The sequence below is a fragment of the Heterodontus francisci genome, chromosome 1 (genome assembly GCF_036365525.1).
Source record: "Heterodontus francisci isolate sHetFra1 chromosome 1, sHetFra1.hap1, whole genome shotgun sequence".
Classification (NCBI taxonomy): Eukaryota; Metazoa; Chordata; class Chondrichthyes; order Heterodontiformes; family Heterodontidae; genus Heterodontus; species Heterodontus francisci.
In genome coordinates, this window is record NC_090371.1 from 28,449,168 (window position 1) to 28,521,256 (window position 72,089).

Below are 72,089 nucleotides of genomic sequence, written 5' to 3' on the forward strand. Positions count from 1 at the left end.
TCTAAAGTCAAAAGGTTGTGGGTCAAGTCCCAGTCCAGAAACTTCAGTACGTCATAGAATCATAGAATGGTTACAGCACAGAAGGAGGCAAATCGGCCTTTCATAGCTGTGTTGGCTCTCTGGAAGAGCAATTCAGCTAGTCCAACTCACCCCGCCCTTTCCCCACAGCCCTGCAAAATCTTTTCCCTTCAGATAATTATCCAACTTCCTTTTGAAAGCCACGATTGAATCTGCCTCCACCACACTCTCAGGCAGTGTATTCCAGAACTTAAATGCATCATCTTTGCTGACACTCCAGTGCCAGTATTGAGGGAATGCTGCACTGTCAGAGTTGCTGACTTTTAGATGAGATGTTTAACCAAGGCCCTATCTGACCTAAAATAGAAACCGAAATACTCAGCAGGTCTGGCAGCATCTGTGGAGAGAGAAGCAGAGTTAATGTTTCAGGTCTGTGACCTTTCATCAGAACTGGCAAAGGTTAGAATAGAATTAGGTTTTAAGCAAGTGAAGGGGGAGGGTGGTTTGGTGGGGAAGAGAACACAAGAGAAGGTGTGCGATAGGGCAGAGGGCAGGAGAGATTAAATAACAAAGCTGTCATGGGACAAAGGCAAAGAGCGTATTAATTCTTGTGGTGAAAGACAAAGCATTAGTCGAGAGAGAGTGTTAATGGCAGAATAATGAGCAGCTCTGTCTACAAGAAAAACAGGCAGATGGTTAAAAAATAAAATAAAATAATAAAAAAAAGAAAGATATAAAAACAGGAGAGTCACGCTATGAAATTATTGAACTCAATGTTCAGTCCGCAAGGCTGTAGAGTGCCTAATCGAAAGATCAGGTGCTTCTCCTCAAGCTTGCGTTGATAGTCACTGGAACACTGCAGCAGGCCAAGGACAGAAATGTGGGCATGAGAGCAGGGAGGTGTGTTGAAATGGCATTGAGCCAAGCTGTTCCGCAAAGCGGTCATCCATTCCGTGTTTAGTCTCCCCAATGTAGAGACGACTGCACTGTGAGCAGCGAATGCAGTATACTAAATTGAAAGAAGTACAAGCAAATTGCTGCTTCACCTGGAAGGAGTGTTTGGGGCCTTGGATGGTGAGGAGAGAGGAGGTAAAAGGGCAGATATTACACCTCCTGCGATTGCATGGGAAGGTGCCGCAGGAAGTGATCGAGGTGTTGGGGGTGATGGACCAAGATGTCGCGTAGGAAATGATCCCTTCAGAATGCTGTGTTGTGCCTAACCTGCAGTTACTCTTCTGAATCCACGAAAGCGGTCTGGTGAAAGGTATATCAATGTTTTATTCACACATTAAATCAAGTACAAGCTCTTGCTACCTGCACAGTATCAAGTACAAGCTCTCGCTACTTGCACAGTATCAAGTACAAGCTCTCACTACTTGCACAGTATCAAGTACAAGCTCTTGCTACTTGCACAGTATCAAGTACAAGCTCTCGCTACTTGCACAGTATCAAGTACAAGCTCTCATACTTGCACAGTATACTACCCGTCAAGATTCGAGGTGATCAGTCTCTGTTCTCTGAGCCCTTGACTCGAGGTACCTTCTCAAGTATTCTTACCCGGGGTTCTTGTGCCATCTCCAATTTCAGTCAGGGGTTAAATCTTGTTTCCAAGACCCTCTACTCTTACTTACTCATAGGGGTCTGGTATAATGACATAATGATAATTCCTCATTTGGTTCAGTGAGAACCTTGTCAGCATCTCTTGTTTCTTTACACTCTCTCATTGTTTACTGTGAGTCTAATCATATCTTGTGTCCATAGCGGCTCCTTTATCTGGTTTGTGCAAGGACCCTGTCTGGTAGCATCTTTCTTGTTTTGTCCTGTTTTTCTGTACTGTCTACAATTCCTTGGCCATCTGTGTGCTGTGTCCCCTTTCTACCCAGCTTCAACACACTGTGTATTGTTGTGTCTCTAGCCCCTTTGATTCAACTAAGTTCTTATATGTTTTTACTATGTCTACAGCTGACAGGGGAGGAGAAGGGAAGATGTGTTTGGTGGTGCATTACGTTGGAGGTGGCGGAAATGGCGGAGGATGATCCTTTGGATGTGGAGGCTGGTGGGATGGAAAGTGAGGACAAAGGGTTCTGGAAGGGAGGGGAAGGGGCGAGGGCCGAAATACGGGAAATAGGTTAGACACGGTTGAGGGCCCTATCAATCACAGTGGCGGGGGGGGGGGGGGGGGGGGTGGAATCCTCGGATGAGGAAAAAGGAAGACATGTCAGAAGTGCTGTTGCGGATGGTTGCATCATCAGAACAGATGCATCGGAGATGGGGAAACTGGGAGAATAGGATGGAATCCTTACAGGAAGCAGGGTGTGAGGAGTGTAGTCAACTGTAGTCACCCTATCTGACCTGTCAAGTAGATGTAAAAGATCTCTTGGTGCTATTTTGAAGAACAACAAGGGAGTTCGTCTTCTTTTCCTGTGCAACATTTATCCATCAACCAACACCATTAAAACAGATTAAGAGAAATTTGTTATTAGTGTATTACTAAGTGTTCGTGAGATTGCTGACTGCAATTCCTACTCATTTGTGCAGATAAATTGACTTGCAAAACACATATATTGTGCAAGTAACTGTGTGACACTCTTTAATTACCAAGACTAAAGAGTTACAGACACTAGGGGAAGGTGGGGGGGTGGGGGCAGGGTGGGGGGAATGATTGCAGTAAGATTTGTAATCTAAACGAGTGAGATAAATGACAAACTCATTTTAAAAACCATAAGCTCAAACTGCACGATGCAATAATAGCCCACATGGGCGGTCGAGACACCTGCCTGAGTTATGCAGGAGCTTCATGAATCCATGCAAATCGGAGCCCTATGATGTACATAAGGACCCTGATGTAATTTTAACTGTTTACTGAGAGTACTCCCAATAAGTCTGATATTGATAACCCTGTCCCAATAGGATTTCACCCAGTCCTTCTTTAAAACATGCTAGGTCTATTTTCTTTGCATACCCTTAACTTTAAATTGTGTCCTGTAGGCCTTTATTTGATCCCTCATCAATCTCTCAAAGACTTGCCCCACAGTCAGAGTAAAGTTCACAGGTTTGTAATTTCAGGTTTCATCCCTTCTCCATATTTTAAAGGCAGCTAATTTTTATTTACCTCCTGGGATGTTATCTATCACTAAGGGGACTTGCAATCTCCTCAGTCAACTCGACCAGCAGTCTTGGATCAAATTGATCAACTTTTCAGCTTCTTAAACCTTCCATCTATTACTTTGATACTAAGATTTTATAGACTATGTTCTCCTTAATACTTCTCCCTTATCTCAGGCAAGTCACTCACTCCCTTCAGTGCTAAAATCCAGTCAGAGTGGATAACTGAGCAGTCCACCAGAGCCCATCGATAAATAGCAGTATAATACTGTATCTATACTGTGTCTGTATTCCCTCGGAAGTATCATTGAATATACATTGAACACGTTCAGTGTTAAAGGAGAACCAGGGAGTAGAGAGGCAAGCTTTTAAAAGAACTATAATGGCATCACATGATAAATTAATGTATTCTTTTCACCTAAAAAAATTCCACCTTTCTTCATCTTATTCAAGAATCAGATTGTGAGATGCTCAATTTCTAAGCAATATTCTGTTATTATAGATTGTATTCTCCTTTGCTGTTAATTGATACAGTGTGATTCATCCAGGTGCATTTAGAGACCATTCTACTAAGGAATTAATCATTCTACTAAGGAATTACGTCCCAGCTTTTCAATACACTTGGAAAAAAACTAGGCTACGAGCGGAGGCTATGGAAAGTGGCTATGTTTACAATGGAGGAAAGAAGTCTCAGGGGGAGGTCTTATTGTGACATTCAAAATCCTAAGAGATACATAGATAAATCAAGCCTTAATTACACACTTGAGACAGTCACAAGCGAGAGAGAGGCCACAAGCTGAGAAGAGGAAGAAGTGCGCAGTTTAGATTTAACTACTTTATGCAGAGGCTGATGAATATATGGAAAAGGCTATGTCGAGAGCAGTCCGAGAAAATTAACAAGGAAACTTGAAAGATATTTAGTAGAGAAAGCAATCAAGTGGCAGTGTAGAGAATAATGTTTAAGATGTTTTGAGACCAGCTAAATAGGTTGCGATGATTTCTCATATAGAATCTTAGAATCATAGAATAGTACAGCATAGAAGGAGGCCATTCAGCCCATCGAGTCTGCACTGGCTGCTTCAAAGAGCAAGCCAGTTAGTCCCACTTCCTGACTCTTTTGCTATATCCCTGCAATCTTTAATCCTTCAAGTATTTTTCTCCAACCATAAGTCAAGGAAGATGTAATGCATTAGAAACATATTTTGTCAGCAGCTTGGCAACTTCAGAGAATGGAGTATATATTAAGTTTTTATAGCAAGGAACCTTGCCCACTGCCCCTAATTTTCACCTTGAGTATGTACTTGGATAATGTTCCCTGACATGTCATTGCTAAACAGAAGTACATAAACTTGAATTCCAGCCTTGATAGTCGTGTTCTCAGATCTTGGGCAACTTTCATTGTATTTGCTTTTAGGGGCTAACTTGTCATAGAATCTGCATTCATGCAGCACAGAAGAAGACCGTTCTTCCCATCATATCTGTGCCAGCTCTTTGAAAGAAAAAGAACTTGCCTTTATATAGCACCTTTCATGACCTCAGGACAGCCCAATGTGCTTTACAGCCAATGAAGTACTTTTGAAGTGTAGTCACTGTTGTACAATATGAAAGAGCTATCCAATTATTACCACTCCACTGGTCTTTCTCTTTAGCCCTGTAATTTATTCTTTTTCAAGTATTTCTCCAATCTCCTTTTGAAAGTAACGATTGAATCTGCTTCCACCACCCTTTCAAGCAATGCATTCCAGATCATAACAACTCCCAATGTGAAAATAATTCTCATTTTCCTGATGTATATTTTTTGCTAAGTACCTTAAATCTGTGTCATCTGGTTATCAAAGAATAAATCCTTTGTCCTTTGTTCAGTGTTGCAGTATATTGATACTCTAAAAAGAAACAAAAACACATATCGAAATAACACTCCATTATGTCGTTGAACTGCCTCAAAATGCTTCACATAACGAATTACATTTGGGGTGCAGTGGCTGTTGGTAAGAAAGAAAACTCAGTAATGAGACCTGCTCCAGAAACAGCTCCTAACCAAGCTGTTCCAGTACAGCGACAACACTGGCATCTAGCCGACAATGCGGAAAATTGCCCAGGTATGCCTTGTCCATGAAAAGCAGAACAAATTCGATCCGATCAATTACTGCCCATCAGTCTACTCTCAATCTTCAGCAAAGTGATGGAAGCTGTCGTTGACAGTGCTGTCAAGCTGCACTTACTCAGCAATAACCTGCACACCGATGCTCAGTTTGAGTTCCACCAGGGCCACTTGACTCCTGAGCTCATTACAGTCTTGGTGCAAACATGGACAAAAGAATTGAATTCCAAGGTGAGGTGAGAGTAACTGCCCTTGACATCAAGGCAGCATTTGACCGAGTATGGCATCAAGGAGCCCTAGCAAAATTGGAGCCTTTGGGAATCGGGGGAAAAACTCTTCACTGGCGAGAGTCACACCTAGCACAAAGGAAAATGGTTCTGGTTGTTGAAGGCCAATCATCTCAGCCACAGGGCATCACTGAGTTCCTCAGGGTAGTGTCCTAGGGTTAACCATCTTCAGCTGCTTCATCAATGACCTTCCCTCCATCATAAGGTCAGAAGTGGGGATGATTTCACAGTGTTCAGTTCCATTCCCAACTCCTCAGATAATGAAGCAGTCTATACCCGAATACAGCAAGATCTGGACAACATTCAGGCTTGGGCCGATAGGTGGCAAGTAACATTTGTACCACACAAGTGCCAGGCATTGAACATGTCCAACAAGAGAGAATCTAAACGCAGCCCCTTGACATTTAACGACATTACCATTGTGGAATTCCCCCCCACCATCAATATCCTGGGGTTACCATTGACCAGAAAATTAACTTGATGAGCCATATAAATACTGTGACTACAAGAGCAGGTCAGAGGCTGGGTATTCAGTGGCGAGTAACTTGCCTCCTGTCTTCCCAAAGCCTTTCCCCCATCTCTAAGGCACAAGTCAGGAGTGTGATGAAATACTTTTCACTTGCCTGGATGAATGAAGCTTCAGCAACAATCAAGAAGCTCATCACAGTCCAGGACAAAGCAGCCCGCTTGATTGGCACAACATCAACCATCTTAACATTCACTCCCTCCACCACCGGTGCACAGTGGCAGCAGTGTGTACCATCTTTAAGATACACTGCAGCAACTCGCCAAGGCTCCTTCAAAAGCACCTTCCAAACCCACAACCTCTACAAGACAAGGGTAAGCACATGCATGGGAACATCACCACCTGCAATTTCCCCTGTAAGACCTACACTATCCTGAATTGGAACTATATCACTGCCCCTTCACTGTTGTTGGGTGATAAGCTGGATCTCCCTTCTTAACAGCACTGTGGGTGTACCTGTATCACATGGATTGGAGCAGTTCAAGAAGGTGGCTCACCACCACCTTCTCAAGAGCAACTAGGGATGTGCAATAAATGCCAGTGATGCTCACATCCCATGAAAGAATAAAGAAAAATCAGATGTACGAGCAGCTAATCTGTTTTTTTCTCTCTGGTACTTTTGAGAGAGAAATGCTGGCCAGAACACTAGAAAAGACACGAGAAAGACTTGCATTTATATTGCACTTTTCATGAACTCAGGACAGCCCAAAGTGCTTTATAGCCAATTAAGTATTTTTGAAATGGGGGAAATGTAGGAAACATGACAATCAATTTGCACACAGCAAGTCCCATATACAGCAATATGATAATCCAAATAATCTGTTTTTGTGATGCAGATAGAGGGATAAATATTAATCAGCTCACCGGGGAGAATTCTCCTGCTCTTCTTTGAAATAGTGCCAAGGGGTCTTTTATGTCCACCTGAGAGAGCAGACAGGGTCTCACTTTAACATCTAATCCAGAAGACCACACCTCCAACAGTGTAGCACACCTTCAGTACTGCACTGGACTCTCAGCCTAAATTGTTGTGGTTTTTCAGAGAGTACCAACTTGCACATGCCTACAGGACTTGGATTACACTCTACATCTGATGTGGAATTAGAATACGTTTGTAGCAGTTTCACATTTAACCAGCAGACCGTGTTTCCACTGGGTTTCTGCCCCTTTCTGTCAAGGTTCTGTTGGGGTGGTGGGATGGTGCTTCTTCTTCTTGTCCAACCACACCCACCCCCCCCCATCCACCCCCACTCCCACAATGTGATGCCACATTTGGGGGCAGGATTGTGGGGATGCCAAGACTTCCAGGAAATTCTACTAGTTTCTCCTAGCATATAGCCAGTGGTAAGTAAGCTCAGAGAGATCAACTGCTGTTTAGATAGCAGCAGATCAACGAGTGACCCAAGATCAAGGGATTTAGCAATATTTTTTTCCCCGGACTAGGCAAGACTGGCCTGGTCTGCCCCTTAACTGATGGACAAGTTGCTGCTCAGGAATCCCAGCAGCCATTAATAGCACAGATGCCTGCCCAATTAATATTCCTGGGGATTTGGGGCAGGATCAACGGATGTCCTTGACCTGCCACATTTTGGGTCATCTAGAGTTTCGGCCCCAATGACTTGCCAAAATGCCAATGGCCCTACATTTCTTCAGGGGGTTCTGCCGATTGCCTGCTGCATCTTTGCTGGGAGATCGGCAGACGTTCCAGTGAAACACCTGAAAATAGCATTTGGCCCATATCTGTAGATTCCCACCAATCTCTTGCTAAAGGTATGGCGGAAGATAAGAAGAAATGGTTAGAAATTCAGGGCCAGTGAGTCTAGCAAGGCAGAATCCTTTCACTATTACCTGGAGCATCAATCTAGATTATGTTCTGAAGAGCACATGTGGATTAAAACCTACAATCTTCAGACTCAAGAGATTTGGAGTGCTACCAACTCAGCCAGGTTGATACACAAAGTCATAATGCCGGGCTATGTGCTTTTAATTATAGAAAAGAGTGGCAGATACTTGGAAATAGGCGGAATCCCTGCCTTGATGGTTTGAGACTCATATGTGTTGAGGGGGAAGCAGGTCAGTGACTTTCAAAATCGTCAGAAAATAGCTTGCAAAAATTAGGAGAATGTAATAGGGCAATTCTTAACAAAACTGTTTGAGAATATCAGATAATGGTGATTAATGAAGTAGTGGGCCATCCTCAGTTACTTGTGTTCTGTGTGAATAGTGAATAATAACTGTGCAGCAAATCCAAGAAAAGTGCAAGGAACAAGGCCAACCGCTGTACATTGCCTTTGTTGACCTCACAAAAGCCTTTCACTCTTCAACCGCGAAGGCTTATGGAGAATCCTGCTCAAGTTTGGCTGCTCTCAGAAGTTTGTCACCATCCTCTGTCTACTCCATGATGACATGTAAGTCACAATCCTCACCAACGAAACCACAACACATCCTATCTCAGTCAAGACTGGGGTCAAGCAAGGCTATGTCATTGCACCAACCCTCTTCTCCATGTTCCTTGCTCACCTCACCTCTAGAAAACTACCCGTAGACATGGAGATAATCTACAGAAAAAATGAGAAACTGTTCAACCTATGCCACCTTCAATCCAAAACCAAAATTACTCCAACCTCAGTCATTGAGCTTCAATATGCAGATGATTCTTGCGTGTGCACTCACTCTGAAACTGAGCTCAAGATCATTGCCAACGCCTTCTCAGAAGCATATGAGAAAATGGGTCTTTCACTAACCACTCAGAAAACAAATATCCTCTTCCAATCAGCTCCCGGAGCACAACACCGTTCCCCTCCAATCAAGATCAATGGCGAGATCCTGGAAAATGTGGATCATTTTCCGTATCTTGGGAACCTCTTCTCGGCGAAGACAGACATAGATGACAAGGTTCATAATTGCACCTAATGTGCCAGCTCAGCCTTTGGCCAACTGAGGAAAAGAGTATTTGCTGATTAGGATCTCAAACCTGAGACTAAGATCATGGTTTACTGGGCAGCAGTGATCCCTGTGCTCCTATATGCTTCGGAGACTTGGACAACCTACAGCAGGCACCTCAAAGCACTGGAGAAGTACCACCAGAGGAGCATCCGCAAGATCCTCCAAATCTAGTGGCAATAAAGGTGGTCCAACAGCAGTGTCCTCTCTCAAGCTAACCTGCCCAGCATCCAAAACCAACTCCACTGCGTGGGACGTGTCGTTTACATGCCTGACACCAGACTCCCAAAGCAGTTGTTCTATGCAGAACTAGGTCGCAGTAGGAGACTCCCAGGAGGACAATGGAAACGCTTTAGAGATGTTCTCAAAGCATCCCAGAAGAGATAAAACATCCCCATCGACTCGTGGGAGTCCCGGCCTCGTCCTAGATGAAGAAAGCTCATTCGGGAAGGCATCATACACCTTGAGGAACATGCGGAGGTGAAGTCAAGTCATCTGAGGGAGCGCACAACCTCTAAACTATTCATCTACCAGAACTTTCAAGCACCACCTGCCCCTCATGTGGCAGAGCCTGCATTGGACATATCAGCCATCTCAGAACCCATTGAACCAGAGTGGAAACAAGTCATCCTCAATCCTGAGGAATTGCCTAAGAAGAATAATGCTGAAAGAGGGTCTGGATGAGAACAATGGAATTTATCTGCTGTTAACCAAACCTCTGAACAGGGCTATTGTTCCTTTGCTCTCAGGGCAAGACTTCTACTAGTGATGTGCTGATGGGTGTTAATAGCATTCATTCTGATGCGTGCAGCACAAGGAGATTATGTACAAGATGAAACAATTTACTGCATGATAGGCTGAAGGTGACAGAGTGTAGCAATGTACTTTCCCTGTGAGTAGTAGTGAATGTTTGCATTTCCACCGTGGCCATCACTGATTCTTGCTGCAATGGGTCAGTGACTGCTCCTCACACACTGCTCCTCTGTCAGCTTGAGGTAAGCCTTTCTGTTGCAAAGCACCCACAGGTGTAGAATGGGCACAGTGAGCCCTATTTTCAGGGAGCAATGTTCTGTGCCCCAAAGGTGCCTGAAAAATGTCTGATCTGAAATTGGAAATGATGATCTGAGCAGCTGCCTGAAACAGGCATTGCATGACTTAAATATGTAAATAAGGGGTGTTACACTTGTGCGAGTGATTAGGATACTGTGGAGAACACCTCTGTTCATCTTCAAAATAGTGCCGTGGGATCTTATACAGCCACCTGAGAATGCAGACAGTTTCACATCTCATCTGAAAGACTGGACATCAAACAATCCAACACCCCCTCAGTATTAAATGCAGGGAGGATGTTCCTGATGGCTGGGGAGTCCAGAACCAGAGGTCACAGTCTCAGGATACGGGGTATGCCATTTAGAACTGAGATGAGGAGAAATTTCTTCGCTCAGAGGGTGGTGAACCTGTGGAATTGTCTACTGCAGAAGGCAGTGGAGGCCAAGCCATTAAATATATTTAAGAAGGAGGTAGACATATTTATTAATGCCAAAGGGATCAAGGGATATGGGGAGAAAGCGGGAACAGAGTGCTGAATTAGACAGAGCAGGCCTGAAGGGCCAAATGGCCTACTCCTGATCCTATTTTTCTATGTTTCTATGTTTCTACTGCACTGGTGCATCAGTCTGGATCATTGTCTTTACTCTGTCAAGTGGGAATTGAACCCACAACCAGATCAGATCAAAGCTCTGCAGTCCTGCCACATCCAGTCATGAATGGTGGTGGGCAATTAAATGACTAACGGGAGGAAGAGGCTCCATGATCCGCCCCATCCTCAACAATGGTGGAGCCTAGTACATAGTGCAACAGATGAGGCTGAAGCATTTGCAACCATCTTTAGCCAGAAGTGCCAAGTGGATGATCCATTTTGACCTCCTCCTGAGGTCCCTGGCATCAAAGATGCCAGTCATCAGCCAATTCGATTCACTCCACCTGATATCAAAAAATGGCTGAGCTCTCGATACATCAATGTCTATAGGCCCTGACAATATAAAATAAAAAGAAAAAAGAAAAAAAAAACTGTAGGGGCCCTTCATGCTCTGAACAAGCATCTATCTACCCCACCTTAAAATTAGTCAAAGACCCCGGCTCCACCACCTTCTAAGGCAGGGAGTTCCAAAGCTGCACAACCCTCTGAGAGAAAAATATTCTCCTCATCTCTGTCCTAGAAGGGCGACCCCTAATTTTAAAACAGTGCCCTTGTTCTGGACTCACCCACAAGAGGAAACATCCTTTCCACATCCACCTTGTCAAGACCATTCAGGATGTTATATACTTCAATCAAGTCTCCCCTCACTCTTCTCCAGTGAAAACAAGCCCAGTCTGTCCAACCTTTCCTCATAAGACAACCCGCTCATTCCAGATATCAATCCAGTAAACCTCCTCTGATCTGCTTCCAAAGCATTCACATCCTTCTTTAAAAAGGAGACCAAAACTGCACGCAGTATTCGAGATGTGGTCTCACCAATGCCCTGTATAACTGAAGCATAACATCCTTACTTTTATTTTCAATTCCTCTCATAATAAAGGATAGCATTCCATTAGCCTTCTTTATGACTTGCTGTACATGCATACCAACTTTTTGTGACTCATGCACTAGAACACATAGATCCCTCTGCACCTCAGAGTTCTGCAGTTGTTTTCTGTCTAAGTAATACTCTGCTTGTTTATTCTTCCTGCCAAAGTGAACAACTTCACATTTTCCTACATTATACTCCATCTGCCAGATTTTTTCCCACTCACTCAACCTATCTATATCAGTCTGCAAGTTCCTTATGTCCTCTTCACAACATACTTTCCTACCTATCTTTCTGTCATATGCAAATTTAGCTAGCATGCCATCACTCCCCTTCTAAGTCATTGATATACATTGTAAAAAGTTGAGGCTCCAGCAGAGACCCCTGTGGGACTCCACTTGTCACATCCTACCAATCAGAAAAGGACCCATTTATGCATACTCTCTGTTTTCTGTGAGGCGGGGTCGCCAGGGCCAGTCCAGAAGGTCCTGGCGAGGGGGCTGGGAGGGTGGGTGTGAAGTCCACGTGGAGGAGAAGCCATGGAGTTGTATGTTTTGCCAGCAGGGGTCCACCATCGGCCACAGATTGCCCATGAAGGAGGGAACCCCTCTCAAGCCCCCGGAGAGGGTGCCTCATTTTACAAGGCGCTCTCCCTACGTGGCGGAGGCACCCCCAGCACCTGGTTAGATCCCAGCAGTGGAGGGAAAAGGCCCTTAAAGTGGCCTCAATTGACCTCTGGATGGGACTGCCGTCGTCAGCCTATCCTGCCCCCGGCAAAACTTTTGGCGATGGGATGGTAATGGGCCCTCCGCCCCCGCCACCTCTGACTCTGCCTCAGGGGGACCCATAAAATCAATCCCAAATACTGCAGCAGGTATGGGGGCTGCAGCTGCCGTGCCTCTGGGTCTGTAGCACGACAGGGAGATGGAGCAGAGGCTGCAAAGAGAGGGGAAGCTCTGCTCCGTGCCCTCTGCCAAGTTAGAGCTGGACTCCTCAATGCTCCTTGACAGTTCCAGAAGGCTGTCTGGCACATCAGCCAATGTACCCAGCATCACGGTGTGCATGCCCATCAGCATTCTCCGGTATGCTGCCTCATCAAGCTCATCCCCTGTGGCAGGGCACGCCTGCGACCTCACCCTCCAGTGAGCTAGCACATGAACCATCCATTATCCCGGGCCTGGCTGCAGCCCACTGATACCATGTGCTGATCGCAGCTCTATAATAGCCTTTAAGATACATGCAGTGCCAGTATCTGAGCTGCTGGCTGCGAGTGTCACATCAAGTGATGGGGCCTCTTCATCAATGCTGTGGTGTTGCTCTCTCTTCCTCTTGAGTGAGCTGAGGCTGCACGGGCAGCAGTTCTTGGGTGTCTGAAAGCAGAAAATCAAAAGGGGAGAGTAGGGGTGAGGGAAGGGGGTCGGATGGGAAGCAAGAGATCCATGGTCACACATCAGCAGCTTGCTCATCATACCAGACAGCAGGATGAGGGTGAGCTGGAAGTTGAGAAGGGGCATAAGGCAGGAACATATCATCATCTTCAATGTTCTCAGCAATGCTGGTTGCCGGAGGCTCTGTTGCAGCCGGCCCCGTGATGGTGGTGTGGTGTATTGAGCAGCGTGAGAGGCTGCTGGCGATGTGGGTAGGAGATGCCATGTGAAAATGCATTCACTGATGTTGACTTCCTACGTGAGGCCATTAGATTTCTTGCGGCACCTACACAAGCCCTTGTGTCCAGTTGCTGGGAATTGACCTCCCCAGCCACTTGCTGCAGTCCCTTCTGAGGGTGATTTTAAGGGTTTCCTGTGTACCCCTCCCCCCTTGCAGAACCACAGCTCTCTCCTCCTGCCCATTCCCCACCAGTAAGATCGCCAGAGCTACATCCGTGACCTTAAAGCTCTCTCTCTGGCCTGGTGTTCTGTCGTGTTTGATTGATCTGCGTTTGATTGTATTAATCTGTCCACTTATCTGTGTTCACTGTGTTTGATTGCTTAAGCCTTTAGGTGGAGCTTAAGAGTTAAAACTGAAACTAGAAGGTTCTACGGCAAAAGAAAACACACTGCTCTGAGGAGACATTGTAGTTTAAAGTGCTCTAAATAAACTAGTTGGTGAATTAATACAACTGTGACATCTGCATTGCTCTGAGATAAATCAGACGATACATACTATATCCAGCAACCTGGCGTAAACATAACGTGTTCCATTTTCATTGTTTAGAATTGCAGTAATAGCATTCAGCGGCAGCCTCCTGTCATTCAGTGCAGTTTCCCTTTCAAAACAAGCTGGCGGCACTATGTGAGATGAGAGAATGCTGCTTGTGCTCCTGCAGAGCACTGAGTGTGGGGAGGTTGTGAATCACAACCCCTATGGCTCAATGATGGCACAAACCAATTTTTATTCTAAAGCATCTGCAAAGGGATAAAAATAGGTTAAGTTAATGGGCAAGCAGATGGCAGATGGAGTATAATGTGCAAAAATGTGAGGCTATTCACCTTGATAGGAAAAATAGAAAAACTGATTTTTTTAAAATGGTGAAACTATTAATTAACTCTATGGAGGAGTTGAGAAAAACAGCTGAGAAGTGTGGGATCACTGTACATGGCAAGACTAGGAAGTCTGAACTCCTAAGGCTAGTGGCCAACCATTTTTCCCTTGAATCTGAAGAAGCAGAAACAGTGTTAGAAACGGAATCCAACCAAGTATTGTTAGTAAATATACAATTGGAACAGAGGAAACTTGAATTTGAGGGAGACGAAGAAAGAGAGAGCCTTCCAGAAGAAATGGGAAGAGAAAGAGTGGGCCTTCCAAAAGGAATGTGAAAACGAAAGACTGGAGAGAGACGGAAAAAGAATATTCCGGAAAGAATGCGAAGAACGCGAGTTGAAGCGGCTTGAGTTAGCTAGGGGGCGAGAAAGTAACCCTAGTGAAAGCATGGCCAATATGGAGGAGCACTATTCAGGACTGGGTACAAGATTGCAAAAATTCGCCCAGCTAAATTCCTCCCACATGCCAAAGACTTGCAGGTTGATAGGTAGATTGGCCATTAGCAATTGCCCCTAGTGTAGGTAGGTGGTCGGGAAATATAGGGACAGGTGGGGATGTGGTAGGAATATGAGATTAGTGTAGGATTAGTATAAATGGGTGGTTGATGGTCGGCACAGACTCGGTGGGCCGAAGGGCCTGTTTCAGTGCTGTATCTCTAAACTAATTCCAAAATTCAATGAGGAAGACGTGGAAGCATTTTTCTTGTCCTTCAAGAAACTGGCAAGGCAACTAAAATGGCCAGTTGAGACCTGGTCTCTTGAACTGCAAAGCAAACTAACTGGAAAAGCCCATGAGGTTTATTCCTTGCTGCCAGATGAGAGTTCATCAAATTATGAACTGACTAAAAATGCTATCCTCGGGACATATGAATTAGTACCCGAAGCCTACCACCAAAACTTTAGAACCCTCAAAAAGCAAGCCAATCAAACTTATCTGGGATTTGAAAGAAGCAAGCAGCTGGCTTTTGACCAGTGCTGAGGGTTTTAAAAATGCAGCTCAGCTATGAGACTCTCAGAGAAGTAATCCTGTTAGAGGAATTTAAAAACTCTCTCCCACTCTCAATAAAAACCCGTGTAGAGGAGCAGCGGGTTCAGGGAGCCTGGCAAGCAGCTGTTCTGGCCAATGAGTTTGCTTTAATTTATAAGTCAGTTTCCCAGGAGAGAACCTTTCCTGATCATCCCCTCAAATCTGAAAAGGACAAAGGGTGGGAAGGTAATAGAAGCCCAGGCAGTCCTGGAAGAGAAAGGAAAGCAGGAGACACAGGGAGTCCTCCTCCAGCCAAAAAGGAAGGTGCTGTGAGCAAGAGTGAGACCTGGAGACCTGTTTGCTTCCATTGTAATAAAGCAGGATATTTAAAAGCTGACTGCTGGAAACTAAAGGTGAAATGGTAAAGTTAATCAGGGCACACCCGTTCATTGCAGATGGGACCCTGATGGAAAACATAGAACAAGCTGTGGCTTTAACTGCAGTAAGAGTGCAACCCAGGAAGCTTACTACGGCCAGTGCAGGAAAAGTTAATAGGATTCTGAAGGTTATCAGGGTCTAGTACTTGAAGGGAAAGTAACCCCATATCCCTCGAGAGGGGTAAGCAAGCCCATAGTGATTCTCAGGGATACATGGGTGACGAGATCCCTTTTACTGGGAAAAGGCCTGACCTTTCCCCCAGAGAGTGCAGTGAACACCAAAATGGTGGTGAATGGCATTGGAGGGCAGTGTATGCCTGCACCGGTACACCGGGTGCACCTAAAATGCGACCTAGTTTTGGGACTGGTGACTTGGGGTTGTCCCTAGTTGTCTGTGGATGGGGTTGACCTGCTCCTAGGTAATGATCTGGCTGGGGTGAAGGTGGTAGCCGCCCCCCCACCCCCATAGTGAAAGAAAGACTGCAGGAGGTTAGAGAGACAGGATGGTGGCAGGAGATGGTCTGAATGTGTAATGGATCAGTCCATGATCAAACCAGCTCCCCCAAGAGGAGACTGCATTGACACTGCAGGAAAATGACCATGAGGTTTGCCTTTCCGAGACTTTCTTTGGAAAGTTTGGAAAAACAGGGAATGAATTAAATGGATTTTCTCTAGGTGAGGCTCAGCGAGCCGACCCAGTATGGCAAGAGTTAGCACAGGTTGCTCAGTCTGAAAGTGAAGCAGAGGGAGTCCCTGATTGCTACCATTTAAAGAATGAGGAACTGATGAGGAAATGGAGTCCTCCCCACAGACCTGAGGGCAAGAAGTGGACAGTCGTTCACCAGTTAGTGCTGCCACAGAGGTACCGTGAGAAGTATTAAGAAGGGCTCATGCGACTACAGTAGCTGTACATGGCGGTATATGAAAGACCAAACCCCGCAGAATACAGCAGTTTGCCTGGCCAAAACTTCACAAAGATGTGGTGGAGTACTGCAGGAGTTGCCACATGTGCCAGGTTGAGGGGAAACCCCAACCTGCAGTGAAACCTGCATCCCTAAGTCCTGTACCGGTGTTAGGAGGACCCTCCAGCAGAGGGCTGGTGAACTGTAAGGGACCCCCGATGAGAACAACAGAGGATAGGCAGGCACATGGCTGGAAAAAGTTTAGAAAGAGAAGGGGAAAAAGTGACCGGGAGGGCGGGTTAAAGGAAGTCTAGGAGGAATCCCAGATGAAAACCCCTACTGTCTGGTCAACCAACCCAAAAAATGTGAAAAGTTAGACCCCACATCCTCCTATATGAATGCAGAATCTAGAAGCACCCCATCAGAATTGCTAACAGCATTTACAGGAACCTACGGAGACAAAGAGAGACCTCTAGGGGGCAAAGAAAACATGACGCCTCACCTAGCCGAACTGTCACAGGAGAATGCAGTTAAGTCTGCACAAATTCCTGCAGGTAGGAGTGTCCTAGAGAACAAAAGGATGTGCAACAGAGACTCCTCCCCCACAGTCAGAGGAAAAGGGAACCACCCATCCTCTGAAGCCAAACGTCTTTGAAGGAATCAAGGAGTTCAAGATAGATCCATCCACCTCTTCTGTGGAGAAAGGAAAAAATTAAAGCAGCCCTGGCACCCAGAACAGACCATTTTTAATGAGCTTTAAGATTGGTGAATGAATGGAAATGAATGAGAGAAATGCATGGTTATCTTTCTGTAATCTCATATTTCTCTCAAACTCTGTAATCAAGTCTGTAATTTTTCTTCAAATCGCATTTCATTCCCCTGGGTGTGGAGGTGTCTGGCAAACCCCCCACTTGAGCACCCATTTTTTCGCCAGATGAACATTAAAACATAAATTTGCAGAAATACATTTTTGTATAGTAACTAGCAGTGCTGGAACAACAGGGACCCAGATGTTGCTTCCCCAATACACAGATGAAGTGGTCACACCAGTTTTTGTCACATGACTAGCTGGCTGGAGTTATTTTGAAGTTGAACTTCCAACAAAGGATTTGAACTCAGACAAAGCCATGTCCTCTTGGAGTGAAGATCTCTCCTGGAACTGAAGCAAGAATTACCTCCTCTCCTGTCTGCCTGCCTCCATCTCTTCCCCACGGAACTGAATCTTGTGAAGACAAGTAAATTCAGAGAGAGAAAAATCTCCTATGTGACAAAGGTTTACGCTAAATACTGGGCTCCATTGAAATGCAAGACCATATCTTCAATCAAGGTCTACAGTGAGCTTGAGAAACAGTAACAAGATATTGCCTCAAACTGTTCTACTTTTCATTTGCTCTTTTCTGTCCCAATTTGCATGTGTGTATTGCGTGTCGGTGCGCCGTATATCTGTAGGCAGTAACCAGATTAGAGTTTAAGTTTAAGGTTTAATAAATTTTATCTTTCTTCTTTAAACCAAAGAAGCCTGTTTCTGCTCATTCCTTTGCCTTATAATTGGAAAGTTGTGAACAAGGATTCACAAAGGGGGAGCTCAAAACAAAGTGTGTTTAAAATTAAGCCCTGTTACAATAAGGCTAAGTAAAGATAGTAACAGACCCCCTAGACACCTTTCTCACCTGGTTGTAACACTGTATACATATGAATATTAAATGTTGATGCTAATACATTGTCATGCAAATGAAGGGAACAGTGAGGAAATATAAAATGAAACTGGAGGAATTATGAAATAAAAGTCAACTGTCGAACTGAACCACAAGAAAATGGACACATAGAGGTCAGGTGGCTCCTCCTGTAATGTCAATAAACAGATTTGTCGGTTGAAGATGAAACCCATTATCCACATCTGAATTAGCTTTGAGGAAAACATATTGAAATGTAAAACAGCCCATTCCATGCAAACAAATCCTATCTTCAGGAATGGAGCTTACAAAGTCAAGTGAGTGGGCAAAACTTTGACAGATGGAGTAAACTGTAGGAAAATGTGAACTTGTCAACTTTGGCAGGAAGAATAGAAAAGCAGTATGTTATTTAAATGGAAAGAGATTGCAGAACTCTATAGAACAGAAGGATCTGGGTATCCTGATACATGATTCACAAAACGTTAGTATGCAGGTACAGCAAGTGATTAGGAAGGCAAATGTAATGTTGTCGTTTATTGCAAGGGGAACAGAATATAAAATTTGGGAAGTTTTGCTACAGTTGTACAAGGCATTGGTTAGATCACATCTGGTGTACTGCATACAGCTTTTGTCTCCTTACTTAAGAAAGGATAAATTGCATTAGAAATTGTTCAGAGAAGGTTCACTCAACTGATTCCTGGGATAAAGGAGTTATCTTATGAGGAAAGGTTGGACAGGTTGGGCATGTATCCATTGGAGTTTAGAAGAATGAGGGGTGATCTTAGTAAAACATATGAGATCTGAGGGGCCTTGACAGGGTGGATGTTGAAAGAATGATTCCCCTCATGGGAGAGAACAGAACTAGGGGACATAGTTTAAAAATTAGGGGCCTCCCATTTAAGACTGAGATGAGGAGAAATGTTTTCTCTCAGAGGGCTGATAGTCAATGGAATTCTCTTCCCCAGAGTTCAGTGGTAGCAGGATCATTGAATATTTTTAGGGCTGAGTTAGATTGATTCTTGATTGACAAGGGAGTCAAAGGTTATAGTGGGTAGACAGGAAAGTAGAGTTGAGGCCACAATCAGATCAGCCATGATATTATCAATTGGCAGAGCAGGCTCAAGGGCCGAATGGCCTACTCTTGCTCCTAATTCGTATGTTCTTATGTATGTTGTAGACAGACTGACTGCAGTCAAGACTAAAATAATAGGTGTGAAGTATCAAATATTCATCAGAATGAACCACATTCAGACGTCATAATGTAACAATGGTTCCCATATCCTGGAACATTGTGTGAATCACCCCAGGGGAGAGAGACCTTAGTCATCTGACCGACACCCCAACCTGACAAATTTATACATTAAAAGGTATCTCCCTGGAGAGAGAGGGGCAGAACAGCAAGAGAAAGCCTTTTCCAGCCAGAACAGCTGTGAGACAGTTCCAGCTAAGCAGGAGGCCTGCTGATAACGTCTTTTAACTGCTGCAACAGAGAAATTGCAAGGTGGCTTCGGAACTTCCCATCTGCAAATGTGAACCAGGATTTCAACCATCGACTTTGGATTAAGGTTTAACCACAAGGAGCCTGACAAAGAACTTTCAGACCTGCACCATTGATAGATTTCCTCCCGAAAATATTCTAAAGCTTTTCTTAAAACAATAAACTCTTTTAACACAATTGGACTCTTTCACTCTACTTGCTATCTTTTCTTGTGTGTGTGTGTATGCGTGAGTGAGGTTGTGAACATTTTTTGGTTATTGTGCAAAATAAATATTTATCTTTCTTTTTTAACCTACAAGAAAACCTATTGTTTGTCTACTTATTTGACCCTTAAAACACGCAGGGACTAAAACTCAATTTTTAAAAACAGTATCTCCTGTCAGTTGAGAGATGAAAAGTGGAACTCACCCACACTACCTCTCACCTGTCTGTAACAATATAATTATCAATATTGTAAATACTAATACTATATATACATATTAATACTACATGTACTAATACTGCAGATAAATACATACAAATACTAATGCTGCATATAAGTACTATGTAAGTACCATGTCATATACTAATGATATATAAACTCTAACATGATTTATAAAAACAAATTACACATAAATAGTAATGTAATGAACTCCCAAAGCTAACGTTTATAATTGCCTTATTCTGACTCAAAGGAACAATTTCGATAAAGGAAATTATATAACTGAAGCTAGAATGAGATTAATATTATTTTTATATTAAGTTTTGAAGTAATGAATCACCATTAATTTTGCAGTCATCTTAACTGATTTTACTTGGAAGTAATGAGCTATAGTTAGCTCTTAAATAAAATAAATACATTTAGAGTTTCTGCTTTGCAGATGATGTTCCAGGTGGCCACAGACACAGAAAGGAACAGATTGTACGAGTGTCCTGAATTATCAGTTGCTTATGTTACAGCTCCATCTTCCTGGGTCTAATTTGAAGATCTAATGATTTCAGATTAAGTCCCTTTCTGGGATCAGTTTTTGGCATAAAGCAGCACTAATTTCACGAGAAATATTACGGGGATAGTCATGCTTAGTGCTAATAAAGGAGCCCGTGACACCCCAGAGTGATTAAAGGCTGTAATCTAATCAAGAGGCTGAGACCATAAACTATGAGGGTGAAGCTTAAGTGGTTTATAACTTTGTCTGGAACAGTCATCTTGAAAACTCATCCGAGAGCCTTGAAACACCTGGGTATGGTGGCACAAAACCACAACCAATTGGGCAGGAAGAGGGGGTCACTGGGGAACAGGTGATTCTGAAACACAGCCCAAATATGCCCCTTCTTATTGGGCTGGATTGGAATTCTTCCTGAAATAGAGGCGGACACTTCCTCTAACTACTAATACAAAAACAAAATACTGGAGCTGCTAGAAATCTGAAATAAAACAGAAAATGCTGGAAATACTCATAGTTTAGTTTAGTTTAGAGTCCTCAGTACCTTGCTCTATGGCAGCGAGGCCTGGACAACGTATGTCAGCCAAGAGCGACGTCTCAATTCATTCCATCTTCGCTACCTCCGGAGAATACTTGGCATCAGGTGGCAGGACCGTATCTCCAACACAGAAGTCCTCGAGGCGGCCAACATCCCCAGCTTATACACAGTACTGAGTCAGTGGCGCTTGAGATGGCTTGGCCATGTGAGCCGCATGGAGGATAGCAGGATCCCCAAAGACACATTGTACAGCGAGCTCGCCACTGGTATCAGACCCACCGGCCGTCCATGTCTCCACTTTAAAGACGTCTGCAAACGTGACATGAAGTCCTGTGACATTGATCACAAGTCGTGGGAGTCAGTTGCCAGCGTTCGCCAGAGCTGGCGGGCAGCCATAAAGGCGGGGCTAAAGTGTGGCGAGTCGAAGAGACTTAGCAGTTGACAGGAAAAAAGACAGATGCGCAAGGGGAGAGCCAACTGTGTAACAGCCCCGACAAACAAATTTTTCTGCAGCACCTGTGGAAGAGCCTGTCACTCTAGAATTGGCCTTTATAGCCACTCCAGGTGCTGCTCCACACACCACTGACCACCTCCAGGCGCTTACCCATTGTCTCTCGAGATAAGGAGGCCAAAGAAGAAGAGATACAGCACTGAAACAGGCCCTTCGGCTCACCAAGTCTGTGCTGACCATCAGATCATAAGATCATAAGAACTAGGAGCAGGAGTAGGCCGTCCGGCCCCTCGAGCCTGCTCCGCCATTCAATAAGATCATGGCTGATCTTTTCGTGGACTCAGATCCACTTACCCGTGCTCTCACCGTATCCCTTAATTCCTTTATTGTTCAAAAAGATATCTACCTCAGCTTTAAAAACGTTTACTGAAGAAGCGTCAACTACTTCACTGGGCAAGGAATTCCATAGATTAACAACCCTCTGGGTGAAGAAGTTCCTTCTTAATTCAGTCCTAAATCTGCTCCCTCTAATCTTGAGGCTATGCCCTCTTGTCCTAGCTTCACCTGCCAGTGGAAACATCCTCTCTACTTGTATCTTATCTATTCCCTTCGTAATTTTATATGTTTCTATAAAATCCCCCCTCATTCTTCTGAATTCCAATGAATATAATCCCAATCTACTCAGTCTCTCCTCATAAGCCAACCCCCTCAACTCCGGAATCAACCTAGTGAACCTCCTCTGCACCCTCTCCAGTGCCAGTACATCCTTTCTCAAGTAAGGAGACCAAAACTGCACACAGTACTCCAGGTGCGGCCTCACCAGTACCTTATACAGCTGCAACATAACCTCTCTGCTTTTAAACTCATCCCTTTAACAATGAAGGACAAAATTCCATTTGCCTTCCTAATTACTTTCTGTACCTGCAGACCAACCTTCTGCGATTCATGCACAAGGACACCCAGGTCCCTCTGCATAGCAGCATGCTGCAACATTTTACCATTCAAGTAATAATCCTTTTTACTGTTACTCCTACCGAAATGAATGACTTCACATTTATTAACATTGTATTCCATCTGCCAGACCTTTGCCCACTCACTCAATGTATCTATGTTCCTCTGCAAAGTTTCACAGTCATCTGCACACTTTGCTCTGTCACTCATCTTAGTGTCATCTGCAAACTTTGACACCCTACACGTGGTCCCCAACTCCAAATCATCTATATAAATTGTAAATAATTGCGGTCCCAACACCGATCCCTGAGGCACACCACTAGTGACTGATTGCCAACCAGAATAGCACTCATTTATCCCCACTCTCTGCTTCCTGTTAGTCAACCAATCCTCTATCCATGCTAATACTTTACCCCTAACGCCATGCATCCTTATCTTATGCAGCAGCCTCTTGTGCGGCACCTTGTCGAAGGCCTTTTGGAAATCTAGGTACACCACATCCACTGGGTCCCCATTGTCCACCTTGCTCGTAATGTCATCATAGAATTCCAAAAGATTTGTCAAGCATGACCTGCCCTTCATGAACCCATGCTGTGTCTGCCCAACGGGACAATTTCTATCGAGATGCCCTGCTATTTCTTCCTTGATAATAGACTCAAGCATCTTCCCCACTACAGAGGTTAAGCTAACCGGTCTATAATTCCCCATCTTTTGTCTACCTCCCTTTTTAAACAGTGGCGTCACATCTGCTGTTTTCCAAACTGCTGGGACTACCCCAGAGTCCAGCGAATTTTGGAAAATTACTGCCAGTGCACCTGCTATTTCTCCCGCCATCTCTTTTAGTACCCTGGGATGCATTCCATCAGGGCCAGGAGACTTATCAATCCTTAGCTCCATTAGCTTGCCCAACACTACCTCTTCTGTAATAATGATTGTTTCCAGGTCCTCACCTACGTTCGTCTCTTTGTCAATTACTGGCATGTTATTAATGTCCTCCACTGTAAAGACCGATATAAAATACCTGTTCAATGCCTCGGCCATTTCATCATATCCCATAACTAAATTCCCCTTCTCATCCTCTAAAGGACCAACGTTTACTTTAGCCACTCTTTTTCGTTTTATATATTTATAGAAACTTTTGCTATCTGTCTTTATATCAGCCACCCATTTATACTAATCCTACACTAATCCCATATTCCTACCACATCCCACCTGTTCCTATATTTCCCTACCACCTACCTATACTAGGGGAAATTTATAATGGCCAATTAACCTATCAACCTGCAAGTGGGAGGAAACCGGAGCACCCGGAGGAAACCCACACAGACACAGGGAGAACTTGCAAACTCCACACAGGCAGTACCCAGAATTGAACCCGGGTCGCTGGAGCTGTGAGGCTACGGTGCTAACCACTGCGCCACTGTGCCGCTCTTCGATCTGAAACATTAACTTTGTTTCTCTCTCCACAGATACTGCCAGACCTGCTGAGTATTTCCAGCATTTTCTGTTTTTACTTCCAGGAGCTATCCCATTTTTGCAAGAGTGTCACGTAAACAGGTGACCGGCCAGTTGGCACTATCAACCCCATTGGAACCACCTTGTTTTGTGCCAGCGCTATGTGCTGCCAATGTGGAGAGATTGCAATGATTTCCCAGGATTACCTCATATCAGGAACAGAGCCCACTTCTTTTAAAGCCTGGTTTGATCACACTAATCGATTGCAGAGCTGCAAATTTAAAATTGGGCTCTTAAAAAAAAAAAATTTTTTTAAGGATGTTTGATGGCAGAACAAAATCCTTCAGCTGCTGTTGCTAAGGTGGGCATTACAGAAGTGCTGGAAATGGTGCATGTCCTTGATCCCAGGATTTCAGACTGGGTCAGTGTAGGGTTACTTACACAGGTTGAACACATACCTGGAGGTTTCATCACATGACCTTCTGCCTCAACTGCCCCACCCCCACAATCTCGCCATTGGTCACCCAACATGCCCATTCTCACTGTGCCCTGCCCTCTCACAGCTAATCAGAAAGCAAACACTCTCTTTGTTACCTGATTGGATGATTCTTGGCTGTCAGTCAAAAGTGTTTTTTTTCCCATGTCCAATGTTTTTATGATTAGCAAGCAAAAGTATTTAAGGAATTTTGAAAAACTCCAATGATTTTTCTCCTGGGTTGCCTGCAATAGTGTCCTGGAGATTGGTCTTTAATTCCTGGAGACTGCAGGCAATCCTGGATGATTGGCAACCGGGGTCCATTATGTAACTGTGGGGTGGGCGAAGTTTCCCTGCTTCTCCTTGATCCATCCCTAGACATTCCCCTAAGAATTTCTTCTCGTTTTGTTTCAAACATTTTGCCCTCCTTTTTTTTCCACCTCTCCTGATTCTTTGTTGTTTCATGAGTGCCAACTGCCCTCTGGTATCTCACCCAAATGACCATTGCTCATGTGACAGTCAGCGGGCTAGTTTATAAAATTACAAAGTATTTACAGCACAGAAGCAGGCCATTTTACCCAACATGTATTTGCCGGTGTCATGGCAACAGATGACATTACAGAAAAGTCGAACTTTCTTGCCAAAATCCTCGGGCATTTGGAGCTTGTAAGGCTGAGATGGATAGATTTTTGTTGGGTGAGGGTGTCAGGGGATTTGGAGCAAAGGTGGATGAATGGAGCTGATAAGCCATGATCTGAATGATCGATGGGCTGAATAAAACTCCTGTTTGTGATGTTCCTAAAGTTGATCCTATCTTTATCCAATATTCACGCACTCACTTTCCATGGGTCACTGGATGGCGATTAGGAATTGGAATTCCTGCTGATTTTATTAACATCCTAAATCCTTGAGCCACTTAGGCCAGCCATAGCAACCCAATTTTCACTCCAGCTGATAGACCTGTGACCTCCTGATCTTTATGGTGTGGTTCTAGGCTGGGCAGTTCAGTGTCTTTCGCGTGTTCTTGGATTTCAAAAGAAATAATTCTGACACACACATGTAGATGGGAAAATAGTCATTTTATTGTGATGGTTGAGAACATTTTGCAACACACCAGTTGCAGTGATCAGATCCTTACTTGGTTCCTGACAGTTAAGGTGCTCAGGTGTATTAGAAAAGGGAGTATCGTTGAACCATAGAATCATTCAGCACAGAGGGAGGCTGTTCAGCCTATCACGCTCATAGGCAGGGGAAACAATTTTTATTTGTTCTTAAGATGTGGGTGCTCTGAGAAGGTAATAAGTGGACCTTTCTCAATTGGGTATCTTGCTAGTCCATATCAAAAGACATTAAGAATCAACCCCATAATGTCGGACTGGGAACGAAATGCTGGCCAGACCAGGTAGAGTTACTCATTTCCTTTCATTGTAGGCCAGTAGCGAACTAGTTAGGTCTTTATGACAATCCAACAGCTTAACGTAGTAATATTACTCTCATATTCATATAAAGTAGCCAGATATATTCTATAGAAACAGGAGTAGGCAATTTAGTCCCTCGAACCCAATCCGCCATGGTTGATCTGCGTTCAAACCCATATCCCTTAATACCATCGGCTAACAAAAATCCATCAATCTCAGATTTAAAATTAACCATTTTCAAAAGAGAGTTCCAAACTTCTGGAAACATAGAAACATAGGAGCAGGAGTGGGCCATTCAGCCCTTTGAGCCTGCACCACCATTCAATGCAATCATGGCTGATCATCCAAACTCAATACCCTGTTCCCGCTTTCCCCTGTATCCCTTGATCCCTTTAGCCCTAAGAACTATATTTAACTCTTCCTTGAATATATTTAATGATTTGGCCTCAACTGCTTTCTGTGCTAAAGAATTCCACAGGTTCACCATTTTCTGGGTGAAGAAATCCCTCCTCATCTCAGTCCTAAATGGCTTACCCCTTATCCTTAGACTGTGACCCCTGGTCCTGGACTCCCCCGCCATCAGGAGCAGCTTCCTGCATCTAGTCTGTCCAGTTCTGTTAGAATTTTGTAGGTTTCTATGAGATCTCCTCTCATTCTTCTAAACTCTGGTGAATACAAGCCTAATCGACCCAATCTCTCTTCATACGTCAGTCCAGCCATCCCAGGAATCACTCTGGTGAACCTTCGCTGCACTCCCTCCATAGCAAGAACATCCTTTCTCAGATAAGGAGACCAGAACTGCACACAATACTCCAGATGTGGTCTCACCAAGGCCTTGTATAATTGCAGCAAGACATCCTTGCTCCTGTATTCAAATCCTCTCGCTATGAAGGCCAACATACCATTTGCCTTCTTAACTGCTTGCTGCACCTGCATGCTTACTTTCAGCGACTGGTGCACAAGGACACCCAGGTCTCACTGCACCTCCCCCTTTCTCAATCTATTGCTGTTTTTGTCACCAAAGTGGATAAGTGCCCTTTGCACATAGAAGTGTTTCCTAATTTCATTCCTGAAAGATCTGGCTCTAAATTTTAGCATTTAACCCCTAGTCCTAGACACTCCAACCAGCAGAAATAGTTTTGAATTCAGTATTAAAATTTGCTCTGATGGGATTTGTGTTTACAATCGCAATGTTGCTAGTTGAGTACCCAGTAATTTTCACCTTCTTGACCTATCATTAATAAAACGTTTTTAACCTCCTTCTCTTCATGATCTGTTTCATTCAGGGGGAGGGTTTCCACAGGCAGATAGTGATGGTACTGAGGTTGAGGGAGAGAAGGAGAATGTGAATTCTAAGGGAGTCACAGATGTGATCAGAAACAGCCTTTTCAGTGAATGACATCTTGGGAAGCCATGAGAGATGGAGAGTTTGAAAGGTCACATTAGGGTTAGATGTTGGTTTGGAGTCCATGTGAGAGCAAAGGTTGAATCAGGATAGGAGGGCAGGCAGGTTGGAGGAAGGGGTGGGTTTAGGTTTAGGTTAATATCATTGAGAATGAGAGTTTCTTGTTGGAGAGGCCCATGGAGGATAGAACAAAGGAGATCTCACTGAGAAAGTTAGCACTAGGGTTGAGAGGGAATATGTGATAAAGAAATTAAGTGAGTGGGCAAGGAAGATTTGGGGTCAGCAGAGGTGGAAATGCCCAGTGGAGTGACTTCACTGGCACAACATATTGGGTAGGTAATGGAATGAATAGCCAAACAAACAGGCTTTAATGAGTGGGGAGGAGTCACCATCCAAAAGCAAGGTTGCTTTTAATGCCATTTGTCGCAACATATAGGATTGTCATTAGTGAATTATGGTAACTAGAAGGTAAATCAAATAATCATTCTGCACATTACAAGAGGAATAACAGTGAGATGATTTGAATAGTTCATCTGTTTTAGGTTGAGGAAGGAATACTAGCTAGTAATTAGAGTGTTAGATTATTATGTCTTCAATTCATGGGTTAAGCCATGTTGCAAGACTGCTACTAAATGACTCAAGCAGCTCTCTGTTCAAAGGAACATGAGGGCCATTACAGATATAAGGAAAAAGCAAAACATTATATTGAAATCTAAAATTTGACCTCTGATTTTGAATTGGGATGTAACAGAGACTGGAGAAATTATTTAAAGCCTGTTTGAGTGCATGATGCTGTAAAATGGTTAGATTGCTGCCCTGGCTTTTTATATCTGTCGTAAAGCTTTGACACTTAACTACTGAATTTCAAAGTCATTCAAAATATGTACATTTGCTATTTTATGACTCTATTAATGCCAGGTGTGGCGTTTACTGCAGTGGTTTATGCCAGTGTTTTATGGGTTTTCATTACAACGCTGCCAATATTTTGTAATGCAGCTGCAGATGCTTCAAGTTGCAACCTACTGGGCTTTACCAGCTGACACTTGTTTACTTCCTGGCTGCTCTCAGTCTTTATTGTACTCTGTTCCACTTTTAGCCTCTGCCTACTCTTTTTATCCTGCTAGTTTTTGTCCCTCCTCTCACCTTCGCTAGGGTTGAGTTCCAGAAGGGCTGTCTGCATCACAGCAAAGTCAAGAGTTGCCATCCCATAACATCTGCATGATTGTACTAAGATCATCTGGGCTTGTTGAGCCCAGTTGTAGTGCATGAAACCAACTGATTCATTATAAATGAGAGGGGAATTGATTCTGGGATTGATTAGTATACACGACATTGAGTAAATGGCTCCGTCTCCTCAGGCACCCGCACCCACTACCCACCACCCCACCCCCCCATATTTCTTTCATAGACACCACTGTCACTCCCTATTTAAAAAACTCAGCCTCAACTCTTCTGTCCTTGCGAACTAAGATCTCTTTTCCTTCTCAAGTCCTTGAACATGTTGTCGCTTCTCAGATCTGTGACCATCACTCCGAGTTTGAATCCCTCTAGTTACGCTTCCGCCCTACCTTCAGCACCCAAAAGGCCCTAAAGCCTAAAATTATAAATTACATCTTTTTTGACTCTGACCATGGTACATTATCCCTCCTTCTCCTCCTTGACCTGTCTACAGCCTTTGATATGGTCAGTGGCACTATCTTCCTCCAACGGATCTTCTCTGTTGCCCAGCTCAATGCGAGAGCCTTTACTTGGTTCCACTCTTACTTAATCAATTGTAGCCTGAGCATCTCTGGAAACAGCTTCTTTACCCATTGCCTTCCCACCCCCCCCCCCCAAATCATCACCTCAATGGTCCTCCAATAATCCATCCTTGGCTTCCCTCCTTCCTTCTCTACATGTTGTTTCTTGGAGACGTTCAAGAGCATGGGATCAACTTCCATTTAATACTGATGACACATCTACCACCTCCTTCGAATCCTCCACTATAGGTTTACTATTAACTGTATGAGACAAAATTTCCTCAACTTGAACACTGGGAATACTGAAACAATTGTCTACAATGTCTCGCACAAACATGGCACGCTCGCCATCGACTCCATTCTGCTTCCCCGGCCACTGTTTCAGGCTTAACCAGACTATTCACTTTAGCATCCTCTTGAACCCTGTGCTGTTTCTGATCCCATATTCTCTCCGCTGGAATTCCTATCTAAAGCCCACGACATCTCCATCCTCCTCCTTGAACCACACCCCATCCCCTAAAACTCACCGCTCTGACCAAACTTTTGCTGATCTTTCTAATCTGTCTTTCTTTGGCCCAGTGTTTGTTTCTCCTCATGCCTTTGTGAAACACCTTGAGACATCTTTCTATGTTAAAGGCGCTATATAAATACAAGCTGCTGCTAATGATTGGAATTGTTATACCCAAGGGATTGGGTGAGAACACTGAATTCAACACACAAGTACAGGCAACTGCACAAGAGCAGAAATGACTGGTATCTGACAAACCTATTGTGCCTTTATGCGTGAAGTTCCCCTTCATATCCCAAGTGGTTATTGCATTTTTCAGCTGCTATGCTATAATCTGCATCTTTGTTTGATAAGGCAATGACTGAGGATGATTGTTGAAGAAGCGGAGGCAGAGATATGCTTGGTTGCTTGATTGATTTTTTTCTATCTCACCCTCTTCCTCCTGTTTAATGTCAACAATCAACCCTTTCATCACTAAATTTAATTGGGACAATGTTCTGGCAGCTGCGGCTCCAAGCTATAAAACTCTCACTGTTTTTCAGTGGGTTCATTGACTTTGTTGTCCTTTAAAAAGACGCTGACCCCCCTCATTACAGCGCTCTCTGCTGTATGACTGCCTCTGATGTGTCATGTGTTGTTTGTGACTCCTGAGTGATAAAAACAGCTTGCAAAGTGGCCTCTCTGATCTCCACTGTGACATTGTTTCCATGCAAAAGTGCCAGAGAGGAGCTTTATTTGCAACGAGTCACTCCAGGCACATTTTCTCTCATGCTCCGTGTAGAAATATAATAATTCTTGTTATTCCGTATTTCCACTTTATAACCCAGCAGAAACAAAGCACACAGAGGCACATCTCTTTCATTTGCGCTGTCCTTGCACTTGTCCAGAACTGTGCTTTCTGTCAGAGTGCAGAGTAACCTCAAAGGATTAAAATCTTCCCCACAGAGACACAAAATGACACCAGTTGAAATGAAAACCAGAGATGCCAGTTCTGACTCGTGACTTGTTTTAGCCGTGAAGCACACTGAATAACAACAGAATGGTTAGCCAGGTTTCCATGGCAGCAGTCAGTCAGTCCTCAGTTATTGCCATGGAAATTGCTGCTAGTCAATCAAAAAGAAAACAATTATTGATCTTCAGTGACTTTAAACTAGGAAGGGGAAAACACTTTAATCAGGTGCATACCATCTGTTGACCCCTGTTGGGGACAATCATGTGGGGACATCAGGATTCCAAAATATTTTTTCATGGGATGTGGGCATCGCTGGCTAGGCCAGCATTTGTCACCCATCCCTAATTGCCCTTGAACCGCTGCAGGCCTTGGGGGGTAGGTACACCAACAGTGCTGTTAGGGAGGGAGTTTCAGGTTTTTGACCCAGTGACAGTGAAGGAACGGCGATATAGTTCCAAGTCAGGATGGTGTATGGCTTGGAGGGGAACTTGCAGGTGGTGGTGTTCACATGCATCTGCTGCCCTTGTCCTTCTAGGTTGTAGAGGTGATGGGTTTGGAAGGTGCTGTCTAAGGAGGCTTGGTGAATTGCTGCAGTGCATCTTGTAGATGGTACACACTGCTGCCACTGTGAGTCAGTGGTAGAGGGAGTGAATGTTGAAGGTTGCGGATGGGGTGCCAGTCAAGCGGGCTGCTTTGTCCTCGATGGTGTTGAGCTTCTTGAGTGTTGTTGGAGCTGCACCCATCAAGGCAAGTGGACTTGTGCCTTGTAGATGGTGGACAGACTTTGGGGAGTCAGATGAATTACTTGCTGCAGAATTCCTAGCCTCTGACCTGCTCTTGTCGCCATGGTATTTATGTGACTGGTCCAGTTAGCTTTCTGGTCAATGGTAAACCCCAGGATGTTGATGGTGTGGTTTCCCTGCAGTGGCAATGCTGTTGAATGTCAAGAGGAGATGGTCAGATTCTCTTTTGTTGGAGATGGTCATTGTCTGGCACTTGTGTAGCATGAATATTACTTGTCACTTATCAGCCCAAGCCTGAATGCTGTCCAGGTCTTTCTGCATGTGGACGTGGACTGTTTCAGTATCTGAGGAGTCGCGAATGGTGCTGAACATTGTGCAATCATCAGCAAATATTCCCACTTCTGACCTTATGATGGAGGGAAGGTCATTGATGAAGCAGCTGAAGATGGTTGGACCTAGGGCGCTACCCTGAGGAAATCCTGCAGTGATAACCTGGGCTGAGATGATTTGGCCTCCAACAACCACAACCATCTTCCTTTGTGCTAGATAGCACGCCATTGCATTAGGTTGTGATAGAATCATTGGCCGAACTTTTCTTGAAAGTGATGCCACTCCTCCGCCATGAACTGCGTCGAATTCACTCTCCTGCTCACTTCCATTCCCCTTTAATATTCTACTGGTCATTGGAATAGTAATTGGAGGGCACAAATCTAAAACAATCATTAAAAAAAAAGGTGAGGTTTCGAGTGTTTAGAACATGGAATTTTCTGCCACCATCTGTTGTCGAAGCAGAGTCCATAAATTCTTTTAAAAGGAAGTTAATCATGAGAAGGAAGGCATGGGGCCGATCGCTAAGGTCAGGGGAGGTCTGAGGGATGGGGAAAGTCTGGAGGGGCTTGAACTTATCTGCCTTGAATAGAATGATCTGAAAGGCATCTTACAGGAATGGTCAGGTAGCAAATGATATGGGAAAGGTTGATCTGGGAAATGATTTTGAACCAAATTGCTTGAGTCTGACAAGGGCACACAGCTCCAAACTGGTTAAAGACAAATTTGGGACTCATATCAGGAATTCTTTAATACACTAATTAAGGTATGGAATGGACTGCTGTCATCAACCTGAAACATTGCCCTGAATTTTACTGCAGGCTTCGGGATCCCAACTTCAGGGGAAAAGCGAGTCCTGAGCCCGCATTTGCCGGCAGCGGGACCGCTGCCCAATTAAGCTCTGAAGCCTCAGCAATGTCAACAAGTGAAGTGGGCGCAGGAAGGAGCTCTCGATCCTCCGACAGGCCAATACAAAAGAAATGAAGAATTCAGGCGACCGAGAGTCGGAGGAGAAACCCTTTTGGGGACATCGTTGAGGCTGTAGGGGCTGTCTTCCCTGGCCCTGGCCCCGGCCCCGGCCCCCTCTTTGGGCCACGGTTCCTCCGGCCCCCCATGGCCTCCCCTCAGGCTACCCCACGAAGTCCGCCTCCATTAAAGTGGCAACCCCCCCCCTCCGTGGCAGGGGGCCTTTTAGCTGTCGGCAAAATGCTGGCGGTCTCGTAAAATGGCCCATAATTGGACCTTTAAATATGCAAATTAGCTGCTCACCTCATTGGAGTGGGCAGCCAATCTGCATCGTCACCTGCTGCTGGGAAAAAGCCACGGCAGCAAGACTGCGTCCCGACGCGGCTCTCTGTTATTTTACCGACTCACCTATCCCGTCTCCCAGTCCAGTCACCCGGTAAAATTCTGCGCATTACCTCTGCTTCTCACTCCACGGATGCTGCCCCTGACTTACTGAGTATTTCCAGCATTTCTGTTTTTATTGTAGCATGAAATGGACTTGCAGGTTAAGTTGTAGAGGCAAAATCCCTGGAATGATGTAAGGACCAGTTGGAGGTTGGAATGGGGGGGAACTATAGGGCCTTTTTGGATACTTGAAATAAAATGACCTGAATGACCCTCCTCATCCGTCATGACCTTACGATCTCATCTGCTCTCTCTACAGATGCTGTGCATTTTTGTTTTTGTTTTTTAAAAAAAAAGTGAATTTAATATTTTTTCACAGAGTATCGCAAGATCTTTTTCACTAATGGATGCAAACGTTGTGCAAGTTCTAACGGAAAAAAGATTGTGACTTTTAGCATTTCTGCTGTAAATGCTATAGCGTTTAGTTCTCCCAGGAGTTGCACTCAGTTTGTGTGTGTCAGATACTGTCTGTCGAGCTGATGAATCTGCCACGTGTTGCTGTACCTTTCTAATGATGCGCAAATTAACTCTTGTCTGTTTCATTATCTTTCTCAGCTTGCCCTGACTGTTGAACACTTGTTCCTCCTGCAATGGGTGGGCAATGGAGGGTCATGAACCCGGCCAGGTGTTCGATTTAGATGTAGGTGAGCACTTTGGCGATAGTGATCACAATTCGGTTAGGTTTACCTTAGCGATGGGCAGGGACAGGTATATTCTTTCTTTTCTTTTCTTTTGGGCCTCCTTATCTCGAGAGACAATGGATACGCGACAGGTATATACCGCAGGGCAAGAATTATAGCTGGGGGAAAGGAAATTATGACGCGATTAGGCAAGATTTAGGATGTGTAGGATGGGGAAGGAAACTGCAGGGGATGGGCACAAACGAAATGTGGAGCTTATTCAAGGAGCAGCTAATGCGTGTCCTTGATAAGTATGTACCTGTCAGGCAGGGAGGAAGTTGTCGAGCAAGGGAGCCGTGGTTTACTCAAGAAGTTGAAGCGCTTGTCAAGAGGAAGAGGGCGGCTTATGTTAGGATGAGACGTGAAGGCTCAGTTAGGGCGCTTGAGAGTTACAAGCTAGCCAGGAAGGATCTAAAGGGAGGGCTAAGAAGAGCAAGGAGAGGACACGAGAAGTCATTGGCGGATAGGATCAAAGAAAACCCTAAGGCTTTCTATAGGTATATCAGGAATAAACGAATGATAAGAGTTAGAACAGGGCCAATCAAGGATAGTAGTGGGAAGTTGTGTGCGGAATCAGAGGAGATAGGGGAAGCGTTAAATGAATATTTTTCGTCAGTATTTACAGTAGAGAAAGAAAATGTTGCCGAGGAGATTACTGAGATACAGCCTACTAGGCTAGATGGGATTGAGATTCACAAGGAGGAGGTGTTAGCAATTTTGGAAAGAGTGAAAATAGATAAGTCCCCTGGGCCAGATGGGATTTATCCTAGGATTCTCTGGGAAGCCAGGGAGGAGATTGCAGAGCCGTTGTTGTTGATCTTTAAGTCGTCATTGTCGACAGGAGTAGTGCCGGAGGACTGGAGGATAGCAAATGTTGTCCCCTTGTTCAAGAAGGGGAGTAGAGACAGCCCTGGTAATTATAGACCTGTGAGCCTTACTTCGGTTGTGGGTAAAATGTTGGAAAAGGTTATAAGAGACAGGATTTATAATCATCTTGAAAAGAATAAGTTCATTTGCGATAGTCAGCATGGTTTTGTGAAAGGTAGGTCGTGCCTCACAAACCTTATTGAGTTTTTCGAGAAGGTGACCAAACAGGTGGATGAGGGTAAAGCCGTGGATGTGGTGTATATGGATTTCAGTAAGGCGTTTGATAAGGTTCCCCACGGTAGGCTATTGCAGAAAATACGCAAGTATGGGGTTGAAGGTGATTTAGAGCTTTGGATCAGAAATTGGCTAGCTGAAAGAAGACAGAGGGTGGTGGTTGATGGCAAATGTTCATCCTGGAGTTTAGTTACTAGTGGTGTACCGCAAGGTTCTGTTTTGGGGCCACTGCTGTTTGTCATTTTTATAAACGACCTGGATGAGGGTGTAGAAGGGTGGGTTAGTAAATTTGCGGATGACACGAAGGTCGGTGGAGTTGTGGATAGTGTCGAAGGGTGTTGTAGGGTACAGAGGGACATAGATAGGCTGCAGAGCTGGGCTGAGAGATGGCAAATGGAGTTTAATGCGGAGAAGTGTGAGGTGATTCACTTTGGAAGGAGTAACAGCAATGCAGAGTACTGGGCTAATGGGAAGATTCTTGGTAGTGTAGATGAGCAGAGAGATCTTGGTATCCAGGTACATAAATCCCTGAAAGTTGCTACCCAGGTTAATAGGGCTGTTAAGAAGGCATATGGTGTGTTAGCCTTTATTAGTAGGGGGATCGAGTTTCAGAGCCACGGGGTCATGATGCAGCTGTACAAAACTCTGGTGAGGCCGCACCTGGAGTATTGCGTGCAGTTCTGGTCACCGCATTATAGGAAGGATGTCGAAGCTTTGGAAAGGGTGCAGAGGAGATTTACTAGGATGTTGCCTGGTATGGAAGGAAGGTCTTACGAGGAAAGGCTGAGGGACTTGGGGTTGTTTTCGTTAGAGAGAAGGAGGAGGAGAGGTGACTTAATAGAGACATACAAGATAATCAGAGGGTTAAATAGGGTGGATAGTGAGAGTCTTTTTCCTCGGATGAGGATGGCAAACACGAGGGGACATAGCTTTAAGTTGAGGGGTGAAAGATATAGGACAGATGTCAGAGGTAGTTTCTTTACGCAGAGAGTAGTAGGGGCGTGGAACGCCCTGCCTGCAACAGTAGTAGACTCGCCAACTTTAAGGGCATTTAAGTGGTCATTGGATAGACATATGGATGTAAATGGAATAGTGTAGGTCAGATGATCGGCGCAACATCGAGGGCCGAAGGGCCTGTACTGCGCTGTAATATTCTAATTCTAATTCTAAATGATCTATTTTGCCACACGGATGTATGGCAGTTGACATGGAGATGGGCAGAAGCTATGAGGTACCAGATGTGAAATTATAATGTAGATTTCAGTCAGAAGCTGATACCAAGAAACACGCCAAGGATGGGTACTAAATGTGGATGGATTGTTAGCTCTTGCCCAATGAGCTTTGTATCTATGTGGGGTTTCTTAGCCCACCTGAGTGTTCTACACGTAAACTGGGGTTATTACCTTATTCCTATCAGCTGGTTAATGCAGTAAATCTGCCAGGATTTCTTGACTCACTATTTCCTGCCTTATATTTTCTCTCTCTCGATCTTTTCAATCTTGGTGACATTTTGAGTTTAAGCTCTTTTCCTTGGTTTCTGGATTTTAAACAGTGTATTTTCTCCAATGACAGCACACTGTGTGATATTACACACATTTAACATGCTTGTAATGAATGGTTCCTTCTGATTTTGTAATGGTTTTAACCCCTGAAGGAATTTTTAACATTTTCATTGCTACCATCACACACTGAGAGTAGATCTTGACTTTGTGCAATAGTGTAACTGGTGATAAGTGTCAGCCACCCTGTCCTACATCCCTCCTAATTTTTATTTTTATTTCCATTGATTCCAATTTGGGGAGAGATGTAATGTGCGGCCGATTTGCTAATGCCTGTTAACACTAGTGAATGAAGTCATGACTAGCCCAGGGTGACAGCATTTTCTGTTTTTAGTTCAGATTTCCAGCTCTGCAGTATTTACATTTTCTTGTCGCCTCCCAAATCAGTGCCCATCTTTCCTGGAACTCTGTCGGAATTCCTCCAATCAGGTTTCTGCTCCTGCTACATCTCTTATCCAAGTCACAAATTACATCGTTTGTGACTGTGATAAACCATTCTTCCTTATCCTTCTCGACCCGTCTGCAGCCTTTGACACGGTTGACCACACCATCCTCCTCCAGCACCGCTCCACTGTGGGACTGCTCTCACCTGATTCACTTCTTAACTGCCTAATCCTAGCCAGAGAATCACTTGCAATGGTTTCTCCTCCTTTTCTAGCCCCATTAGCTCTGGTGCCCGCCAAGAATCTATCCTTCGCCCCCTCCTATTTCTCAGCTACGTGCTGCCCCTTGGTTGTAGTGTATTGTTCATTTATTTTTCATTTGGGGCCACTGTATAGGCTTGGAATAGCATGTGCAGTCTGCCACTAGAGGAGGTGGATAATAAAGATGCAGCTTACGGCAGCAATCTAGAAGGTGGTGCCGTGAGTTTCTCCCAGAGATTTGCAATAGCAGATCTACAATGTGAGGTCTTACATAGGTGACATCATCCAAAACACAGAGTCAGCTGCTAGATGTACGCTGATGACACCGTGTTTTACTTCACCACCACCTCTCTCGACCCCTCCATTGTGTCCAAATTACCAGGCAGTTTGTCCAACATCCAGAATTAGATGAGCAGAAATTTCCTCCAATTGTCTTTGGTCCCTGATATAAACTCTATTCCCTAGTCACCGACTCCATCCCTCTCCCAGATAACTGTCTGAGGCTGAATTAGACTCTTTGCAATGTTGGTGACACACCTGACCCTGAGATGAGCTTCTGACCACATATTCGTGCCATCACTATCACTCCTGTGAAGCGCCATGGAATGTTTTGTTACAGTGATGGTATTTTATAAATATATATATATATATGCTCATATGGCTGGGGAAGCAGTTGTAGTTCGATGTCGAGGTTAACAATCCATTCAATGGCTTCAGCTGATGCAGTGTAAATGCTTGTGATGCCACCAGGAATGGATCTGTCAGAGCAAAAGGTCAATATGTGGGCGATGGTCTGACTTAGATGGCCACAGTCACAATTTGATCTGGTCCTCATGTTCCACTTGTGGAGCAAGTGGCCATATCTTCCCTGGCCGTCCTCAAATGGTTGAGGGCGGTCCAGATTTTCTGTGGGAGGTTGAAACCTGGGGCTTCATCACTCGGGTCAGTTACCAGGTTGAGGTTGGTGATGTTAGCAGACAACCGGGAGGTGGGCCATCGAGAGGTGGGGCTGTCATCGGTTTGTAGGGTGTGGAGTGTGTTCCAGTAGGAGCTATGAGATTTCAATAGGAGTACTTCGTTAGCTGTCAGCCAGTGATATTCTTTGAGGAGGATGTTTTTCCTGTTGGCATCAGGAGGTTCAATGTGTGTTAGCACAGGACGTCCCTCGAGCTGTGTTGGTCTCAACATCCCAGAATTAATCTTCATGATTTTCCGGAGTTGGATATTTACCATGTTTGGGGTGGTGGCTCCACAGCCAGGGCTCCCAGTCCACGCAAAAACCCACTAGAAACTGGATTGTCTCAGGGACAACAAAGCCGAAAAATAGGACCAGCAACAAAAATATACCAGCTCAACACTGAAGGCCTACCCTGGGAAAAACGAGAGTTACTTGCAAAAGACATCTCGAACAGGAATGTGGACATAGTCACCCTGCATAGACGCACTGTATAAATACAAGTTGCTGTTGTTTGTTAAGGGAAGTTATCACCTTAGCAGCTCACCACCACCTTCTCAAGGGCAATTAAGGATGGGCAATAAATGCGTGCCTGTCCAGCAATGCCCACCTCCCATGAATGAATAAAAAATACAAAAAATGGCTGTGTCAGTCAAATCAGACAGACCACAGCTCAAATCCTAGGGCCTACCTAATGTGTATTTACGGCGTACTATTTTGTCAGAACCCAGCCAAATAATCCTTAACGAAGACCGTTCCGCCTAGAATTCCCATGTGGGTTCTGCCGATCTGTCACCGCAACTGTGCCCATAAGCCCTTGTATGCCTTTGAGCTGTCAATTCTCCCAAATGTCGACTGCAACTGCAGTTGGAGGTGCAGAATCTTCTCTGGGAATTCTCTGCCTGTCTTGTTAATGGAGAGAAGTAACCTCTTGTTTCCAGTGCTGCTGAACATGATTTTTCTTGTAATGTCATGCTAGGCCCCAACCTGCCAAGAATGAGGCACATTTAATTTTGTCATGAACATTAATTTTAAACTGTTACTGGAGTGAGGGGAGGACTTGTTGAACAGATCAGCCATGGCTGGAAGAGACGTTTGCATATTGGCAGACGGTCTGTCATTCCCTGACACATTCAACCTACAATGGACTTTTGATCACCAGATGTTGAAGGCAGGGGAGCTCGCATTCCAGGTTGACTGCTAAGATGGCCTAATACACAAACAGACTTGGTTAAACCAGCTAGTCACATGACTAACCTGCTGGTCAACCTGAGTTTTTTGAACTTGTACTAACAGTTTGGGCAGAAAGTCTGTTTGCTTCTGGACTGAGAAGATCTCTCTCCTGTCTGCTCCCATCTCTTTCTCACAAGCCTCTGAATCCACTGATGACACATGAACCCCAAGAGAGAAAAGTCTCCTACAGCGAACAAGGTTTAAGAAGAATACTGGGCCCCAACAAAAGGCAAGATCTACCTACAATCAAGGACTCACAGTGAGCTCGAAGAACTGGAACAACAACTCTTCAGATATTGCCTCAAACTTTTCCACTTTATTTTTTCTTCTGCTCTTTTCTGTCTCTATTTGCATGTGTGTATCGCATATGTACCTTGCTCAGTACCTTGCTCTATGGCAGCGAGGCCTGGACAACGTATGTCAGCCAAGAGCGACGTCTCAATTCATTCCATCTTCGCTGCTTCCGGAGACTACTTGGCATCAGGTGGCAGGACCATATCTCCAACACAGAAGTCCTCGAGCGGCCAACATCCCCAGCTTATACACACTACTGAGTCAGCGGCGCTTGAGATGGCTTGGCCATGTGAGCCGCATGGAAGATGGCAGGATCCCCAAAGACACATTGTACAGCGAGCTCGCCACTGGTATCAGATCCATCGGCCGTCCATGTCTCCGCTTTAAAGACGTCTGCAAACGCGATATGAAATCCTGTGACATTGATCACAAGTCATGGGAGTCAGTTGCCAGTGTTCGCCAGAGCTGGCGGGCAGCCATAAAGACGGGGCTAAAGTGTGGCGAGTCAAAGAGACTCAGTAGTTGGCAGGAAAAAAGACAGAGCGCAAGGGGAGAGCCAACTGTGTAACAGCCCCGACAAACAAATTTCTCTGCTGCATCTGTGGAAGAGCCTGTCACTCTAGAATTGGCCTTTCTAGCCACTCCAGGCGGTGCTTCACAAACCACTGACCACCTCCAGGCGCTAATCCATTGTCTCTCGAGATAAGGAGGCCAAAGAAGAGAAGAAGATCGCATATGCATGCTAGCGTGTATCTGTAAGTGTTAATCGAATTAGAGCTTAAGTTTAAGTTTAATAAATTTCAACTTTTCTTCTTTAAATTTAAGAAAGCCGACTTGTGCTGGTTTCTTTGCCTTATAATTGGAGCAGACGGGATGGGAAAATATTTAATTGTGGGGGGGGAATTACAGTGTTATTAGGAAGGAACTGGGGAGCATAAATTGGAAACAGATGTTCTCAGGGAAATGCACGACAGAAATGTGGAGGTTGTTTAGGGAGCACTTGCTGCGACAGCTGGATAGGTTTGTCCCGATGAGGCAGGGAAAGGATGGTAGGGTGAAGGAACCTTGGATGACAAGAGATGTGGAACAACTAGTCAAGAGGAAGAAGGAAGCTTACTTAAGGTTGAGGAAGCAAGGATCAGACAGGGCTCTAGAGGGTTACAAGGTAGCCAGGAAGGAACTGAAGAATGGACTTAGGAGAGCGAGGAGGGGACATGAAAATGTCTTGGCGGGTAGGATTAAGGAAAATCCCAAGGCGTTCTACACTTATGTGAGGAACAAGAGGATGGCCAGAGTGAGGGGAGGGCCAATCAGGGATAGTGGAGGGAACTTGTGCCTGGAGTTGGAGGAGGTAGGGGAGGTCCTAAATGAATACTTTGCTTCAGTATTCACTAGTGAGAGGGACCTGGTCGTTTGTGAGGACAGCGTGGAACAGGCTGATATGCTCGAACAGGTTGAGGTTAAGAGGGAGGATGTGCTGGAAATTTTGAATGATATGAGGACAGATAAGTCCCTGGGGCCAGACGGGATATACCCAAGGATATTACGGGAAGCGAGGGAAGAGATTGCTGCGCCTTTGGCGATGATCTTTGCGTCTTCACTGTCCACTGGAGTAGTACCAGATGATTGGAGGGTGGCAAATGTTGTTCCCTTGTTCAAGAAAGGGAATAGGGATAACCCTGGGAATTATAGACCAGTCAGTCTTACGTCAGTAGTGGGCAAATTATTGGAGAGGATTCTGAGAGACGGGATTTATGATTATTTGGAAAAGCATGGTTTGATTAGAGACAGTCAGCATGGCTTTGTAAGGGGCAGGTCATGCCTCACAAGCCTTATTGAATTCATTGAAGATGTGACAAAACACATTGATGAAGGAAGAGCAGTGGATGTGGTGTATATGGATTTTAGCAAGGCGTTTGATAAGGTTCCTCATGGTAGGCTCATTCAGAAAGTAAGGAGGCATGGGATTCAGGGAAAGTTGGCTGTCTGGATACAGAATTGGCTGGCACATAGAAGTCAGAGGATGGTAGTAGATGAAAAGTATTCAGCATGGAGCTCGGTGACCAGTGGTGTTCCACAAGGATCTGTTCTGGGACCTCTGCTCTTTGTGATTTTTATAAGTGACTTGGATGAGGAAGTGGAAGGCTGGGTTAGCAAGTTTGCCGATGACACGAAGGTTGCTGGAGTTGTGGATAGTGTGGAAGGCTGTTGTAGGTTGCAATGGGACATTGACAGGATGCAGAACAGGGCTGAGAAGTGGCAGATGGAGTTCAACCTGGAAAAGTGTGAAGTGATTCATTTTGGAAGGTCGAATTTGAATGCGGAATACAGGCTTAAAGACAGAATTCTTGGTAGTGTGGAGGAACAGAGGGATCTTGGGGTCCATGTCCATAGATCAAAGTTGCCACCCAAGTTGATAGGGTTGTTAAGAAGGCGTATGGTGTGTTGGCTTTCATTAACAGGGGGATTGAGTTTAAGAGCCGCGAGGTTATGCTGCAGCTCTATAAGGCCCTGGTTCGACCACACTTGGAATATTGCGTTCAGTTCTGGTCGCCTCATTATAGGAAGGATGTGGAAGCTTTAGAGAGGGTGCAGAGGAGATTTACCAGGATGCTGCCTGGACTGGAGGGCATGTCTTATGAAGAAAGATTGAGGGAGCTAGGGCTTTTCTCATTGGAGCGAGGAAGGATGAGAGGTGACTTGATAGAGGTGTACAAGATGATGAGAGGCATTGATAGAGTGGATAGCCAGAGACTTTTTCCCAGGGTGGAAAGGGCTATCACCAGGGGGCATAATTTTAAGGTGATTGGAGGAAGGTTTCGGGGAGATGTCAGAGGTAGGTTCTTTACACAGAGAGTGGTGGGTGCGTGGAATGCGCTGCCAGCGGTGGTAGTAGAAGCAGATACATTAGGGACATTTAAGCGACTCTTGGATAGGTACATGGATGATAGTAGAATGAAGGGTCGGTAGTTAGTTTGATCTTGGAGTAGGTTAAAGGTTCGGCACAACATCGTGGGCGGAAGGGCCTGTACTGTGCTGTACTGTTCTATGTTCTATGTTCTAAAACGGTGAACAAGGATTCACCAAGGGGGAGCTAAAAACACGGTGTGTGTAAATTTAAACCCTGTTACAGTAAGACCATGTGACAGCTGAAAGGGAACCCTAGACCTCTTTCTCACCTGGTTGTAACAGTAATAAAGCTTTATATTGATTTTTTTTTGGTAATATAACATGACATACATGAAAAGTGATGCAAATACAGCCAGCCGTATCCTAACAGCAGGTAACTGTCTCCTGATTTCTCAGCTCATTCTCTGTGCTTCTAATTCTGCTTTTTAATTAGATTCAAACTTTTCCTAATAGCTAGAAATAACCACCATAATCTTGAAATAATCTGCAATTTTTTTTACGTTACGGGGAAATCCAGTTATGCAAAGTTTGAAGTGGGTTAGGTATAGCACATCAACACACACTACAGGAAAAGGCTGGCAACTCACTTTGTGGCTGTGTCGAGCAGGGTCTGTCTAGTTTTAAAAATTCTTTTTAGAATTCTCCTTAAAATTCTCATCCTTGTATTCAACTTGCTCCATGGCCTTGCCCTTCCTTAACTCTGTAACCTCCTCCAGCCCGACAATCCTCTGAGATCTCAGCGCTCCTCTAATTCTGTCCTCTTGCGCAACCCCTATTTTGATCATTGAATCATGATGGCCATGCTTTCAGCTGCCAAAGCCCTAAGCTTGGGAACTCCCTTCCTAAACCATTCCTTCTCTCTACATCACTCTCCTTCTTTAAGATGCTCCTTAAAACCTACCTCTTTGACCAAGTTTTTGGTCATCTGTACCAATATCTCCTTATGTGGCTCAGTGTCCAATTCTGTTTGATAATACTCCTGTGCAGTGCATCAGGACATTTTACTACATTAAAGGTACATTATAGCCACTCCAGGCGCTGCTTCACAAACCACTGACCACCTCCAGGCGCGTATCCATTGTCTCTCGAGATAAGGAGGCCCAAAAGACAAAGACAAAAGAAAGGTGCTATATAAAAGCAAGCTGTAGTTGGCATATCACTGGCAATATAAGACACGGTGGGGCATATGCCAAAGGTGGACTTGTGCTATATTTATAACAGAAAGTCAGTGCTGTGAAGGAGGTTGATGATATGAGACTGAGGGCATCATACTGACAATATCGAACTGGTGGTATTGCACACAGTATTAGACTGATGTATCACAATCATGGTACAAAGTGATGGCACCACATTGCTGGTACTTAGTTTTAAAAAATTTATTCATGGGATGTAGGCATCGCTGACAAGTCCAGCATTTATTGCCCATCCCTAATTGCCCTTGAGAAGGCGGTGGTGAGCTGCCTTCTTGAACCGCTGCAGTGCATGTGGGGTAGGTACACCTACAGTGCTATTAGGAAGGGAGTACCAGGAATTTTACCCAGTGACAGTGAAGGAACAGCGATATAGTTCCAAGTCAGGATGGTGTGTGGCTTGGAGGGAAACTTGCAGGTGGTGACGTTCCCATGTAACTGCTGCCCTTGTCCTTCTAGTTGGTAGAGGTTGCGGGTTTGGTAGGTGCTGTCGCAGGAGTCTTGGTGTGTTGCTGCAGTGCATCTTGCAGATGGTACACATTGCTGCCACTGTGCTTCGGGGTGAATGTTTGTAGATGGGGTGCCAATCAAGCAGGCTGCTTTGTCTTGGATGGTGTCGAGCTTCTTGAGTGTTGTTGGAGATGCACCAATCCAGGCAAGTAGAGAGTATTCCATCTTACTCCTGGCTTGTGCCTTGTAGATGGTGGACAGGCTTTTGGGAGTCAGGAGGTGAGTTCCTTGCCATTCCTAGCCTCTTACCTGCTCTTGTAGCCAAGGTATTTATATGGCTACTCCAATTCAGCTTCTGGTCAATGGTAACCCCCAGTATGTTCATAGTGATGAATTCAGTGAGCATAATCCCATTGAATGTCAAGGGAAGATGGTTAGATTCTCTCTTGTTGGAGATGGTCATTGCCCGGTACTTGTGTGGCACAAATGTTACTTGCCACTTATCAGCCCAAACCTGGATATTGTCCAGGTCTTGCTGCATTTCTACACGGACTGCTTCAGTATCTGATGAGTCGCGATTGGTACTGACCCTTGTGCAATCATCAGCGAACATCCCCACTTCTGATCTTATGAATGAAGGAAGGTCATTGATGAAGCAGCTGAAGATGGTTGGGCCTAGGACACAACCCTGAGGAACTCCTGCAGTGATGTCCTGGAGCTCAGATGATTGATTTCCAACAACCACAACCATCGTCCTTTGCGCTCGGTACGACTCCAACCAGCGGAGAGTTTTCCCCCTGATTACCATTGACTTCAGTTTTGCTAGGGCTCCTTGATGCCATACTCGGTCAAATGCTGCCTTGATGTCAAGGGCAGTCACTCTCGCCTCACCTTTTGAGTTCCGCTCTTATGTCCATGTTTGAACCAATGTTGTAATAAGGTCAACAGCTGAGTGGCCCTAGCGGAACCCAAACTGAGGGCCACTGAGCAGGTTATTGCTGAGCAAGTGCCACTTGATAGCACTGTCAACGACACCTTCCATCACTTTACTAATGATTGAGAGTAGACTGATGGGGCGGTAATTGACCGGGTTGGACTTGTCCTGCTTTTTGTGTACAGGACATACCTGGGCAATTTTCCACATTGCCGGGTAGATGCCAGCATTGTAGAACAGCTTGGCAAGGGGAGCGACTAGTTCTGGAGCACAGGTCTTCAGTACTATTACCAGAATGTTGTCAGGGCCCATAGCCTTTGCAGTGTTTAGTGCCTTCTGTCATTTCTTGATATCACGAGGAGTGAATTGAATTGGCTGAAGACTGGCATCTTTGAAACTGCGGACTTCAGGAGGAGGCTGAGATGGATCATCCACTCAGCACTTTTGGCTGAAGATTGTTGCAAATGTTTCAGTCTTATCTTTTGCACTGATGTACTGGGCTCCCCCATTATTGAGGATGGGGATATTTGTGGAGCCTCCTCCTCCTGTCAGTTGTTTAATTTGCCCAACACCATTCACAACTGGATGTGGCAGGACTATAGAGCTTGGATCTGATCCGTTGCTTGTGGGATCACTTAGCTCTGTCTGTCAGATGTTGTTCCCGCTGTTTGGCACGCAAGTATTCCTGGGTTTGTCGCCTCACCAGGATGACACCTCATTTTGAGGTATGCCTGGTGCTGCTCCTGGCACGCCCTCCTGCACTCTCCATTGAATGAGACTGACAATATCATGGTACCATACTGACAGTATCATAGAATCATAGAACAGTACAGTACAGAGGAGGCCATTCAGCCCATCAAGTCATCAACCCATATGTCAGCTGTTTCAAAGTCAATCCAGCAATTTCCATATCTCTGCAATTTTTATCGATTTCTGACAGTACATTCTAAATTCTAACTATTCGTTTCATTAAAAAGTTCTTCCTCATGTCACCTCTAGTTCTTATGCGAATCACCTTATATCTGTGCCCTTTGGTTATCGGCCCTTCAGCCATTGGAAACTGTTTCTGTTCATTTACTTTATCCAAAAGCTTCATGATTTTGAATATCTGTATCAAATCTCCTCTTAGCCTTCTTGGCTCTAAGGTAAAAAGTCACAGGTTCTCCAGTCTTTCCATGTAACTGAAGTTCCTCAACCCTGGAACCATTCTAGAAAATATCTTCTGTATCCTCTCCAAAGCCTTCACGCCCTTCCTAAAGGGTGGTGCCCAGAATTGGGCACAATGCTCTAGCTGGGGCTGAATTCGTGTTTTATGTAGATTTAGCATAACTTCCTGATTCTCAATTTATAAAGAACATGATCCCATATTCTCTATCATTGCCGCCTTCAAAGATTTGTACAAACACCCCCTCATCTCTCTCTTTTTGCACCCCCTTTAAATTTGTACCATTTAGCTTGTATTTTTTTCTCCTCATTCTTCCAACCAAAATGTATTACCTCACACTTTTCTGCATTGAATTTAATCTGTCATGCGTCCACCCATTCCGCTAGCCTGTCTATGTACTCTTGAAGTCAACTACAATCTTCCAAACTATTTACTAATTTCCAAGTTTTGTGTAATCCTCAAATTTCCAAGTTGTACCTTGTACCCCAAGTCCAAGTCATGAATGCATATCAAAAACAGCAGTGACCCTGGTACTGAACCTTGTGGATCTCTATTGTATACCTCCCTCTGGTCTGAAAAACCACCATTCACCACAATTGTTTTCTGTCCCTTAGCCAATTTTATTTATCCATGCTGTTACTGCCCCTTTTATCCAATGGGCTTCAATTCTGCTAACAAGCCTAATATGTGATACTTTATCAAATGCCTTTTGAAAGTCCATATGCACAACATCAACTGTCCTCATCCATCGTCTCTGTTACTTCATCAAAAAACTCCGTCAAGATAGCCAAATGCCATTTGCCCTTAACAAATCCATGCTCACTTTCCTTTATTAGTCCACACTTGACCAAGGGGCTGTTAATTTTCTCCTGAATTATTGTTTCTAAAACCTTCCCCACCACCAACTGGTTTGTAATTGTCAGCTTTTTCCTTCCCTTTTTTGAACAAAGGTGTAACATTTGCAATTCTCCAGTCCTCTGGCACTCACCCCTGCATCTAAGGAGGACTGGATGATTATGGCCTCTGCAATTTCTCCCCTTACTTCCCTCAGCAACCTAGGGTGCCTCTCATCTGGAATGGTTGGCTTAGCCACCTTACTTACTGCCAGCCTTTCTAGTACCATGCAGATGCATGGGAACACCACCACCTGCAAGTTCCCCTCCAAGCCACACACGATACTGACTTAGAAATATAGCGCTGTTTCTTCACTGTCGCTGGGTCAAAATCCTGGAACTTCCTTCCTAACGGCACTGTGGATGTACCTAACCAACATGGACTGCAGTGGTTCAAGAAGGCAGCTCACCACCACCTTCTCAAGGGCAATTAGGATGGACAATAAATGCTGACCTTGCCAGCAATGCTCATAACCCATGAAAGAATTAAAAAACCCTCCTCTCTATTTCTATCTCATCCAGTATCCCGGCAACCCCCTTATTTATCATAGCTTTGGCAAAGTTTCCTTTCTCAGCCATTCCTTCTGCTTCCACCAATAGATCTACATTTTGGTCTCTAATTGGCCTCACTGCTCCTCTGAATGTTTACTCCTTTTACTGTTAATAAGCCTGTGACTAAAAGATTGATAAGGATGGAAAAATTAGAGTACGAGAGAAAGCTGGCTAGAAATATAAAAACAGATAACAATAATATCTATAGATGATTAAAAAAGAATAAAGTTAACAAGGTGAGCGTTGCTCCTATAGAAAGTGAGTCTGTGGAATTAATAAAGGAAAATAAGGAGATGGCAAATGAACTGAACAGGTATTTTGCATCGGTCTTCACTATTGAGGATACAAGTAACATTCCAGAAATAGCTGTAAATCAGGAAATGGAAGGGAGGGAGGAACTCAAGAAAATTACAATCACCAAGGAAGTGGTACTGAGCAAATTGTTGGAGCTGCGGGCTGACAAGTCCCCGGGTCCTGATGGACTTTCCTAGTGTCCTAAAAGAAGTGGCTAGTGAGATAGTTGATTTTAATTTTCCAAAATTCCTTAGATTCGGGGAAGGTTCCTTTAGATTGGAAAATAGTGAATGTAGCTCCTTTATTCAAAAAGAGAGGGAGACAGAAAGCAGGAAACTACAGGCCAGTTAGCTTAACATCTTAGGGAAAATGTTAGAAGCTATTATTAAAGATGTTATAGCAGAGCACTTAGAAAAATTCAAGGTAATCAGGCAGAGTCAGCAAAGTTTTGTGAAAGGGAAACTATGTTTAACTATGTTCTTTAAAGAAGTAACATGTGTTGTGGGTAAAGGGGAATCAGTGGATGTACTATACTTAGATTTCCAGCAGGCATTTGATAAGGTGCCACATCATAGGTTATTGCAGAAAATAAAAGATCATGGTGTAGGGGGTAACGTATTGGCATGGTAAGCAGATTGGCTAACTAACAGGAAACAAAGAGCAGGCATAAATGGATCATTTTCTGGTTGGCAAGATGTAATGAGTCACAGGAATTAGTGCTGGGGCCTCAACTTTTTACACTTTATATAAATGACTTGGACGAAGGGACCGAAGGAAAGTAAGTTGTGAAGAGGCCATAAGGAGTCTACAAAGAGATATAGATAGGTTAAGTGAGTGGGCAAAGATCTGGCAAATAGAGTATAACGTGGGAAAATGTGTAATTGTCCATTTTTGGCAGATAAAAGAAGTATATTATCTAAATAGTGGGAATATACCTAGACTATTCCTGAAGCATCTCCTCCTTTAAAGGCTGCCCATTCCCCCATTTCAATTTGAAAGTTGAGGAAAAATGTTTTCACGCAGAGGGTGGTTGGAATCTGGAGCACACTACCTGAAGGGGTGGTAGAGGCAGGAACACTCACGACATTTAAGAAGTATTTAGATGAGCACTTGAAATGCCATAGCATACAAGGCGATGGGCAAGGTGCGGGGAAGTGGGATTAGTTTTGGATGGATGCTTGATGGTCGGCACAGGCGCATTGGGCCGAAGGGCCTGTTTCTGTGCTGTAAAACTCTATGACGCTATGACTTTAATTCTGCCAGTTTTTGACTCCGGCTTAACTGGGACAGATCCTTCCTCAATTTGCTGAAATCATCTCTCCCCCATTTAATATTTTTATTCTCAACTCACTTCTCCATAACTAATCCACCACCGATGCACAGCAGCAATGCACCAAGGCTGCTTAGACAGCACCTTCCAAACCTGCGACCTCTACCAAATAGAAGGACAAGGGCAGCAAATGCATGGGAACACCACCACCTGCAAGTTCCCCTCCAAGTCACACACCATCCTGACTTGGAACTATTTTGCCGTTCCTTCACTGTCGCTGGGTCAAAATCCTGGAACTCCCTTCCTAACAGCACTGTGGGTGTACCTACCCCACATGGACTGCAGCGGTTCAAGAAGGCAGCTCACCACCACCTTCTCAAGGGCAGTTAGGGATGGGCAATAAATGATGGCCTGGCCAGCGGCGCCCACATCCCATGAATGAATAAAAATAAAATCTGGATCGGCGCAGGCTTGGAGGACCAAAAGGCCTGTTCCTGTGCTGTAATTTTCTTTGTTCTTTGTTCTTCTTTGTTCTTTATTAAGATTCTATGATCACTATTTCCAACATGCTCTCCCATTGTGACATTCTCCACTTCACCCAGAACTAAATTCAGCCATTCCTCCATCCTCATTGGGCAGGAAATATACTGATTATGAAAATTCTCCCCTTCTCTGCTCTTAATACAATCACTACCATTTTCAATATTGGGGTAGTTGAAGTCTCCCAGTATTACTACTTTATAGTTCTTGCCTCTCCGAATAATTTTTTTTTTTAGCGATACAGCACTGAAACAGGCCCTTCGGCCCACCGAGTCTGTGCCGACCATCAACCACCCATTTATACTAATCCTACACTAATCCCATATTCCTACCACATCACCACCTGTCCCTATATTTCCCTACCACCTACCTATACTAGGGCCAATTTATAATGGCCAATTTACTTACCAACCTGCAAGTCTTTTGGCTTGTGGGGGGAAAAGCGGAGCACCCGGAGAAAACCCACGCAGACACAGGGAGAACTTGCAAACTCCACACAGGCAGTACCCAGAATTGAACCTGGGTCGCTGGAGCTGTGAGGCTGCGGTGCTAACCACTGTGCCGCCCTAATCTGCAAATCTGCTCCTCCATGTTCTTCTCACGATTTTGTGGTCTATAAAATACACCAAGTAGAGTAATAGCCTCTTACCTTCCGGGAGTGGAGCGGAGAGGAACAGAGTGGACCTGTGGGGAGAACGCGGGGAGCGGAGCCTATAAATTGACCCCGAGGATCGAGACTCAGTCTCTTACCTTCCGGGAGCAGAGAGGACCTGTGTGAGAGCAGTCGAACCTCTTCCAATGCACCGGAGTTTTGAAAAAAAGGCAAAGAGTGACGTCAGAGGAGAGCTGCAAGATGATTGGTTGGTGAGTAGCAGCTGTTAGAATATCTTAAAAAAAAAACTGGAAAGTTGTTTTTTTTATTGGGAAAAAACCCTCTGGTGATAAGGTGAGTACTACTAAAGTTTTTTTTTTAAGGACTTTAGATTGAAGTGGGTGGAACAAGGCCCCTAGTATAATTAGTATTTTTTTAAATTAAGGGAGTAACTAATTAACCTAAGGGTAAGCCATGGCAGGAGAGCTCAGCCCTGTGATATGCTCCTCCTGCGCTATGTGGGAAATCAGGGACGCTTCCAGTGTCCCTGGTGACCATGTGTGCAGGAAGTGTATCCATCTGCAGCTACTGGCTACCCGCATTACGGAGCTGGAGCTGCGGGTGGATTCACTATGGAGCATCCGCGATGCTGAGGAAGTCGTGGATAGCACATTTAGTGAGGTGGTCACACTGCAGGTAATGGCTGCACAGGCAGAAAAGAGATGGGTGACCACCAGATGGAGTAGTAGGCGCAGGCAGGTAGTGCAGGAGTCCCCTGTGGTCATCCCCCTCTCAAACAGACATACCGCTTTGGATGCTGTTGTGAGGGATGACCTCTCACAGGAAAGCAGCAACAGCCGAGTTCGTGGCACCACGGAGGGCTCTGCTGCACAGCAGGGGAGGAAAAGGGTTGGAAGAGCTGTAGTGATAGGGGTGCAGATAGGCATTTCTGTGGCCGCAAACGAGACTCCAGGATGGTATGTTGCCTCCCTGGTGCTAGGGTCAAGGATGTCTCGGAGCGGCTGCAGGACATTCTGAAAGGAGAGGGTGAGCAGCCAGAGGTCGTGGTCCATATTGGTACTAACGACACAGGCAGGAAAAGAGATGAGGTCCTGCAAAGTGAATATAGGGAGTTAGGCAGAAGGTTAAAAAGCAGGACCTCTAGGGTTGTAATCTCAGGATTACTTCCTGTGCCAGGTGCTAGTGAGGGTAGGAATAGGAGGATTAGGCAACTGAATGCGTGGCTTAAGAGCTGGTGTAGGCGGGAGGGCTTCAGCTACTTGGATCATTGGGATCTCTTCTGGTGCAGAGGTGGCCTGTACAAGAAGGACGGTCGCTTCTAAACTGGAGGGGTCCCAATATCCTTGCGAGGAGCTTTGCGAGTACTACTCGGGAGGGTTTAAACTAGTCTTGCAGGGGGGTGGGACTCAAAGTAGTAGTCTCTCCGATGAGATAGTTGAGGCAAATGTAGAGGTTAAAGCAAGCAAGTCCAGTAGGCAGGCCGGGCAGGGGCAGGACAGGGAGCGTGGAAGGTCTGGTAGGCTAAACTGAATTTACTTTAATGCAAGAAGCCTTACAGGTAAGGCAGATGAACTTAGAGCATGGATCGGTACATGGGATTATGATATTATAGCTATTACGGAAAGATGGTTGAGGGATGGGCAGGACTGGCAGCTCAATATTCCGGGGTACCGATCCTTCCAGTGTGACAGAGGTGGAGGTAAGAGAGGAGGGGGAGTTGCACTATTGATTTATGAGGACATCACGGCAGTACTTAGAGAGGATATCCCGGGGGGAATGTCCAGCGAGGCCATATGGGTAGAACTTAGAAATAAGAAAGGGGTGATCACTTTGATGGGATTATACTGTTGGCCCCCCAATCGTCAGAGGAAAGTGGAGAAGCATATCTATAGGGAAATCACAGATAGGTGTAGAAATTATAAGGTTGTAATAGTAGGTGATTTTAACTTCCCTAATATTGACTGGGACTGACTTAATGCTAAGGGATCAGATGGAGAAGAATTTGTTAGGTGTGGCCAGGATAGTTTTCTGAAGCAGTTTGTGGATGGCTCTACTAGAGAAGGGGCTACACTCGACCTCCTCTTAGGAAATGAGGATGGGCAGGTGGTTGATGTGTCAGTGGGGGAGCACTTCGGGACCAGTGACCATAACGCTGTTAGCTTCAAGATAGTTATGGAAAAGGATAGGACTGGTCCTCAGGTTGAAGTCCTAAATTGGGGGAAGGCTAATTTCGATGGCATCAGACAGGAACTCTCAAAAGTTGAATGGGAGAGGCTGTTTACAGGTAAAGGGACGTCTGGCAAGTGGGAGGCTTTTAAAAGTGAGATAGGAAGAGTTCAGGGCCGGCATATTCCTGTTAGATGGAAGGGCAAGGCTGGCAAGTTTAGGGAACCTTGGTTGATGAGGAATATTGAGGGTCTGGTCAGGACAAAGAAGGAGGCATATGTCACGTTTCGGCAGCTGGGATTGAGCGTGTCCCTCGAGGAGTATAGGGGATGTAGGACTACACTTAAGAAGGAAATTAGGAGGGCAAAAAGGGGCCATGAGATTTCCCTGGCAGATAAGATAAAGGAGAACCCTAAAAGATTCTAGAAGTATATTCAGAGTAAAAGGGTGGTTAGGGAGAGAGTAGGTCCCCTTAAGGATCAGTGTGGCAATCTATGTGTGGAGCCACGGGAAATGGGCGAGGTCTTAAATTAATATTTCTCGTCCGTATTTACCGTGGAGAAGGTCATGGAAGCTAGTGAGTTCAAGGGAGGGAACAGTGATATCCTGGAGCATATCAACATTACAAAGGAGGAGGTGTTGGAGATTTTGAAGTGCATTAAGGTGGATAAATCCTCAGGGCCTGACCAGGTGTATCCTAGGTTGCTCTGGGAAGCAAGGGAGGAGATTGCTGGGGCCCAGGCAGAGATTTTTGTATCATCGTTAGCCACGGGTGAGGTACCGGAAAACTGGAGGATGGCTAATGTTGTGCCTTTATTTAAGAAGGGCAGCAGGGATAAGCCAGGGAACTACAGACCGGTGAGCCTTACATCAGTGGTGGGAAAGTTATTGGAAGGGATTCTGAGAGACAGGATTTATATGCGTCTGGAAAGACATGGTCTGATTAGGGATAGTCAGCATGGCTTTGTGCGTGGGAAATCATGTCTCACGAATTTCATTGAGTTTTCGAGGACGTGACCAAGAGGATTGACGAGGGCAGGGCGATGGACGTTGTCTACATGGACTTTAGCAAGGCCTTTGACAAGGTCCTATATGGTAGGCTGCTCCAGAAGGTTCAAACACATGGGATCCAGGGTGAGCTGGCACATTGGATACAAAATTGGCTTGGTGATAGGAGGCAGAGGGTGGTTTTGGAGGGTTGTTTTTCAGATTGGAGGCCGGTGATCAGTGGTGTGCTGCAGGAATTGGTGCTGGTCCCTCTGTTGTTTGTCACATATATTAATGACTTGGATGTGAATGTAAGGGGCATGATTTGTAAATTTGTTGATGACACCAAAATTGGTGGTATAGTGGACAGTGAAGAAGGTTGTTGAAGTTTACAACAGTATATAGATCAACTGGAAAAGTGGGCAAGGGAGTGGCAAATGGAATTTAAAGCAGACAAGTGTGAAGTGATGCATTTTGGGAAGTTAAACCAGGGCAGGACATATGCAGTGAATGGCAGGGCCCTGGGGAGTGTTCTTGGGCAGAGAGACCTTGGGGTGCAAGTACATAATTCCCTGAAAGTGGCAACACAGGTAGTCAGGGTGGTGAAGAAGGTGTATGGCATGCTTGCCTTCATGGGCCGAGGCATTGAGTACAAGAGTTGGGACGTCATATTACAGTTGTACATAACGTTGGTTCGGCTGCATTTGGAGTACTGTGTGCAGTTCTAGTCGCCGCACTGCAGGAAAGATGTGATTAAGCTAGAGAGGGTGCAGAAAAGATTCACAAGGATGTTGCCTGGTTTGGAGGGCTTGAGTTATAAAGAGAGATTGAATAGGCTGGGTCTGTTTTCCCTGGAGCGAAGGAGGCTCAGAGGGGACTTGATAGAGGTATATAAAATTATGAGAGGCATAGATAGCGTAGATAGCCAGAGTCTGTTTCCCTTGGTAGGGGTGACTAAAACAAGAGGGCATAGATTTAAGGTGAGAGGGAGGAGGTTCAAAGGGGTAAATTTTTCACAGAAAGAATAGTGGGTATCTGGAATGAGCTGCTTGAGGAGGTGGTGGAGGCAGGAACAGTAGCGACATTTAAGAGGCATCTGGACAGGTACTTGAATGAGCAAGGCATAGAGGGATATGGAATTAATGCAGGCAGGTGGGATTAGTATAGATAGGCATTATGGTTGGCATGGACGCGGTGGGCCGAAGGCCCTGTTTCTATGCTGCACGACTCTATGACTCTATTGTTTCTTAACTTCAAACAAATAGATTGTGTCTTTGACCCCTCAAGGATATTCCCTCTTTCCAGCACTGTAGTATTTTCCTTCATCTTTTTTCCCTCCCCTATCATTCCTGACTACCTTGTAAATAGGAGTATTATGCATAGAATCCTCCCCTGTTTTGAGACAGGTCTCAGTTATCAGCCCTACATCATATTCCCACATGGCTATTTGTGCCTGAGATTCATAAACCTTATTGACCTCTTTGTATTTTTTATCATCCCACCTAATTTTGTATTATTTCTAATTCTCACTGTCTCTCCCAGTCCTCCATGACCTTGTTTCTACTTTTTGATATTACATCTTGGTGCCCAACCCCTGGCGAATTCATTTAAACCCTCTCCCATAGCATTAGTTAACCCGCCTGCAGGGATATTGGTCCCTGCTCTGCTTGGGTGCAATCTGTCCATCTTGAACAGAGCCCTCCTGCTACAAAAATTGCCCCAATGCCTCAGAAATCTGAAGTTCTCCTTCCTGCACCATGTCTCCAGCCACATATTAACCTGACATTTCCTTCTATTTCTACTCTCACTCACGCGTGGCACTGGGAGCAATCCAGAGAATCCAGAGTTGCTGCTATTTAACTTCTTCCCGAGTTCCAAAAACTTCGACTGCAGGACCTCAACCCTCTTCCTCCCTTTGTCATTGGTTCTGATATGGACCACAACTTTTGGCTCCTCCCCTTCCACCCACACCCCGCAGAATATCCTGTGTCTTCTCCTTGATGTCCATACCAGAGATCTCATGCCGATGGTAGCGGAACTCCCTACCCTGACTATCAAATCCCCAATTACTGCTGTACCCCCCCACACACAGTCCTTTGCCTCATGGTGTCAGACTTGGAATTTCATTCTTTGAGATGTCGTTACCCTCACTGGTATTCAATGCTTCCCCGTTCCGGACAAGGTGGTGGGGGGCCTGGGCAACGTCGGGAACGCCGCCCACCGCCATTTTCTTTGGCCCCCACCTTCTCTGTGCCCGCCACCAAAGGCAACACAAAATTCTGCCCATGGTGTCAGACACCTTACCGACCAAGAATAATATGTGAAAGAAAGCCCCATAAAATTCACAAGAATTTTTTCTAATACAGGAAAATTAATAGTCCTGTATGCAAAGTGAGGCCGGCTACCACGTGTCTAGTATGTATACCTTTGAGATTGCTTTTCACAGTGCATCAGATTAATCTGTGGGATACCTTTCGACTGGATTGCATCAAGAAATAACCTCTTACCTTTAAACTGATACTCTTCTCACCTGTGTACAGCACTCCGACCAAAACTGATAATAAGAATGGAGGATAGGAATTATAGACATGCTGGCTGAAGAATCTGCCTCCCCTCCCGTCCCCCCTCATCATCTGTGGGTTTTGCATCACTTTTTGCGCACCACAACCATCCTACCCACAGAGGGCAGTGTTGTATAGCTAATAAAAAAGAGCATTGTACAATTCTTTATCCCATTTTCTAACTGGAAAACACATTTTCCACAGTTGCTCTTATCTTGTCAGAAAACATTGACTGAAATAAAAGTCCTCCTTTTCTGTTCATTTAACTATATTTTTGGAAACAATGTCGCTCCATCCTTGGTACAATATTCGAAAACACAGCAGCAGTTTCCACATGTACGCTGATGACACCCAGCTCTACATCGTCACCACCTGTTCGACCCCTCCACTGTCTCTAAATTGTCAGACTGCTTGTCTGACATCCAGTACTGGACGAGCAGAAATTTACTCCAACTAAATATTGCGAAGGCTGAAGTCAATGTCTTCTGCCCCTGCTACAAGCCGCAGGCTTCATCCCTCTCCCACGCAACTGGTTGAGGCTGATCCAGTCTGTTCCCAACCTTGATGTCATATTTGAGATAAGTTTCTGACCACATATCCGTGCCATCATTATGACTACCTATTTCCATCTCTGTAACATTACCTGACTCTGCCACGCTCAGCTCATCTGCTGTTGAAACCTTCATTTATGCCTTTGTTATCTCTAGACTTGATTATTTCAATGCATCCCCAGCCAGCCTCCCATGTTCTACCCTCTGTAAACTCCGTTTCCTGTGTAATTACTCATACTAGGTCCCATTCATTCATCATCCCTGTGCTCGCTGACCTATATTGGCTCCTGTTTAAGCAACAACTCCATTTAAAATTTCTCATCTTTGTTTTCAAATCCTACTTGACCTCGCCCATTCCTAGCTCTGTAATCGCCACCAGCCATGCATCCCTCTGAGATATTGGTGCTCCTTCGATTCTGGCCTTTTGAGGATCCCCAGTTTTACTTGTTCCACCATTGGTGGCCATGTCCTCAGCTGCCTGAGCCCTGAGCTCTGGAATTCCCTCCCTAAACATCTCCACTTCTCTACCTCACTTTCCTCCTTTAAGACACTTCTTAAAACCTAAAATTTTGACCAATCTTTTGGTCATTGGCCTGAATACCTCATTTTTCAAAATTCTTTCATAGGATGTGGGCTTCACTGGCAAGGCCAGTAATTGTTGTCCATCCTGATTGCCCTTGAGAAGGCCTTCTTGAATTGCTGCAGTCCATCTGGTGTGGCTACAACCACAGTGCTGTTAGGGAGGGAATTCCAGGATTTTGATCCAGTGACAGTGAAGGAACAGCAACATATTTCCAAGTCAGGATGGTGTGTGACTTGGAGGGAACTTGCAGATGGTGGGGTTCCCATGCGTCTGCTGTCCTTGTCTTTCCAGGTGGAAGAGGTTGCGGGTTTGAAAGGTACTGTCGAAGGAGCCTCGGTGAGTTGCTGCAGTGCATCTTGTATATGGTACACACTGCGACCACTGTACATTGGTAGTGAAGGGAGTGAATGTATAAGGTTGTGGATGGGGTGCCAATCAAGCAGGTGGTTCTGTCCTGGATGGCGTCGAGTCTCCTGAATGTTGTTGGAGCTGCACCCATCCAGGTGAGTGGAGAGTATTCCATCACACTCCTGACTTGCACCTTGTAGATGGTGGATAGGCTTTGGGAGTCAGGAGGTGGGTTACCTGCTGCAGAATTCCCAGCCTTTGACCTGCTCTTAGAGACACATTATTTATGTGAGTGTTTCAGTTAAGTTTCTGGTCAATGGTAGCACCCAGGATGTTGATAGTGGGGGATTTAGCGATGGTAATGCCATTGAATATCAAGGGAAGATGGTTAGATTCTCTCTTGTTGGAGATGTCATTGCCTGGCACTTCTGTGGCGTGAATGTTATTTGCCACTTACAAGCCCAAGCCTGAGTGTTGTCCAGGTCTTGCTGCATATGGACATGGACTGCTTCAGTATCTGAGGAGTTGCGAATGGTACTGAACATTGTGCAATCATCAGCGAACACCCCCACTTCTGACCATATGACGGAGGGAAGGTCATTGATGAAGCAGCTGAAGATGGTTGGGCCTAGGACATTACTCTGAGGAACTCCTGCAGTGGTGTCCTGGGACTGAGGCGATTGGCTTCCAACAACCACAACCATCTTCCTTTGTGCTAGGTATGACTCCAATCAGTGGAGAGTTTTCCCCTGATTCCCACTGACTTCAATTTGGCTAGGGGCTTGATGTCTAAGTTTGTTCGATAACGCTCTTGTGAAGTATGTTGGGATGTGAGATCAGAAGCCTGCACTGTGTGGGAAACAGTCACATGGCAGTGATTTTCCCTGAATTGGCCAATTAATGGCCAGAGGGCAGGTTCGCCACAATTATCGACAGTAGGTGGACTCTCTCTGGAGGCCCTCCAAGACTGATGACGCTGAAGCTTACTCTTCCAATAAGAGAGAGAGAGGGCCTCAAAATGGAAGTGCCCACTCTCCAACTTAAAGTTAAAAATCCCTTCAGGAGCTGAGCCACCATCATGGAGGTGGACCCCCTCCAAAGGTTGGTCTGCAGCTGAGGCCAGACAGGTGGGGAGGGCCTCAAAACCTGTCTGGAGCTTAGGTTCCCTGGTCTGCTGCCGGGAGGCTGCCTCCAGGGGGCTGGCCTATTTCCCAACGCCTCCATGGGGAGCATGAAGGCTGACTTGACAATAGGCCTTAATAGGCCTTCAACTGTCGTTGAGTTGCTGCCTACCGCATGCAGGCGCATACCTCCGGGAAAATGGACCGGCGGTGGGATAGAGCCGGCAAACCGGCATGTCAGCTCCACACCCGGCCGCCTCTATGCTCACCCCCATCGGGGCCTAAAAATCCGGCCTTTGAGCACAAATTCCAGGCTGACATTCCCAGAGATGCCATCTTTCAGATGATACGTTAAACAGAGATCCTGTCTGCACTCTTCAGTGAACATAAAGGATTTTGTAGCACTATTCAAAGAAGAGAAGGGGAGTTCTGCCCATGTTTATTTATCCCTCAACCAACATCATGAAAACAAAACATATGATCTAGCCATTATCTCATTGCTGTCTGTGGGAGCTGGTGATGCACGAATTGGCTGCTGCTTTTTCTACATTACAGCAATGACTAAACTACAAAAGTACTTAACTGGCTCGAAAACACTTTGGGATGCCCTGAGTTTGGGAAACCCAGTATATAAATGCAAGTTCTTTCTTTCTTAGGTACATAATTCATGTGATACGTTTAAGTTTAAGTCACGTAGAACATGATAGCACTCTCGCCTGAATCAGAGGGCTGTGAGTTCAAGTCCCACTCCAGAGACTTGAGCACAAAATGTCGGGCTGATACTTCAATGCAGCACTGAGGGAATGCTGTGCTGTTGGAGATGCCATCCTGTGGATGAGACATTATACTGAAGCCTGGTTTCTATAAGGGGCGACAGATCTGCAATGCAGGGCTTCTACCAGGTCGGCAAGTTAAAAACCTACAATAAAAACAGAAAATGCTGGAAATATTCAGCAGGTCTAGCACAATAGGTGGAGACAGAAAAAAAGAGTTAACATTTCAGGCCAATGACCTTTCATTAGAACCTGCCTCTGTGTTCACACCTATTTGGTACAGCAAGGGCAATAGGGGCAATTCTCCAGTCTATCAGAGAAAAACTAGCCCCTGATAATCTCTGAAGGGAATGGACAGTTTAACATTTGGGCGTGGACGGTGCATGCGTTCCATGAACTTTCTCTTCTGAATTCCTTCTTGCTGCGTTCAGAAGCCGAGGTCAGATTTCTGGCCCGCAAATTCAAAAAATCATTCCTTAAACACAGATGGAATTACTTGCCAATTTTAAAACTCTTGAACGTGCATTACTTCAAGCCCCCATTCTGTGGAATCATGTCATATAAACGTCTGTAGTTATTGGAATTAATTTGGAATTAAGTATCATTCCCAACAGGAAAATTAATTATTCAAAGGATTCAGATGTAAATGTCTACATGGAATTTCTGGAAATTAACACACGCTCCCCCAAAATAGCAGCACTTAATTTTAACAGTGTTTGTGACAGAGTGGAAATTAATATCAAGAAAGCTAATATCTCTCAACTGAACATTCATTAAGATTATACTAAAATTGCAGTATAAAATGAATATAGGATCTTAGGAAATAGGAGGAGGAGTAGGCCATTCAGCCCGTCGAGCCTGCTCCATCATTCAGACAGATCATGGCTGATCATCGACCTTTTTGCCATTTTTTCCCCACTATCCCCATATCCCTCGATGTCGTTAGTATTCAGAAATCTTTCGATTTCTGTCCTGAATATGCTCAATGATTGAGCTTCCACAGCCCTCTGGGGTAGAGAATTCCACAGATTCACCATCCTCTGAGTAACAAAATTCATCCTCATCTCAGTATTAAATGGCCTGCCCCTTATTCTGAGAATGTGTTCCCTTGTTCTAGACTCATCAGCCAGAGGAAACATCCTATCCACATCTACCCTGTCACGCCGTGTCAGAATGTTGTAAGTTTCAGTGAGATCACCTCTCATTCTTAGAAATTCTAGCGAATCCAGGCCCAGTTTCTGCAATCTGTCCTCATAAGACAATCCCGTCATCCCAGGGATTAGTCTGGTGAACCTCTGTTGCACTCTGTCTATGGCAAATGTATCCTTCCTTAGATGAGGAGACCAAAACTGTACACAATACTCCAGGTGCAGTCTCACCAAGGCTCTATACAGTTGAGGCAATACATCTTTACTCCTGTTCTCAAATCCCCTTGCAATGAAGGCCAACATACCATTTGCCTTCTTAATTGCTTGCTGCACCTGCATAGTAGCTTTTAGTGACTCATGAACAAGGACACCCAGGTCTGTTTGGACATCAACACTTCCAAACCTCTCACCATTTAAGATATACTCTGCCTTTCTGTTTTTTCTACCAAAGTGGATCACTTCACACTTATTAACATTATACTCCATCTGCCATGTTCTTGCCAATTCACTCAGCCTGTCCAAATCCGCTTGAAGTCTCCTTGCATCCTCCTCACAACTTAGATTCCCTCCTAGTTTTCTGTCGTCTGCAAATTTAGAAATATTACAATTGGTCCCCACATCCAAATCATTTATATCGATTGTAAACAGCTGCAGACCAAGCACTGATCCTTGTGGTACACCACTTGTAACAGCCTGAAATCCTGAGAATGACCCATTTATTCCTACTCTCTGCTTTCTGTCTGTTAACCAATTCTCAATCCATTGCAGTATATTACTCCCAATCCCATGTGCTCCAATTTTGTTTACTAACCTCCTGTGTGGGGCCTTATCAAAAGCCTTCTGAAAATCCAAATATACCACATCTACTGGTTCTCTTTTATCTATGCTGCAAGTAACATCCTCAAAAAACTCCAACAGGTTTGTCAAACATAATTTCCCTTTCACAAATCCATGTTGACTCTGCCCAATCATATAATTATTTTCCAAGTGTCCCGTTATCTCATCCTTAATAATAGATTCCAACATTTTCCCTGCTACTGATGTCAAAATAACAGGTCTGTAGTTCTCAGTTTTCTCTCTTGCTCTCTTCTTAAATAGTGGGGTTACATTTGTTACTTTCCAGTCTGCAGGAACCCTTCCAGAATCAATAGAATTTTGAAAAATAACCGCCAGTGCATCTACTCTGTCTATAGCCACCTCCTTCAGTACTCTGGGATGTAGCTCATCTGGTCCAGGGGATTTATCAATCCAATTAATTTTGCGAGTACTACCTTTTTATTGATACTAATTACTTTTCGTTTCTCATTTTTACAAGTCCCTCGGTTCCCTTGTATTTCTGGGAGATTTTCTGTATCTTCCTCCATGAAGACAGAACAAAGTAATTGTTTAGTCTCTCTGCCATTTCCTCATTCTCCACCACAAACTCTCCTGTCACCACCTGTAATAGACCCACATTCGTCCTTGCTAATCGTTTCCTTTTCAGATACCTAAAGAAGCTTTTACAGTCTGTCTTTATGGCCGGAATTTTACACCCCCGCAAAGAGTTGGATGGTGATGATGGGGGGGTTGGTGGTGGGGGTGCGTAAAATGGAATGGGAGGCTTGGGGGACCCTCCCTGACACACTCCCACTTCCGTTGCCATTTTATGCAGGCAGCGATGGTGGCGAAAAACGGCCCAACCACACCAGGCTAATCAAGGCCCTAAAGTGGCCAGTTAACGGCCACTTAAGGGCCTCCAACTGCCGCCATGGGGATTTTACCACTGACAGGCGGGTGGCCCAGGCCTGAGAAAAGCCGCCTGTAAAAAGTAGGTGGCCTTTTGATGGTCTGGGGGTGGGTCCTCCTAATTGGGCACCATGTGCCCGACGCAGAGCCATCCCCAATGCCCCAACCACCCCCAACACCCAACACATCCCCTGCCCCCTCATTTGACACCCCCTTGCCTCGCCGGGGCTTGACCGATCACCACCGGAGAGGCCCTAAAAACTCACCTTTTTTCCGGGGATGTCCTTGCTCTTCATCTTAAAGCTGAGCTGCTGGGACTAAGAGCTGCCGGCCCTCCATTAGGCGGGACTTCCTGCCTCAATGAGGTGGAAGTCCTGCCTCGGACCAATTAAGGGCCTGGGGACCGTAAAATACGGTCTGGATCCCAAGGCCTGGCGGAGGCGGGATCGCCACCGACTTTTCAGTCGGTGGATGGCTCCCGTCCAACGAGAGTAAAATTCCGGCATATGTTTCTAGCTAGCTTACATTCATAATCTCTTTTCCTTTTCTTTATCAATTTAATATAATTTCAAAGTTTTATATGTCTAATTAGATAGAAATTAGTGCTGTTAATGTTACTGTAGAACACTTAAATCACTTACATTACATTCTACCCTACTATTTTAATACAGGCTAATAAATCCATTTTGCTTATGTCTTGGATGAGATGCTAAACTGAGGCCCCATCTCACATGGACATAAAAAATCCCATAGCACTATTTCAAAGAAAGACAGGGGAGTTATCCCCAGCGTCCTGGCCAATATTTATCCCTCAGTCAATATCACTGAAGAAAAACAGATTATCGGGCCATTATCACATTGCTGTTTGTGTGAGCTTGCTGTGTGCAAATTGGCTGTTACATTTTTCCTACATTCCAACAGTGAGCACACCTCACAATGTACTTCCAACTTCTGATTCTGATTCTGCGTTCTGATGAAGGGCCATTGACCTGAAACATTGACTCTGCTTCACTCTCCACAGACGCTGCCTGACCTGCTGAGTATTTCCAGCATTTCTTGTTTTTATTTCAAAATGTACTTCATTGACTATAAACCTCTTTGGAATGTCCTGAGGTCACGAAAGGCATTATATAAATGCAAGTCTTTCTTTCTTTGCCCCACTGGGGCAACATATCTTTTGGAGGAATGTCTCACGAGACTCTGTGCTGCTCTGGAAATCCCCCCAGATATGTCACCTATCTGGCCAGCAGTAAGTGTGCTTGCTGAACATGGACAAATATAAGAACATAAGAACTAGGAGCAGGAGTAGGCAATTCAGCCTCTCGAGCCTGCTCCGCCATTCAATACAATCATGGCTGATCTTATCTCGGCCTCAACTCCACTTTCCTGCCCATTCTCCATAACCCTTCAACCCATTACTAATTAAAAATCTGTCAATCTCCTCCTTAAATTTACTCAATGTCCTGGCATCCACCGCACTCTGGGGTAGTGAATTCCACAGACTCATGACCGTTTGAGAGAAATAATTTCTCCTCATCTCTGTTTTAAATCTGCTACCCCTTATCCTAAAACTATGACCTCTCATTCTAGATTGTCTCACCAGAGGAAACATTCTCTCTACATCTACTTTGTCAATCCCCTTAATTATCTTATATACCTCAATTAGGTCTCCTCTCATTCTTCTAAACTCTAGAGAGTAAAGGCCTAAACTGCTCAATCTCTCTTCATAAGACAAACGCCTCATCTCTGGAATCAATCTAGTGAACCTCCTCTGAACTGCCTCCAATGCAACTACATCCCTCCTCAAGTAAGGGGACCAAAACTGTACGCAATACTCCAAGTGCGGTCTCACTAATGCCTTGTACAGTTGCAGCAACACTTCCCTACTTTTCTACTCTATTCCTTCAGCAATACATGCCAAAATTCCATTTGCCTTCCTTATTACCTGCTGCACCTGCATACTAGTTTTCTGCGATTCATGCACAAGGACTCAGATTCCTCTGCACCGAAGCACTCTGAGGTTTCTCTCCATTTAGATAATAATTTGCCTTTCTATTTGTCTGACCAAAATGGATAACCTCACACTTATCCATGTTTATTTATTGCAACTTACTATCCCACCTATTTTAGTGTCATCTGCAAATTTGGCTATAGTACCTTCTATCCCTGCATCCAAGTCATTAATATAGATAATAAATAGTTGAGGCCCAAGGACCGAAACCTGTGGCACCCCACTAGTTACATCTTGCCAACCAGAAAAGGACTCATTTATCCTGACTCTGTTTTCTATTGGTTAACCAATCCTTTATCCAAGCTAATAAATTGCCCCTAACCCCATGTGACCTTACCTTGTGTATTAACCTTTTGTGCGGCACTTTATCAAATGCTTTCTGGAAGTCCAGATATACTACATCTACAGGATCCCCATTATCCACTTTACTTGTTACATCTTCAAAGACTCTAGCAAATTAGTCAAACACGATTTACCCTTCATAAAACCAAGCTGACTTTAATGGATTGAGTTTTAACTTTCTAAATGTCCTGTTATTAGTTCCTTAATAATGGATTTGAACAATTTCCCAATGACAGATGTTAAACTAACTGGTCTATAGTTTCCTACTTTCTGCCTCCCTCCTTTTTTGAATAAGGGCGTTATATTAACATTTTTCCAATCCACTGGAACCTTTCCCGCATCCAGGGAATTTTGGAATATCATAACCAATAGATCCACTATCTCTGCTGCCACTTCCTTTAAGACCCTAGGATGTCGGCAGTCAGGCCCTGGGGACTTGTCTGCCTTCAATCCCAATAGTTTGCTCAGTACTTTTTTCCTAGTGATGATGATTGTTCTAAGTTCCTCCCTTTCTATAACCTCTGCATTACCTGTTACTATTGGGATGGTACTAGTGTCCTCCATTGTGAAAACTGAGGCAAAATACTGATTTAGTGTCTCCGCCATTTCTGTGTTCCCCACTATTAACTCCCCAGTCACATCCTCCAAGGCACCAACATTCACTTTAGCTACTCTCTTCCCTTTTATATACTTATAGAAGCTTTTGCTATCCGTTTTTATATTTTTGGGTAGTTTTCTTTCATAATTTACCTTTGCTCTTTTTATTACTTTTTTAGTAACCCTTTGTTGATCTTTAAAAGTTCCCCAATCTTCCAGCCTGACACTGGCCTTTGCAATATGGTATGCCTTAGTTTTTGCCTTTATGTTATCCTTAACTTCCTTGCTTAGCCATGGATGTTTTTTCCCCCTCTTAGACGCTATCTTCCTCTCTGGAATATATTTTAGTTGGGAGGAATTGAATATCTCCTTAAACATCTGCCACTGTTCATCAACTGTCCTACCTTTTAGTCTTCCTGCCCAGTCCACTAGGGCCAAATCTGTCCTCATGCCTATGTAATTACTTTTGTTTAACTCTGGAACGCTAGTGTGGGACTCCAGTTTCTCGCCCTCAAACTGAATTTGAAATTCTAGCATGCTATCATAACTCTTCCCTAGAGGATCCTTAACTATGAGATCATTAATTAATCCCATCTCATTACATAATACCAAATCTAGAAATAGTCTAGAATATGGCCCTCCACAAAGCACTGTTAAAATGTAAAATTGACCCTGGAAAAATTAGTTGCCATTTTGATTTGGGTGCCCACCAGTGAGGGTACAGCAAAGAGCATTTCCAACAAGATAAAGAAAGAACTTGCATTTATTCAGCAACCTCAAGTTATCCCAAATAGCTTTACAGCCAATGAAGTACTTTTGAACTGTAGCCACTGGTGTGATGTAATCTTGGAATCCTCGGCCAAGCCGAATTGCAATCCTCCCTCATTCTCAAATAGCAAGGGATCGCTATGGAATGCCAGCAAATCCCCATGTTTACTGGAACTGGCACAGGTGCGCACCCTTAACGTGCAAACAACACCTTCTCCAAGATTTAGATGGAGTCATGACAAGGTCAGAGGGTAACCTAGTGGTTATGACACTGGACAGCAACTCAGCATAGCATTCTTTGGAGAATGTGCCTTGGAGTGTTAATCATTGCAGCCCTTCATGCAGCAATCTGGTGCAGCAGCTATCCACTTGGCCACTTACAGTCACTTTTACACCACTCTCATTTCTGCCATCATTTACAGTGGAAGCTACCACACGCATTTTTGGGCAATCATATGCAAATGAGGCAGTAGTGATATGGTGATGTGGAAAAAGTTGAGGCGATCCCTTCCTCTCCCCGCACAAAAGTTGGAAGGCTGAAAGTATAGGTTATAGTTTGAATACATTTTAGAATACCTGGAGGACTGAACCCTGAATCAGGTGTCATGCTGTAATTACACCATCCCATCAGTGGTGGCGCTGCAATGCCTCCATTGGCAGGAGAGTGTAATTACAGTCTGACAAGTTTACAATAGGCATAATAATAAAAGCAAAATACTGCGGATGCTGGAAATCTGAAATAAAAACAAGAAATGCTGGAAATACTCAGCAGGTCTGGCAGCATCTGTGGAGAGAGAAGCAGAGTTGATGTTTCAGGTCAGTGACCCTTCTTCTGAAGAACGGTCTTTTTAAAAAATTCATTCATGGGATGTGGATGACGCTGGCCAGGCCAGCATTTATTGCCCATCCCTAATTGCCCTTGAGAAGGTGGTGGTGAGCTGCCTTCTTGATTCGCTGCAGTCCATTTGGGGTAGGTAGACCCACAGTGCTGTTAGGAAGGGAGTTCCAGAATTTTGACCCAGCGACAGTGAAGGAACGGCGATGCCGGGTGGTCTGTCCAGTTTCATTCCTTTTTATAGACTTTGTAGCGGTTAGATACAACTGAGTGGCTTGCTAGGCCATTTCAGAGGGCATGTAAAAGTTAACCACATTGCTGTGGGTCTGGAGTCACATGTAGGCCAAACCAGGTAAGGACAGCAGATTTCCTTCCCTAAAGGACATTAGTGAACCAGATGGGTTTTTACAACAATCAACAATGGTTTCATGGACATCATTAGACAAGCTTTTTAATTCCAGATTTATTAATTAAATTCAAATTCCACCTTCTGCTGTGGTGGGATTCGAACCCTTGTTCCCAGAGAAATACCCTGGCTCTCTGGGTTACTAGTCCAGTGATAATACCACTACGCCACCGCCTACCCCTGAAATGTTAACTCTGCTTCTCTCTCCACAGATGCTGCCAGACCTGCTGAGTATTTCCAGCATTTCTTGTTTTTATTTTAGTTTACAGTAGGCAGTTGCCATTATAGATCTGATCATAGGAATTTATAATGATATAAGCTGGCAGACATACGCATAAACAGAAACTCCTTTTATATATTTTGTAGATATGTATCTGAGGCAAAGTTCAGGGACATTGAACAGAGAAGAAGCAGCATTTTCCAGATTGCCACATAATTCCAGCTTGGAGGGAGGTTCTGAATAAATTTAAATATAATTTTTTTAAATTTCAGCAATGTTCGCTTTTTAAAAACTTATTTATTTAAGCAGAACATTTTAGTACCAAGTACTAAGTAAGTACAGGCATGTCAAACAGCGGAGGTAGCACGTAAGAGACAGAGCTAAACAATCCCATAACTAACAGATCAGATCTAAGCTCTGCAGGCCTGCCACATCCAGTCATGTATGGTAATAGACAATTAAACAACTCACCAGAGGAGGAGGCTCCACAAATCAGTGCAAAAAACAAGGCTGAAGCATTTGCAATAATCTTCATCCAGAAGTGCCAAGTGGATGATCCTTTTCAGCCTCCTTCTGAGATCTCCGCCATAACAGATATCAGTCTTCAGCCAATTTGATTCACTCCACATGATATCAAAAGACAGCTGAGCCCGAAGATATCGCTGCAGGAGTTCCTGAGGGTCATGTTCTAGGCCCAACCGTCTTCAGCTGCTTCAACAGCTGGAGATTGGTTAAGAAGGTAAGAGCCCATGGGATCCAAGGCAATTTGGCAAATTGGATCCAAAACTGGCTTAGTGGCAGGAGGCAGATGGTGATGGTCGAGGGTTGTTTTTGTGAGTGGAAGCCTGTGACCAGTGGTGTACCACAGGGATCGGTGCTGGGACCCCTGCTATTTGTAGTGTACATTAATGATTTAGATGTGAATATAGGAGGCATGATCAGTAAGTTTGCAGATGACATGAAAATTGGGGGTGTTGTAAATAGTGAGGAGGAAAGCCTTAGATTACAGGACGATATAGATGGGCTGGTAAGATGGGCAGAGCAGTGGCAAATGGAATTTAATCCCGAGGAGTCTGAGGTGATGCATTTTGAGAGTACTAACAAGGCAAGGGAATATACAATGGATGGTAGTACAGAGGGTCAGACTTGGTGTACTTGTCCATAGATCACTGAAGGCAGCAGCGCAGGTAGATAAGGTGATTAGGACGGCATATGGAATACTTACTTTTATTAACCGAGGCATAGAATACAAGAGCAGGGAGGTTATGGTGGAGTTGTATAAAATGCTAGTTAGGCCACAGCTGGAGTACTGTGTACAGTTCTGGTCACCACATTATAGGAAGGATGTGATTGCACTGGAGAGGGTGCAGAGAAGATTCACCAGGATGTTGCCTGGGCTGGAGCATTTCAGCTATGAAGAGAGACTGGATAGGCTAGGGTTGTTTTCCTTAGAGCAGAGAAGGCTGAGGGGGGACCTGATTGAGGTATACAAAATTATAAGGTGCATTGATAAGATAGATAGGAAGAAACTTTTTCCCTTAGAGGAGGGGTCAAGAACCAGGGGGCATAGATTTAAGGTAAGGGGCAGGAGGTTTAGAGGGGATTTGAGGAAAATGTTTTTCATCCAGAGGGTGGTTGGAATCTGGAACGCACTGCCTGAAGGGATGGTAGAGGCAGGAACCCCCACAGCATTTAAGAAGTATTTAGATGAGCACTTGAAACACCATAGCATACAAGGCTACAGACCAAGTGCTGGAAAATGGAATTAGAATAGATAGGTGATGGCCAGCACAGACATGATGGGCCGAAGGGCCTGTTTCTGTGCTGTATAACTCTGTGACTCTAACAAATAACCTTCCTTTCATCATAAGATCAGAAGTGGGGATGTTTGCTGATGACTGCACAGTACCATTTGTGACATCTTAGATACTGAAGCAGTCCGTGCCCACAAGCAGCAAGATCTGGATAACATTCAAGCTTGAGCTGACAAATGGCAATTAACTTTTGCAACACACAAATACCAGACAATGACCATCTCCAACAAGAGAGAATCTAACCACTCAATGGCATTACCGGGCTGAATTTTATGGCCTTGCCACTCCCCCCACCCCAGGACAGGCACTGGATACAGCAAAGGCTATGGACCCTGACAACATCCCAGTTGTAGTACTGAAGACTTGTGCTCCAGACCTATCCGCACCCTTAGCCAGGCTATTCCAGTACAGCTACAACACTGGCACCTACCCAACCAGGCCCTGTGCCAGTCCCAGCTGCCTGAGAAGTGGGCACAGATTTGCATGAAGCATCTCCGGTGATCGCATAACAGCCGCGTCTAGATTAAGAAGATTCCTTTAATGTCAATGTCTGCAGGTGGTAACCTGGCAGGAGGCCTGATGACCACATAAGTGCAGTCTATGAACCCTAAAACCTATGGTTCTCTGGCAATGGCGTCGAGGCTGATGGCCCTCTGGGCATGGCTGTGAGAATCCGTCCTGAAGCGGACACACTCACTGGCCCTCCAGTGCAGGGCATCGGTGACCTCCCTGTTACAGTGGTGTACTGCTGACTGTGTGACCCCACAAAGGTCTCAGGTGGGCCACTGAAATGCTGCATAGGCATCAAGCTTGTGAACTGCTGCCACTATGAGGACCGCAGGCATAGGATGCCCACCGACGCCCATGGGCTGCAGGTCATCGTTGAGCAGGGCACAGAGACGCGTCTCCACCCTCTCTACATGTGCAATCACCTCTGACACTGGCGCTCTGACATCTGATGACATTTCATGTGGGGCCTGTAGATGCACAGTGACCGTAATGGCGAGCTCCCTTTGGGGTCTGGTGCTTACGACTGGGGCCCTCTACGTGGACCGCACGCGCCTGTGGATTTTGTCTCTGGCGCATACGGATCCTCAGGAGCAGAGGATCACACAATGTAGGATGAGCCATACCCATTTCTATGTGATAAATAAAGTTGTATCCTTCATTTATTGGAAGGTTCCTAGCAGGGCGGGGATTGGTATTGTTGGGTACATCAGGTGCTTTCATGGATCAACTATGTGATGTGGCATGGCATTGCCCACCTTGGCTAACACTCAGGCACAGCATGACCACATCAAGATCCCACCAGCTGCATTGATTGCCCCCACCATCCATATAACCTTAACACTCCTACCCTTTCTGGTACCCTCCCCACACACAGGGTGATTAGCATGCCATTGCTCCTTCACACACACAAACAAATGCAGAGCGTACACTCTTTATGGAGGGAGGGTACACAGTACCTCCCTTCATGCCTGCAGAGCTTTCCCTCCAGTATTCCCAGACCCCCTCCCTCCTCTCTTTAAGAATGCAGAGCTGAGACCCCTGTAAATCTGCACTTACCTTTACTGTCCAGTACTCCTGCTTCTGATGTCCCGTCTGGTTTACTGCTCATGAATGGGACGGCACGTGACAGTTGCCCGTTCTATGCAAAATGCAGAAGTGTGGAGTGAGAGGTGGCGGGATGCATGAACTGCAGAAGTAAGTAGCGTTTTACATATTCTAATGGGGTTCTGCCGCCGAGTGGCGGGGGCCCAAACCGAGATCCCCCCTTCGCCAGTAATATGTTGTGAGCCCTTCTTGACGTTGGGGGTCAAGGCGGGCCTCTCCCCGCAGGCTTTTACGGGCCCTCACGCCACGACCCACGGCATCAAGGGGCTCGTAAAATTCAGCCCTACATGTGATTAAAAATCAAAGTTGTTCACTCCTAAGCAGAAAGGCTTGCATAGACCTACAACTAATATGAGGAGTAGAAGAGCTCAAATGTAAAGAAGAGCATCCTAGCGATTTTAGAGCTGAATTTCCAAAATTATTCAGAGGATTATTCAGAGATGGGGCTGCGCAGTGGCGCAGTGGTTAGCACTGCAGCCTCACAGCTCCAGCAACCCAGGTTCAGTTCTGGGTACTGCCTGTGTGGAGTTTGCAAGCTCTCCTTGTGACTGCGTGGGTTTCCTCCGGGTGCTCCGGTTTCCTCCCACATGCCAAAGGCTTGCAGGTTGATAGGTAAATTGGCCATTGTAAATTGCCCCTAGTGTAGGTAGGTGGTAGGAGAATTGAGGGAAGGTGGGGTTGGGAGAGGGAAATGGGATTAATGTAGGATTAGTATAAATGGGTGGTTGATGGTTGGCATGGACTCAAAGGGTCTGTTTCAGTGCTGTAGCTCTCTATGACAGAGGCACTCTATGATTGGGGAAGTTGAAAATGGTATACCACATCACTCTGATAAAGGAGCCAGAGCCAGAGCCAGTGGGTTTGGTCACAGCTAGCAAATTTCCACATCCAGTCCGAGAGAAAGTTAAAAAAGAGTTTGAATTAATGAAAAAACAAAGAGTTATTTCCCCTGTAACAAAAGCTACGGGATGGTGCTCAGGTATAGTTCCAGTGAAGAAACTTAATAGGTTCATTTGAATTTGTGTTGATCTCACACATCTGAATAAGGCAGTGGAAAGAGAAATACATCATCAGTAGATGAGAGTTTGCCAAAGCTAGGGAAGAGCTCAATTTTTACCAAATTGGATGCTAACAGTGGATTTTGGCAATTATGGATGAGGATGAGGAATCCAAGCTCTTAAAAACGTTCATAACATCATTTGGAAGATTCTGTTCTAATAGGTTGCCATTCGGAATTACGTCAGCACCAGAAATCTTTCAAAGGACATTGTTGAGCATCCTGGAAGGATTAGATGGGATTATTTGCCATATGGACGACAAATTAATTCATGGAGCCAATCAGAAGGAACACAATATGAAAGTGAGAGCAGTACTGCAGAGATTGGA